We start from the raw sequence: 72,089 nt of genomic DNA on the forward strand, positions 1-72,089 counted from the left end.
GGAGCAGTGTGCATGCACAAGCTTTAGGGAGGCCTGGGAAGAGCACTGGGGGCAGGGTAAACTAATTCCTGGGAAGAGCATTAGGAGCGGGGCACATCTGTGGCTTTAGCAATGCTGGAAAAGTGTACTGCAGGCCAGTCATAGCCTCAGCTTTAGTGAGATTGTGTCTTTCAATTCTAAATGATGTCAGGTGTACATGTGCACCTGTCTGTACTAGCAAGGGAGAGAGAGAGTTCAAAAAATGGCACTCACCATTGCCTCTGTCCTGGGAAAAATCCCAACTAATTCCTTCCCCTCCAGTAGATGCTTTAGCAAATCTTTAGCAACCAAATCTTCTTCACACATAATTAGTCACCTCTCAAACTGTTGCCTTTGTGCTGGTGTCTGAGATGAGTGATTTTGTACATGAGCCCATTGAAAGGAGTATCTCATATCCCCACAGAGTCCAGTTCCCCTGGAGATAAGCCTTATTGTTTCTCAAAGCCAGACATCTTGGGGGTCTCATATTTCTGGTACAGGTCTGAAAGGTTGGGGTGGCCAATATGAGATGCAAATCTGGAGCTTCTCAGGGAGAGACTCTAGCCCATGAGATCCCTTCTTACTAGGGATCTGTCTGTCTGTCACCAGACTGGGGGTAGAGTTTTTGGTAAGACCATGTCTCTGCCTCCTACCTATCTTGATATAGTCCTTATTCCTTGTATAGGAAGCCATTCAGATAGTTTTCAGCTCTTTTGCAGTGAGACTTTTTTTTCATATTTGTTGTAGATTTGGTGTGTCATGGGAGGAGGTAAGTTCAGGGTCTTCCTATATCACCATCTTAAAGCCCAGCCACCTTCCCAGCTTAATATTCCATATTTTAATAATCCTCAGGTCTATAAGCCCACTTATTGCTTTCTCTTTGAATTTGAAAAAGTCACACATTATCCTGAAATTCAGATTCTTGATTTATAAAATGTGGTGAAGTGAAATAAAGTATGGTGGTTTGGGCAAGTAATATAATAATAACAAATGATATTATAATGTCATAATAATATATTAATATAAATAAATGATGGTAATAATAATAATAACAAAATAGCAAGCACACTGAATGTTTTACATACTCTTTTAGGGATAGAAGAATTAAAGATCTTTTCTTAGCAGCCTGTTATGACCAACACTATGCTGATATTTCTTGTTATAGTTGGACTCTCTATATATATTACTTTCAGGTGTGCAACATAATGAGTCAATATTTGTATATATTAAGAAATGAATACCACAGTAAGTCTGGCTAACATCCACCATCATAGATACATTTTTTCCCTTGTGTTGAAACTTTTAAGATCTATTCTCTTAGCAACTTTCAAACATGCCATAAAATATCACTAACTATAGTTGCCATGCCATTATATCCCCCGTACTTGCTTATTTTATAACTGGATGTTTGTGCCTTTTGACTCCCTTCACCTATTTTGTCCAGCCCCCATGCCCTGCTTCTGGCAACCACCCATCTGTCCTCTTATATTTGTACTTCTTAAGCTTGATACAATACTTGAGCCTGTAACCATGAAGAGTCAACCCAATTTCTATTATTGTGTTATAGAATTGTGCCCATAAAGTATACACAGATGGTCTTAGAGAAGCAGCCTTGGGAAAAGGAGTCAATGAGGAGGAGTAGGAATAAGTTAAGCAACACCATAAGAGAACGGAGCCCTCGTCAATCTGTGGAGCTAACTTATTGGTATAATATACCGTATGGATGATGAACTGAGACTCAATCTTCTTTGAGTCCCTTTGAAGTACCTGGTAAAAAAGGCTTTGCAGGGTCGAATACAGCTGAGACATGATCCAGGCAGAGTTATTTTTAACAATTTTGCCTATCATCGATTTGGTCTATCTAAAGGGACAGAAGTCCTGACTGAAGAAATCATCTGTCTTGGGGGGTAGGGATGAGAAAGAGGAGGAAAAGCTGATTTCCTTCCCTTCTCATCTGTAGTATTGCATTACCTGTGCTCAATTCTATAGTTTACACAAGTGTGTGATTTCCTATTCCTTTGTCTAGCTAAGAGTCAAACCAAAGTGTGCAGATAGACTGGAGCTAGGTAGGAACTGAAGCACCGAGTGTAAAGTGGCTAATATGTGCTGTATAGAGAAAGCTGGCAGGCCAAATTTAAGCTTGAGCAGATAAGCACAAAGTCAGAAGTGGAGAGACAAGATATAAAGATACATGAAGGTAGAAATTATCCAATTCCATATTTATTCCTAGCTCAGTTGACATTCCATATCTATTATAAATTTTTCCAGATATTTCCTTCAGAAGAAATGACTCTTTATATAATCCTCTTGTATTTTGCTTACTGCTCATAATTGAAAGATGAATCTGGAGCTTGACAAATAAAGATAAAGGGAGTATATGTGAGAGAGTTCACATGGCAAGTAATGGTGCCTTTTTATGGCTTACTTTTAATACCAGATGCTTGATATGTGGGTGAATCAACCTGGTTTAAAAATACAAAGCGGGTATGGACACAACCTTTGTATGGCAGTTTGCTTCCTGTGACAAATGCAGTCTGGATCTGTGATGAGGCTTTTGGCTGTATAATAAGTGAGTGAACCGATGAACCACTGAACCAGATAATGAATCAGTGTTGGGCCTGATTACATTTTAAATGCATATTAACCATTTAACCTCAATTGGAAGTAGTATTGGAAAAGAGTCTAAAATGATTTACAAGTTTGATTTAAATAAGCAGAAATCTTTAAAATCTAAGCAAAAGGAGACCACTTGTGCAAAATGCATGCCAACCAATACATAGTAGGCATCTAATAAATGTCCTTTCCTTCTTATTAATTCTTGGCCAAATCTGAACTTCTGTCAACTAAATGATTGTGTATACCATATTGTTGACTGAATTTTGCTTTAAAATATTCCAATGTTATAGTCCTGAAATGCCAAAAAACTTTCATTATTTTCAACAGCTTTATTAATGTATAATTGATATATAAAGAAATATACATATTAAGGTATATAATTTGATGAGGTTGGGTATATGCAAGCACATGTGTTACCACCACAAAATCAATCTAATATATATATATATATATATATATATATATATATATACACACATATATATATCTATCAAACATCTCTCAGAGTTTCCTTATGTTCTCTGTTTTGTTTTGTTTTTGTGGTAAAAGCACTTAACATGAGATCTAACCTCTCAACAAATTGTGGAGCACACAATGCTCTATTGCTTACTATATAGGTGCTGTTTTGAACACCAGATATCTAGAACTTATTCATCCAGCATAACTGAATACCACTTTCCATTTCTCCCACCCCAGCTTCTGTAAATCACTATTATATTCTCTGCTTCTATGAGTTTGACTGTTTTCGCTACCTCAAAAAAGCATAAACGGTTATCACCAAGTTTTCAACATGTTATCCTGTGAAGAAGCTGAAATCTTATTCACATTTTTACGAAGCGTAATAGTCAATTTACTTTAGTTTAAATAATCAGTAATCTGTTGACAAAACAAAGCTGAGTCTGTTGATTAACACCAGAGAATGAGACCACCATCGTCTGCAAAAATTTGGCAGTGTCTCAGAAGAAGGAAAAAAAACGAACAGATTTATTGAAAATTGGAAGTTTGATTTAAGGCAAGTCTTTTCATATGGGGACTTGATTAGAACTTGAAAAAGATCATGGTGTTTTCCCTTGGTGGAAACAACAAGGCAAAGATTTTGAAGCAAATGATTCATACAATTTTAGGGTACATACTGTTGATGAGTATTTCAGCAAATTCCAGTAATGAACAAATCAAAGCCATTTGCCTGGGCATGTGGCTTTCAGAAAAATAAAGCCATGCTAATAATGACAGTGTAATAACAAAGTCAGGTTGATGTGGATAGTAAAATAGTTTCAGTTCTCAGTGTCCAGGCTGTGTATGCAGATTGATAGTTTATTTTTCAGCGGGATTTCTATTTGTGTGGCTCTATGTTAGGAATGTCACAATGAATAACATAGCATCTACCCTCTAGGGTCTCACAGATTTGTAAAAACTCAAAAAAAAAAAAAGTACTAATAATTATATCACTATGATGTTGACGATGTAGCGATAGAACAAGAAGTTCAGAGAAAGAAATGCAACTCTATTAAAAAATAGTAGTAAACATTTATTTGAAGAGTTCTCAGCTGAGTCTAGAAGGACAAATAAGAATAAGTCAGTAAGTGCAGTAGGGCTAGGAGGGAAGATTCCAGAGAAGAAAAATAGCAGGTGCAAATTTATCCAGATAAGAAAGAACTCAGGATGCTCAGAGAACCAGTTTGGCTTGGCTGATATGCTGTATTCAAATACAACATACAAGACTTTAGATCATTGAAGAACCTTGAATACTATATCGCATTTTGGCTTTATGTGTAAGCAAAGGGACACAATTGTAGGGAAAATGAATAATACTGATAACTGTCGAAGATAATTAACATCTAGATTCTATTCTTTAGTTCTAGAAAGTGAATACTTGGAATTTAAAAGGCCTGGCTTCCCTTTAGGACATATGGCCATTAACAAGCAGAGGGCTTTTCTTGTGCTTTTCATAGTATTGTTATAATGCTGATTGATTGAGAATCTGCCTGCAACAAAGCCAGTAATACCACAGTTACACTTGAACAAGACGGATTTGACAAGTCTCTGCTGAGTTCATCTAAAGACAAGAAAATAGACTATCACCCAAACTATATCAAATTACAAGGACCCTTTAGAGTCATTTTACTTATCTCCTCCTACTTTGGAATTAAGCTCAATGAAAGTAGTAATAATAGAGAAAAACAAAAAGAGAGAGGGAGAGAGTAAATACACATAAAAATAAAATAAAATAAAATAAAATAAAATAAAATAAAATAAAGGACCAAATAGGCTTAACATGTGAAAGAAAGTAGAGGGGTAAAGAGAGTGCAAGTTGTGATGCTAATGTGGTACTGAATAAAAACTATAGTCAGTTGTGGACATCTTAATCTGGCAATATGCCATTCAAGTTGTCTTGAAGTAAATCTAAGTTTTGTTGAATGGAAAAATATAAGGCTACAGTCAGATATTCAACTTATTCATTTTTTGTGATCTATATATGCTATATTGGATCGTAATTATTCCAGTTCTTGGTCTTTGAAGTTTATGACTGAAGTAGGGAGAAAATAAAAATTATTGAGTTACATATATTCTGTTTTTTTTATTTGCCCCAAGTAAGTTATGGTTTAATCTTATCTTAGCACAATTAAGAAAAGCATACCTTTTTACTCTTAGAACTGCCCTTATTAGGATAATTAATTTCAAATTGTCCTAGTTATTGGAATTGAAGTCATCAGGCAGTACAGGATTGGATTTTGGAATGGGTCACCAGATTGATACTGGTGTCACCAAATATGATGGTAAGACTTGGAACAGGTAAACAGACAGGTCACACAGTCTTCCAAACTGATAAGAGAGTGATCAAATTAACAGTGGACGACAAAGATGAAAACCAAAAGAATTGTCATAGAAATGGAGTGATCTTTTCTTCAAGGAATAGTAATAGACATTGAAGTATACCTGGGTACTTACTGATTCCACTTATACCCATGAATTGTATAAAAATAAAGAACATTTACTCAAAAGAAATGTAGTGAGAGAAGCATCCTTCAGGCAGCCCTGTGTTTTAATTAGTTCAGGAAATTTGATGGAAGTATAGAAAGAGATTCCAAAAATTCTAGAAGGCAGAGGTAAGACAATGGGTTAAGGAAATGTTAAGATAGGTAAAAGAAAGCACAATTTGGATCTTTTAAAATAGCACTGATTGCAGTTACTAACATTTTAGATAGTGACCAAGCATGGCAGGACTGTGAGGCATTATCATTTTAAACGAATAGACATGTTTTTCAAAAGATTGGATCCCCGCAGTCACATATAAAAGGAAAATGGGTAAGTGGTAGTACTCAGGCCTCTCAAAATGTGTCACTTGCAGCTTAAACTGATTTTACTTCTGTAGGTGACTAGTTCAGGTGAGCAGGTTGACAATGAGACATACAATTCCCAGGACTGTCACTTCCAATTTGAAAAAGCAACAGCTTCTTGAGGCTAAAAAGATGTGTTCTTTGGAAAGACCCACATGGTCTCCAAGAAGAAGGTGGAAATGGAAGTGACTTGAGAATAGAACAGAAGTTCTCTTGGATATGTGTTCAGTTGTCAGTGGGATACTCAAGTTTAAAATATCTGCAAAAGTTGGAAAAATGTCAGACTCAACATTCTGTAAAAGTTGTTTAGCTTAAGAGAAATGTTTGCAAACCACTTTCTTTGAGTAAAGAATTGGAGATATGATAAGGAAAAGATGGAGAAGAGGGCAAAAGGGGAGTGGAAGGAAAAGGGAAAAGAGAAGACATGTATCTGCTTGTAGTGAAGTGTCTCAAAAACAAAACAAAACAAAACAAAACAAAACAAAGGCAAAGAAAAAGGCAAAGAAGTAAGAAAAAATAGTGCCCTTGAAAGCAAGCAAATAATTTCAAGGAGCAGAATATAAGCACTATGAAACACAAGGGCATTGAATGGGAAAAATGCCTTGACAGGTACAGGGTCTTTATAAAAATCTTTTGCAAAACACTATTAGGTGTAAGTTTTTCTAGCAGGCTTTATATACCAATAGGCATCCTATAATGAGATGGTGTTATTGGTAATGATTAAAACTCCACAGGCAGGTAACACTGCAAAGATTAATAGGCTGTCCCATATTGAGTGACCATAAAAATAGTATTGTTGTTTGTGGATTCTGTAGCTGCTCAAGCACTATTATCTTTGGGCTTCACAGTCTGACTCATTTTTCCTTTCATTCACTCAACAAATATTTATTAAACTTCTTGGATGTGGGAGCTATAGTCTGGTCACTGTCTTTCAGAAAACACTATTATATTTCTGAGTATTGAAAGGCATGTCTTTTTGGGGAGAGGGCAAAAGAGGTGCAATATATTTTTTTAGTGGTTTTGCCTATGACTATACACAATATTAGGAACATTTGAGTATCCAACATGTATTTTTTAAATCAATTCCCACCCACCTTATTTCATGAAATTTCCTTTATCATTTGCCAGTGTGCATCTTGATGCCATAAAAGCATTCTCATTTTGCATGTATTGGACAATGTGTTTGCATATGTGATGGGGCACAATCATCAGCAAATAACAGCTTGTGGGTGATTATGTCAAGGACTCTCAACTATTACTGCAATTACTGGTTTAAAAGATGGGCTGGAAAGAAAATGCTTCTGAGTCTTCGGGTATATAAAATATTGAAATAGAACACGAACCATGTGTCAAAGAATGTAAACTCCCCTGTCAAGATGAATTACTTAGATCAGCATTTCCCAAAATATTTTCGGGAGTACATTAAGAAGCAGGATACTAATGTATTAAAGGGATTTTGGTCATACAAGTTTGGAAAGTGTTGCCTTAGAGCAGGTTAAACAAGTTTCTCTGCTGCAAAACATAAAGCCTTTCATTTGATACCTGCTTTATAATAATCATGGTGCTTTACAATCACCGATCGGGATGGAAATGGCCAGTTATTCGATGTACAATCAATAATCACTTACTTTAGTGATACCAGTATTTCATGGAATACATTTGTTGAAATCCTACCTTTGACAAAAATGATGACTTATTTTACAAAGTTGTTCCAAGGCTTATAAAGCATTTTCCCCCAATTAAAAAAAATATATAGTAATACAATTCAATTGAGAATCCTTGCTTGATTTGTTTTCTAGTTCAATAGAACATACAAACTGATGTTTCCAACATAAATAAGCAGATGAAAATCAGTAGAAAATATGTTGCCAGTGGGAAATGATATTTTTCAATTTGTTAAAAAATATGGTGCTTTAAAATTCAGTATAACAGGCAATAGACCACACTGGATAAGGGTATATGCTGAGGAGATAATCTACCTATGAACAAATCCTGACTTTGACATGTGTTAACTGTGAATTGAGAAGTTTCAAAACTTCCTGTTCCTCATCTGAAAACTGAAAGAATAATGGTAACTAACTTCACAAAGTGAGTTAATAAATATGAAGCACATAGAACTTCTGCTTATAACATTGCATAAAAAATGTTACAGATTTTATCATTATATGCAAAGGCATTGTATTAAGCTCAATAAATGGTGAATGCTAACAAAATAAAAAGGTTAAGTTCAGAATGACTATATGTTAGACTACTATTCAAATTTGGATATTTCTTCTAAAATGCTGAAACTGGAGAATTTGATGTATTGCATAATTAAAATCACTTATGTAAAGATATATTGTGTACTTTGAAAGTTACAACTCATGTGAAAAAATTTAATTTTATTTCTTAATGGAAATGATAAACTACTTTAGGCAAATTTATTAATTGTTTGAACTCAATCTCCAAACTAAGATTGTTATTTATGTCTAATATTAAGAGTGATTTTTTTTCCCTTCAGGATATCTCACAGCCTTAAATACAAATTTTATGAATGAGGAAACAGAGGTTAGGATAATTTGTTTAAGGAAGCATACTTAATAATTTACAGAACTGAAATTTGAACATAGCTCCATATGATTTCATAGTAACTACAACATTACACAATTTTCTATTATGTTAAAGGAGTTTTGAGCACAGAATACAAGAGCCATGTCAGGTAACTTTTACATGTATAACCTGAGTCACTAAGAAGGGAAGAATATCTTTTTTTGGGATCCATATACTGACATTTCAGTAACTTAATCTATAAACAAATATGATTTCAGATATTCGTTTTACATTTATCACCTTTTAACACAAGGGCACACAGCTTCAGATCATTTAAATAACAGATAAGATTCAAAACAATGCACTGCTTAAAAAATGTCGAAGCTAAATGGCCAAGTCTCCAGGAGCTACTTTGGAAAATTTAGGAGTTAATGTCCCCTGGGAAAATTTCATACAGCTGCCTTTGATTAGGGAATAGAGCAGTCAACTTGCAAACCTTCTGAAAAGCGTTCATGCCTCCTGACTTGTGAATAATTAGTCAATTTGGGTTTTGATGGCTGGCGTCCAGTAACTAGCTATGGAGAACAAAGGAAGGACAAAGAACATAGAGACAGAGAGGCTCTTTCTCAATTAAGAAAAAAAAAAAAGTGGCATTAAACTCTTCTCTGGTTCTACTGATCTTGAATCTACTTGCAAAAGACTTCACTAAGCTACATGTTACTTGACACAATTTGTGAATATTTTTAATATTTTACTAGAAAGTTTAAAATGGTCTGAAACGAACACTTTCTTGCATAAATAAAACAGTGATGGACTGGCTACTCATTTTACGAAATAAAGTAAGTGTGCTTCTCTGTTCATTTGTTATGAAAAATTATATTCCAGTAAGTTGGACAACTAGAAGAAATTAATAAATTCTTAAAAACAATCTTCAAAATGAAATCAGAAAGAAGTAGAAATCCTGATCTTTCTGGTTACCAGTAATGAAATTAAATTGGTAAAGAAAAATAAAAAATAGAAATAAATAAAACCTCCCAACAAACAAAAGCCCAGGACCAGAGAGCTTCACAGATGAATTCTACCAAACATTTAAAGAGTTAACACCTATTTTTCTCAAACTATCCTAAAAAACAGAAGAGGAAATAAACTTCCAAATTCATTGTTGAAGGCCCATATCACCATGACACCAAAACAAGACAAAGATGCTACAAAAAAGAAAGTATAGGCCAATATTTCTGATGCACACAAATGCAGAAATCCTCTACAAAATACTAGCAAATTGAATTCAACAGTACATTAAAAAATATCACTCACTACAATCAAGTGATATTCATTCTAGGGATGCAAGAGTGGTTCAGGATTCACAAATCAGTGTAATCAACACATCAAAAAGAGGAAGGATAAAAACTATACTATCATCTCAATAGATGCAGAAATAGCATTTGACAAAATACAATATCAGCTCATGACCAAAACTCTCAACAACGTGGGTTTGGAGAGAATATAACACAACAAAATAAGGACATACATGAAAAAACCTACTCAGCTAACATCCTACTCAGTGGTGAGAAACTGAAAGCTTTTTCTCTCAGATCTAGAACAAGACAAAGACATCCACTCTTACTACTTTTATTCAACATAGTACTGAAAGTCCTAGTTGCAGTGGTTGGTCAAGAAAAAGAAAAAAGACACCTGAATCGGTAAGGAAGAATAAAACTGATAGTATTTGCAGATTACATGATATTATGTATAGAAAACCATAAAAACCCCCTCAAAAATTATCAGAACTAAAAAATGAATTCGGTAAAGTTGGAGGGTACACAATTAATATACAGAAATAGTTTGCATTTCTATACACTAATAACAAAGTAGCATAAAGAGAAATTAGGAAAACAATCTCATTTACAATTGCACCAAAAATAATAAAATACCTAGAAATAAATTTAACCAAGGAGGTGGAAGACCTATACTCTGAAAACTATAAGACACTGATGAAAGAAATTGAAGATGATGTAAAAAATGGAAATACAGGCCATGCTCGTAGTTTAGAAGAATTAATATCATTAAAATGTCCATACTACCCAAAGCAATCTACAGATCCAAGGCAATCCCTATCAAAGTACCAACAGCATTTTTCACAGACCTAGAACAAATAATCCAAAATTGGAATGGAACCAAAAAGACCCCAAATAGTCAAAGCGATATTGAAAAAGAAGAACAAAGCTGCGGGTATTACAACCCCAGATTTGAGGATATACTACAAAGCTATAGTAACTGAAACTGTTTGGTACTGGCACAAAACAGACATATACATCAATGAAACCAGAGAGAGAACCCAGAAATAAGCCCACACCCATATGGTCATTTAATGTTTGATAAATGAGGCAAGAATATGCAATGGGGAAAGGATAGTCTTTCCAATAAATGGTGTTGGGAATCACTGAACAGCTACATGCAGAAGAATTAACTAAACCATTTTCTTACAGCATACACAAAAGTAAGCTCAAAATGGATTAGCGACCTAAATGTGAGACCTGAAAACACAAAACTACTGAAAGAACACAGGCAGCAATCTCTTGGATTTAGGCCTTAGTAACATATTTATGGATATGTATCCTCAGGCAAGGGAAACAAAAGAAAAATAATCTGTTGGGACCACATCAAAATAAAAAGCTTCTCATGGTGAAGAAAACAATCAACAAAACTAAAAGACATACTATTAAATGGGAGAAGAAATTTGCAAAGGATACACCCAGTAAGGGGTTAGGTATCCAAAATACAGAACAAACATATACAACTCAACACCAAAAAATGAAAAATAAAAAACAAAAACAAAAACACTCCAACCCGATCAAAAATGGTCAGAGAACCCGAATAGAAAGTTTTTCAAAGAACACATTCAAATGTCCAACAGACACACAGAAAGGTGTTCAACATCACCGATCACGAGGGAAATGCAAATCAAAATCACAGTGAGATACCACCTCACATTAGTCAGAATAGCTAGTATCAAAAAGACAAGAAACAATAAGTGTTGGTGAGGATGTGGAGAAATAGGAAACCTCACACGCTGTTGGTGGGAATGCAAACTGTGCATCCACTGTGGAGAACAGTATGGAGGTTCCTTAAAATATTAAAGATAGAACTACCATATGATCCAGTGATTCCACTACTGGGTTATTTACCCAAAGAAAACAAAAGACTAATTGTAAAAGATATAAGAATGCCTATGTTTATTGCAGCATTATTTACAATAGCTAGGATATGGAAGCAACCCAAATGTCCACCAATAGATGAATGAAGATGTCATACATATTACACACACACACACACACACACACACACACACACACACACACACACAATGGTATATTACCCAACCATAAAAAAGAATGAGATTTTGCCATTTGTGAAAACATGGATGAACCTGGAGGGTATCATGCTAAGTGAAATAAGTCAGACAAAGAAAGACAAATACCATATGATCTAACTTATATGTGGTATCTAAAAAGCAAAATGAATAAACAAAAATCCAGACTCTTAAAAATAATAAACTGGTCTTTGCCAGAGGGGAGGTGGGTGGAAAGATGGCCAAAATAGATAAAGGGGATTAAGAGGTACAAACATCCAGTTATGAAATAAGTAAATCATAAAGATAAAAAACATAGCATAGGGAATATAATCAATAATATTGTAGTAAAGTTGCATGGTGACAGATGGTGACCACATTTACTCTGGTGAACATAGAGTAATGTATAGAATTGTTGAATCAATATGTTCTACACTTGCAATGAATGTAATCTTGTATGTCAATTATCCTTCAATAGAAAAACTACAAATAAGACAGTGGTGAACTGGCTGGTCATGTTAAGACATAGAGCACGTGCACTTTTGTGTCCATTCATTTCTTCGAAACCATTGTCAATTCTATTGCAAGGCTACAACTTTTATTCACTATTAGTTATTTGCAAGTGTAGACTACGTTTAGTTTCTTTTTTCTTTTTCTTTTATAGCTGAGTTGAGCCAAATTTGGTGTTTGTTTAAAATAACTTATTTCTTACTAGCTAAATACCAATGGAAATGAGGGCAATAATTCAGGTGTTGGAAATAGATTTTAATTTCCCCAATCACCACATTTGTGTGCCTAATTGTTCAAAACCTTTAGTTAGAGCTGACCCTTTTGATTCTCTGTGACATATGCAACACATCCACATTCAAATAATGATGCCTAATTCATTGTAGAGGACTCATCAGATAATGATACAACTTATATGTCCAAGTCCAGTATTCAGGAAAGATTAATTGTAAGTAATAAGAGTTTCTATATAAAAGCTGGATTAAAGGTATGAGCTTTATTACAAACCATTGTGTTTTCCTATTTTAACCACTTTTGCTTTATTTCCTCTACTTTCTTTTTCAATTAGTTAAAATAATCAGTTGATTACTCAACCTTCAAATTAATTATGTGCGTATCTTTTGGGTGAACATTCTGCTACTAGCAATTATATTCAAAAGAAATAACACAGATATAAAATGTTATGTACTAAGATTATCAACAAAGAATTGTTTGTAATAGTAAAATGTTGTCAACTACCTAAATGTCCATTTATGGGTTCAAATTAAAAATCGTGTAGCTAGCTATAAAATGAAGCACTATAAAACCATTTAAAAAGAAAGATATCAACTAACACAAAAAGATGATTAAAAATATACTAGTTAACAAAGAGAAGCAGAGTGTGTAATATATAAATACACACACAAATATATTTATTTCATATTTGTTTAATACAACGTGTTCATTGAGGTTATCTCTGTGAAAAGGTAGGGTTCTCAGAACTTTCCATTCTGTTCTATACATTACTGCACTTGATATTTTTGAGAAAAATGTAACTTTTTCTTTCTAATTAAATTCCAAAGAAGGAAAATAATATAGGAAATACTGTTTAATTACTTGCTTATAATTACTTATTTTAAACAAGTACATATAACAAATTCTTGGTTATATTTATAAAATATAAGTACTTTTTTTCTTTTATACAATTATAATCCAGTGAGACAAATGGACACATACTGGATGAAAATATTTTTTTTCTCTTAAGAAAATATCTCAGGGGCACCTAGGTGGCTCAGTTGGTTGAGCACCTGACTCCTGATTTTGTCTCAGGTCATGACCCCAGGGCCATGGAATCGAGCCCCATGTTGGGCTCTGCTCTGAGCATGGAGCCTACTTAAGATTTTCTCTCTCTCACCCTCTGCTCCCCTCTCCTGTTCATGCCTGATCTCTAAATATATATGTGTGTGTATATATATATATATACACACACACACACACACACACACACATATATATATATGGTTATAGGTGTTGATATAGATATCAGAAGTCATTTCTGAAGCAGATGAGCACATTTATTTACATTCTCCTTCTGACCCTGCCATTAAATGGCCTAGCTTTTCCATTAAGCCTGAGATATATACTTAGCTAAAACAATGACAAACATTTCCACATAGACCTGTTGATAGCATTTTGGATTTTGGACATTCTACATGCCATCCAATAGCAACTTATGAGGTTTTGCCGTTTGATTACTCTTCTGTTTCCAAAAACTACTACTCAAATATTTCTAGATATTAAAATATTTTGAATCATTTAATACCTTTGTTGCCGATGTGTTCTGAAAAGCCCCAGCAATGAATAAGCACAAATTCAAATTCTTTATGTGGCAAAAAAGAATTCCTTACATGTTGAAGTATCCACTCTACTCTGCTAATGGCCACAGCCAGGCCTGAGGATTTCAGCAACTCAAATAAATTAATTAGTGGAACTACCAATTAATTTGCAGCCCATTTGTCATAAAAGCTTAATGACTCTGACATAAGCCCATATCTCATTTCACAACCTGCTGTACCCCCTCTGCTCCCTGCAGCTGTTCCTTGTTGTTCCGCAGAACACCAGCATGCTCACAAACATCGCCAGAATTAGTGTCCCTGGGTTCTCTACACCTTTGGGGCAGGGGCCTGGCGGAGATCTGGGCCAGCTGATGTGGCCATGACGCCAGACTTTTTCTCATCTGCCCAGTCCTTTTGGCCTGTTTACATGATAGTAGCAGATGGTTCCCTACCCTCAGATGTTCTGCAAATCTCAAAAAAGCAAAAAAAAAAAAAAAAAAAAAAAAAAAAAAAAAAAAAAAAAAAAGTTTTATTGTTGCCATTGCATTTTTTATGAAGGAAGGTGAGATCCAAAATGAGAGAGGTCCAGGGCCACACATAGTCACCTCAGTGAAAAATGGTAAAACATTGACCCTTATCTTTATTAAGGGAAAAGGAATTATGTCTGTATTTAATACTTTATTGCAACCTGCTTATCTTAAATATGTACAGATAGATGAAACGTGTTTCATGAAATGTGAAAGCATTCTATCTCCTTTGTAAAATGTTGGTTTATATTCACATGGTTCATTTTCTTGGAAAAAATAACTCAAAAAATGCAAAAGTAAAAACTAAAAAGAAGACCCAAACTATAGTGCTTTTTTTTTTTTTTTGCAAATGATTACTGAAAATGTTACTCTTTTGTACTTGCATTCCTGGCACAATGACTTTTCTTTTTCCTTCCCACTGGCTTCAACACAAACATGGATTTTATGTGTAGATTGAAATTTGTAATCTCCAAATTTAAAATCAGCAGTGTTTTAACTCTGTGTTACCACCTCAAGGCTTTTAGATAGCTGTAAAATTTAGGTCAAAAGAACAGCAAAGCCATTAATCGCTGATTATAACTTCAGTGATCTTCCACATAGGTTGCTTAGAAGTAAAAGTTAGATTGTGTGTCAAGAACTTCTTTTTTGGTTTTGGCTTTTACAGGTTTAACTGTTCCAGGAGAAAGGAGCTGTACTTCATTCATTAACTATTACATATTCAGAAAATGGACAAGGCAATAAATGCAATATAGAAACAAAGATTAAGAACTCAGATAATTTGGGGCACCTGGGTGGCTCAGTCTGGTAAGTGTCAGACTCTTGATTTCAGCTCAGGCCGTATCACAATTCGTGGGATCAGGCCCTATGTCTGGCTCTGTGCTGACAGTGTGGAGCCTGCTTGTGATTCTCTCTCTGCCCCTCTCTCTCTCAAAAAAAGGAACTCAGATAATTTAAGAGGAATGACAGAGAGAAAGAATGATTTTTGCTGGTAACCTAAAAGAACACAGGCAGCTAATAGATCTAATAGTGGAAAGAGTCCTTGGGGTTAGACAACGGGAATCAGAAAATGAGATAAATGTGTCATGAAAACCAATGAGAATATCTGGGAAAATGTGGGTAGAGACTCTCGAGGAAGGCACATAAGAATTACATGTGAGGGGCGCCTGGGTGGCTCGGTCGGTTAAGCATCCGACTTCAACTCAGGTCACGATCTTGCGGTCTGTGAGTTCGAGCCCCGCGTGGGGGTCTGGGATGATGGCTCAGAGCCTGGAGCCTGCTTCGGATTCTGTCTCTCCCTCTCTCTCTGCCCCTCCCCCGTTCATGCTCTGTCTCTCTCTGTCTCAAAAATAAATAATCGTTAAAAAAAAAAAAAAAGAATTACATGTGAATCTATGCCACTAACCAAATCCACAAAAATATTGGTAGAGCACTATTTCTTCCTGAGAATGTATCCTTGGTTGGAACCCTTTTCAGTATTGGGTTTCCAAACGTGATCACAAATAATGTTGGCCTGTGAGATAAAACCACTTTCCATCTAGATCAAATGCCTGAGTGCCACCTGTCAGGAATGGGTACCAGAAACAAAACTCGAGTATAATACTAAACCAATGCCCTCCAGTGTATGAGGAACATTATGAACTTTATGCCAAGTATAAGATATTCACATATAATAATTATTATCTGTGTGTACATAAGCACTGTTAAATAAAAAAGAAATTCAGGCTTAGGTAAGGAGAGACTTACTAAAAAACATTGCAAGAGTATGAAAAGAGACCACTGCCATGGGGAAAGGGACTATTTCAGCAAGAACACTCTGCCTGTGAGAATTGCAAGCATCTCAAAGATTAGTTAGAAAAGGGCTTTTCTTTTAAAGGGAGTAGTAAACAAAGCTAGAAAGAACTGGGTGCCAGTGAGTAGGATGGAAGGGTTGTTTGATAGGACAGTAGATCAGAGACTGTTTTATTATAAGGTCAGCTATTCTCAGAACAGAACTTAAGGAGGAGCTATAAGCTAGCTCAGGCTGAGGGCGGTGGTGGGGAGGGATCCTAAGTTCAGGTGCCTGGGGTAAGGAGAAAAGCTTCACTCAAGTTTGGTCAAGTCAATATATAGCAGGTGTTTTGTCCACGTTGGTCAGTGGAGAGCACTTCAGATAACATTTATGAACCAAAGAATGGGAATTTCAATGTCCTGAATCTGCCTTGTCATAGGTAAACAAAGGGAGCATCTATGAATCTTACATAAATCATATGGGAAAGGATCATGCCCTGCAAGGAACACAGAAGGGTGAGGGGATATCTTAATTGTTGCTATTTTCCAGTAGTACTGGACTACAGTAAAATATAACAATGTCCACACCATGCATGCTTGTAAGGAATTTGTCTGCTTTGTTTACTACTGTATGTTCAGTACCTAGGAGAGCATCCAGCTCATTGCTGATCTTCAATATATATATTTCTGTGGAGAATAAATAAATTAAACTAAGTAAATAAGATTCACTGGGATAGAGAAGAAAGGAGATAGGTGATCAAACAATTCTAGATAACACTGCATATTTCATAGTTTTAAGACAATGTGTCTGATTTGAGGAGTGGAAGGTAGGGCACAAGACTTGAAAGGTAAGAAGGGATGTTTTTGTGGGAAGAGAAAGTTACTTCCTTTACTATTTTCCTTAACTGAGAAACAGGTAACTTCTAAAATGCATTTAGTAATATGCCTAAATCTGCCAAGTAGAAGAACCAGGTTTCAAAGTTGTTGCTATTATCACCTCCTTTGGTAAAAGAATTTTCATTTGCAAAATGGAATTTGAACTGTCCCAACTGTAAGATTTTTTGTTTGTTTTCTCTTAAGAACTGTATTTAAGGGGCACCTGGATAACTTAGTCAGTTGAGTATCCAACTCTTGGTTTTTTTGGCTCCGGTCATGATCCCAGGGTGGTGGGAGTGGGCTCCATGTAGGATTCTGCACTGAGCTTAGAGCCTGCCTAAGATATTCATTCTCTCTCTCTCTCTCTCCCTCTCTCTCTCTCTCCCCGCCTCAACTCGGCCCCTCCCCAACTACCTCTCACTCTTTCTCTTAAAAAAAAAAAAAAAAAAAAAGAACTGTATTTTATTTTTAGCCATTATGTCCAAGCGTCACTAATGGCATCTGATAATTCATAGCGCTTTGTACACTTCAAAGTATTTGCACAGAGATCTTCATTACAACCCTGTGAAGTAGGGTAAGAAAGTTTTGATTACATTGACTTAACAAGTATTAGAAATGGAACATAGTTGGAGAGGTAATATTTCCATGGTCTTACAGGCATTGGGGGAGAAAACTAGATTATGGTCCATGTCAGTGTTCCTTGACACTTTTTATTTTATCACTCAAAAGAGTTTTTTATAACATTATTTTCTTAATTACGTCTCCACAAAATCCTAATACCACAGATAAGCTATGTTTTTATATACCATATGTGTACTTGTGTATTATCCATAAAATCGGATTTTTTTTTACCCTCAAGAACCAATTTTCTTATCACATGGGGATGATCTCACCCCACTGAGAACTCACGGCTTGGGTTCCATCTTTACCGCCCATGTTATCTCACACAGCAAGAGAGCCTATATTGATATTTGGGTGGCATACATGCTTACTCATTTAATATTCACAACAACATTTACTCCCATTTTACAGAGGAGAAATTCAAAGTCCATAAAGCTTAAAAGATTTGTGCAGGTATATATATCTCGTTCACGCTAGAGAAAAAGAGGCAAGTCAGTTCTTTCAATATAGGATAGTTTAAAAGTCCATTCAGCATTTTGTACCTATAGAGAGAAACTGGCTATGATAAATAGACAAATGTGTTCATATTTCTGAGAATAATACACTCTGCCAGTAGTCTAAACAAACAAACAAACAAACAAAAAAGCTGATAAAGAAGAAACATCTCTGATCAACATTGATACGCCCCTCTCCTAAACACATTGAGGCCAAAGGTATATGTTATTTTTCTGTTTCCTAGCACTGTACAAAGGACCTGACATTATAGTTGTTGTTCAGAAAACATCTGTTGAATCTTTTATGAGTGAAGGAATAAATAAATGATCTGTTCTTACATATAAGATATGGAATAAAAATAGATTTGTTTTCTTCCCATGTTAGAGACTGATTCCCAATAGAGAAGAATACATCACAACACAAGACAAAGTGCTGAATATCCATGGGTTTATATTAAAATGATAATAAATACTCCCCTGTAACATTCTTGTATCACCAGAAATGCCAATTTATTGATTCTCTATTCATCTGGTTGTGAGCTTTACACTTCAGAGATAAGATTCAAGAAGCCTAATGAGGAGCAGGGTGTGAGCTTTATCACTGGGGGCTTAACATTTTAAAAGAGAGAGATTTTCTCATAAGATTGGATTAGGAACGGGGCGCCTGGGTGGCGCAGTCGGTTGGGCGTCCGACTTCAGCCAGGTCACGATCTCGCGGTCCGTGAGTTCGAGCCCCGCGTCGGGCTCTGGGCTGATGGCTCAGAGCCTGGAGCCTGTTTCTGATTCTGTGTCTCCCTCTCTCTCTGCCCCTCCCCCGTTCATGCTCTGTCTCTCTCTGTCCCAAAAATAAATAAACGTTGAAAAAAAAAAATTAAAAAAAAAAAAAAGATTGGATTAGGAACCATAGCTGAGACCTAAAGGAATCTGGGATGTTCCCTCAATACTGGATTTTGCCTTTTAACCTACTTATGACAGGAGTGCATTGCACAGAGCAGATTCCATGAACCATACATAACCCAGCTAACCTCACAAACTTCATCATTGGAAAAACAGAAAACTAGAGAAGTACCGACTTTTAACTGTGCAGTATAACTACCAGCATGGGAAAAGTAGAGGGGGCATTTGATTCTTATGTAGATTCAAGAGACTGGGAGGCAGGGAGAGGGGAGAGGGAAGAGAGGGAGAGGTAAAACAGTAAACACACCCACAGATAATATTGCTCATGTTGTCCTGTTCTTACCAGATTTCTTTTCTTGGGATAGATAAGGAGAGGGGAAAAGATTTAAAAATTCCATTATATCACTGGTCCTGCCTGGAAAGTAAAGCAAATGATTTGTACCAAAAAGAAAAAGAAAGATGGAGAAATAAGATTTTCTACCTAAAAGCTTCAGGAAAGCAAGTGCTTTGAGCTGTTCTTCAATATTAGTAATGGTCATAGCAGTTTGAGTTGCAAGAGACAGAAAATCAATAGAACTTGTTTTGCCAAGAAGGTTAATTTATTGGAAGAATATGAGGGTATTATTTGTAATAGAAGAAATGGTTGAAAAACAACTGTAAGAAGGAGAGGGACAAATAGATTAGGATGCCACCAAGACTTACTCTAACCATCTGTCATGTCTGCCTTCCTCTGGAGAACACACTTCATGCATGCATGTATTCTGTTGCAATTCAGAACACTTGACAGGATCCATAGTCATCATTGACAGGGCCTGAGCCTCCTATTCTAATGAAGGACTTTCTCTCCCTCAGTTCTGTTAGAAAGTAAACCTTGTAGAATTCTTACTGGTCTAGTTTTGTTCGGTGGTTGCGATCGATCCATGGGGCAGGAGAGCAGATCAGGCAAACCTGATCTAGGCTGTCCAAAACTAGGACTGTCACTAGAACCACAAGGTTAAGCAGGAGCAGGAATTGTGGGGTTCTCAATACAATGGGAGTATAAACTATCCGGGCTTATATGTAGGCATATTGCCAGCTTGAGAGAGAGGGTGACTGAATCATAACAGAACTACTTTTTGTTGTTGTTGTTGTTGTTCACAGCAGTGATGTTACATGCAATGGATATATTTATCATTAAACCAATGAAAAATAGGAAAAAAAAGATCAAAACAATAATTGGATTAAAAGTGAGCTTATCGGGACACCTGGGTGGCTCAGTCGGTTAAGTATCTGACTTTGGTTCTGGTCATGGTCTCACAGTCCATGAGTTTGAGCCCCACGTCAGGCTCTGTGCTGATCGCACAGAGCCTGAAGCCTGCTTCAGATTCTGTGTCTCCCTGTGTCTGGCCCTCTCCCGCTTGACTCTTTCTCTCTCTCAAAAGTAAATAAACATTTAAAAAAATGTTTAAAAAGTGAGCTTATTCACATGAAAATAGGTTTTTAGGTAATAGCAATGACAGGTCTCATTTTATTATGCTCCCTTGCTAATCTCAGATGCTGAGAACAAGACAGTGTGAACACTTTTCATAGTTGCCAGGATTTAGTATATTTGGAACTATCCTATTAAGAGAATGGTGGTAGGATACAAAAACAGTCTTCCACCATAAAAGCCCCAAATGCCAGGCATTCTTTTTCCCAGCTTCTGTTGTGCCTAACATGTATCCACTTGACTAATTGTTGTGTTTTTTTTTTGTTTGTTTTTTTTGGTTTTTTTGACTAATTCTTGACCTATCCCAAACTGAATCACAAGCTATTGAAACAAGGAATTGAGACAGCTGGCATCAGAAGCAGAAACATTCAGTTCGTAGGACATCAGAAGAAGCAGTGGCAAGACTCATCGTGATGAACTAGTTCTGGGCTCTGAGTCTCTCTGCTCTCCAGTTTTCTTTTTTCCTGCTCCTTTTCTGAGGCTGGTTTTCCAGCCTTCTGAATTTCTTGGCACTAACCGATATCCTTATAATAAACTCTTTTTCTGCTTAAGTAAGTCACAATTGATTTTTGATGTTTGTGACCTAGGCCTCTGCTTAGTACACAAGAACTCAATAAGAACGCTTAAAAACTACTGTCTTCTAAGAATATATTGCATGTGATGATAAAACCTCCAGGAATTCGCTTGCAGTTCAGTAAGAAAAGAAGGTATAATGTATAGAGCTTGTGAGAAATACAGTTCTGCCCATAGTTAGAAAGACCTGCCCTTAGTCTTTGTGAATGTATTGAAGTAATTTTTAGGATGCAAGAAGAAACTTAATTGGTTAAGATTTCTAGTCTTTAAATTTTTTTTTTATTTTTTTTTAATGTTTTTATTTATTTTTGAGACAGAGAGAGACAGAGAATGAACGGGGGAGGGTCAGAGAGAGAGGGAGACACAGAATCGGAAGCAGGCTCCAGGCTCTGAGCCATCAGCCCAGAGCCCGACGCGGGGCTCGAACTCACGGACTGCGAAGATCGTGACCTGGCTGAAGTCGGACGCTCAACCGACTGCGCCACCCAGGCGCCCCAAGATTTCTAGTCTTTAAATATTTTATAGAAGGAGATGATTTTTTAGATGTAGCTTTAATTGTCCCACCTAGTAAAGTTTTAGAAATGTTTTCTTTCTCTTTCAGTTAGTGTGTAACACAACCTTTACTTATAGATTTAAGTATAACACAGTAGAAACACCAAAGAAATGCAAATACTCAAAAAAATCATGATATCACGGCAAGAGTTGGAACTCTAAAGATTGCAAAATCCAAGTAGGTCACATTTGTTATAAGGTCTGGAATCTAATCAGATTAACAGAGTTTAAAACCAGCTTTCCACCCCAGGCCTTCCAAGAATTGTTTAATTAATGCAAGAGCTTATGCCCTTGATTTTAATCTCATCTCAAATTGTTGTCTAGAGCCATATTGGTTAATTTCAGACTGTAAGTTTCCAATTAACATTTAGAAAGACATTCTACTGTTTCTGCTCAATAGAAGTTTTCTCATTTCATTTAATTTATAGTTATTTCATAATAAATTCCCAAGCAATTAGAATTTATGATTAAGTTCTGAATTCATATGCAGATATGATTTATGTAAAATGTGTTCCAAAAAGTTGTATAAAAATATATCTGTCTTAAATAAAATTACATTTCAAATGTTTAAAGAAATCATATTATCTATTATTTTTAAAAAATCAGTTCATCTCTTAATATCAACGTTATTTAATTTTGGACAGCAGTTTCTAACAATATTATCAGTTTTAATATTTATAGACGCAAGCAGTTGAAACCCATTTAATTTTCTTTAAATGGGTATTGGGATGTATGTGATAAAGACTATATAGGAATAATAGGAAATAAAAGTCTGCTTTAATAAAGATGAATATGTTCATTAGAGAGAGGCTTTGTAAATTCAAGAAAAGAAATAACAAATTACATATAGTGTAAACCATGAGAAGGGAAAAGAAGGAATAAATAACTATTTGGCAATTTGGCAATTTTGTATAAAATTTTATTTAATTTAATGCCCACAATAGTCCAAGAAAAGGAATTACTATCTGCATTACTTACATTTAAAAATGATGCTCAGAGTTTCAGTAAAACTAGGAATTAGAGGAACTTTGAGATGATTTTTAATCATAATTTAATATAACAAACCTCTGAAAATGATTTCTCTTATAGTGTAATAAAGTCTAGTGAGCAGTCAGTACATATCTAATGGGTTAATATATAGATTAATTAAATGATTTAAAAATAACAGTCATGATTCCAATATATGTATCATCAATTTATCTCTAAATACTGCTTAAGTTTTTAAATTCTTCAATACATTCAAATCGTTCCCAGAATTTTCTAGATAGTTTTTGTTTTCTCTGTCTCTCTCCTGCCCCCCTTCTGCTATGTAAGGACCCAATGGGAAGACAAGTGTCTGCAACTCAGCGAAAGAGCTATCTCCAGACACTGATAATGCTGGCACCTTGACCTTGGACTTCCTGTCTCCAGAAATGTGATAAAGTAAGTTTTGATGGTTTATACTACTTAGTCTGCCTGAGCAGATTAAAGCATAGACAAATTACCTTATTTTTTGGTTTAATATTTGTTTCCAGAAATATTTTCCTTCCCCCCCAAAAAATAAGTGTATATATATATATATATATATATATATATATATATATATATATATTGCTGCTGATTCTGAAATTTCAGATAGTTTTATGATTTAGAGTTGCTTCTTTGCTTCCCTACTTCTAGGTTAGGGCTACTTTTGTAAAGTTAATGGACACTTGTCCTCCTGTTTCATGTTTTTAAAAATTGGTACTTTGCACTCTCACTTTTTCTTTGCCACTGTGGGTTCTTGCTTCTAAATTTACTTTTTGTGGCTGTGGGGTTTCAAAAGAGAGTAGACTAAATGCAGGTGCTCAATCTAACATCTCTAACTTTCTCCATGCTTTTCAAAATGAAATTACAGTTGACTCAGGACTTATTTTGTGAGTGAAATGGAGAGTGGGGTGAGTCTACTCCCTTAGAATCTAAACTTGGGCTCATACAATCAGGGGAAGTGCTCTGATCTGGTCTTCAGTCATTCTGTCTGTTTCTCTCAGGATCCTTGCCCAGGGTCACAAAGCCCACTCAAAAGCAGATTACTCTGTGGTCAGCATTCATCCATCTGGGTGAAACTTGTGCATACAGTTCCCAAACACCTACACAGATACCTTCATCTTAAGACCTTACCACTTCTATATTCCTTATATATATGCGCTAGACTAGATTTCTATCACTCACAGAAATTCCTGTAACCTTTCATTGAACCAAGCTCTATCTTAGTTCTCTTACCCTTGCTGGTCTTTGAGAAGCTACTTTCATCAGATCACTTTCCATCTAGGGCAGTGTAACCACTTCCAAGGGTCTAAGCCAGTGGCTATTAATGAGGATTATTCACCTAAAGAACATTTGTTGGTATGTTTTTTACGGCCACAATGATGGGTGAGATTATTACATTTAGTGGGATAGGACTATACCAGACACTCTGCAATTCACTAAATATATACACATAATGAAGAATTCTATTTTTTTTTACATTTATTTATTTTTGAGAGTCAGAGCGTGAGCAGGGGAGGAGCAGAGAGGGAAGGAAACACAGAATCCAAAGCAGTCTCCAGGCTCTGAGCAAGCTGTCAGCAAAGAGCTAGACGTGGGGCTTGAACCCATGAACCATGAGATCATGACCTGAGCTGAAGTCGGATGCTTAACCAACTGAGCCACTCAGGTACCCCTATATAATGAAGAATTCTTTACATGCGTATGATTCAAGAGTTTGACAGATATTCATATAGGCGAAAACTCTAATATAGTTATCTGATCATATAATCTAACCCCATTTTACATACTAATACAAACTAATTTTGCATTGTGGTATAAAATGAATTTTTTTAAGTATACAACCTTCATGTATGTGTATTATGGAAGACTAGATATAGTTTTGTTCAGAACCTTTTCTAAGACTTATCATATCTCCAAGGACAGCACTTCCTGAAGTATTTGGTGTGGCCATTACAACAGACTTGTTTTTGTCTGTATTTGCATGTATGTTTTTAACCACTCATGACATCTAATAAGGTAATGCAAATATGCACATATTATATTGCATGTTGCTTTATAATTACTGTGTTTTTATTTCTGCATTTACTTTTATTTACATATTTAGGTGGTTTGCATTATCTATGAATTGCAATCAGAACAGTAAACAGGGGTTTAAAGATACTTTTAAGGGTATTATGGTCCCCATAAGGTTGAGAATCAAAAAGTTTTCAGTCACAAAGGAACCTCAGAGATTCAAAGCTTTATATGACTTCTTTGAATGTAGATGCAACATACATTTTATTATTTATAAGGAGCCTACAGCAGAGAAATAAGACAGTTAATTTCCTAATAAGATTATTCTGCCTCATTAAATTGCCGATAATCACACTGCTCTAAGACTAATGGCATCTGTCTCAAAACTGTCATTTATTTATCATTTCAGCAGAAATATTGTGAACATCTATTTGTACTAGATCACTGCATAATTCTGCTTTCTAAAAATATTTTGAATGGATCCATCATGACCTACTCTCCTTTCTTTTCCTCCCTTCCATCCCTGTCTCACTTTCTTCTGTTTATTTTGTAAATTATGCAAGTAAGGAAATGGATATATTTTTCTTGTAAAAAAATCAACAACAAAAACTTTACATATACATACACAATGGAATACTACTTGGCAATGAGAAAGAATGAAACATGGCCTTTTGAAGCAACGTGGATGGAACTGGAGAGTGTTACGCTAAGTGAAATAAGTCATACAGAGAAAGACAGATACCATATGTTTTCACTCTTATGTGGATCCTGAGAAACTTGACAGAAGACCATGGGGGGAGGGGAAGGAAAAAAAAAAAGTTGGGGAGGGAGAGAGCCAAACCGTAAGAGACACTTAAAAACTGAGAATAAACTGAGGGTTGATGGGGGGTGGGAGGGTGGGTGATGGCACCTGTTGGGATGAGCACTGGGTGTTGTATGGAAACCAATTTCACAATAAATTTCATATTAAAAAAAAACTTTACATATAGGAACAAACTCCTGTTTTCACATCCTGCTCTTCTGATTATTTGCTATCACCAAATAATCACTATTCTTCTTCTAATGTTTATACCTACATATGTACCAGTAAGACATATGTGTGTTTCTGTAGTGAGGAAGGGTATAATGGATGTGGGGGGTTAAAACTAGAGTATTTCATTGAACGATATGTCTCAGAGTTCCATCCATATTAGTGCATATTGCTCTCCCTTATCCTTTTTCTCTGCTGCGTCATATTTCCACAATATTAGAATATTAGCCTTCTAATATTATCCATTGGATAGCAAGTGACATAGACTTTATAATGCTATAAGCCTCTAAAACTTAACTAAACAGGTGCCCAGTATATGAAGGAAGTGGATTAAGTCAGGAGAGGGTATGGACAGTTTTGAAAAGCAGATGGAAAGTCACCAAGGAACACCTCCTATCAACTACTTCCTGGATTTTCTTTGCTTAACCTACAAGGATAAGCTAAATAGATGACTGGATTAAAGAGAGAACGAGGGCATCGAAGAGGAGAAAGAGAAAAAAAAATTACAATTCTCCACACTTGCCTATGTGTTTATGTACCTATATACTATGCAACCACACTATGGCCTAAAGTTTTATCTTTAGAAATAAATATGTATAATATTCTTTAGATTCTGGCTTTAGAGAAATGACAGATTCCCAAGACTTAATTCTCTATAATTTAGGGCCAGCTCTCTACCTCTAACCTCAACTTGAATACATTTGCTGCTGGAAACTATTCTTTCGGATTGTTTCCCCAAACCAGAGTTAGTATACAGATGAGCCTCTGTGAAAAGAAGATGCACTATGCTTGTGAGAGTTTGTGTTTCTAACCCAAAAAGAGTAGATGAATCCTAGATGGAATCTAAATTGGAGAGAGAGAGAGCAGGATCAGCCAGTAGCGTAGTCCATCATCCAATCGAATTGAAAATTCATTTTACTTTCACCTAATCTGAATCAGAAATCCTATGAATTCCAGAAAAAGAAAGAAAGAAACAACGATAAAAAAAAAAAAAGATTTTTCAATTCTGAAAAAATCTTCAGTTATCTTATTTTTTTAAATTTTTTTTTTAATGTTTATTCATTTTTAAGAGAGAGAGACAGAGCGGGAGCAGGGGAGGGGCAGAGAGAGAGGGAGACACAGAATCCGAAGTAGGCTCCAGGCTCTGAACTGTCGGCACAGAGCCCGAGTTGGGGCTCGAATTCACAAACTGTGAGATCATGACCTGAGCCCAAGTCGGACGCTTAATAGACTGAGCCACCCAGGCACCCCAGATCTTCAGTTATCTTACTTAGATCTTTATCTATATGATTTCAATTCCTAAGAATGGAAGACCAGAATATAGAAATCAAGAACAGAGGTTTTAAAAAGATTAGTATGATTTGTATTGTTTTCATCTTTGTTATCTATGTAGGAACTTTTATAGAATTTTAAATCAGAATTTTCTTTGAAGAAACCCAAAGATTCAATAGTATCGTGTGATGTTTTACAAATCATTATTTTAATTCTTAGCAAGATGGAACTTCTTTAATTTATTCAGCCCTCTGACATGATAGTCTGAATAGTATTATCCATAATAATGGGATTTTACTTCCTTAATTTATCTTCCAAGACTAACTCTACCCTTATCTGTCTCCAAAGCTTTTACTATGGTGATTATCTACTGCAGTAGTAAAGACACAAGATTCATGAGGATAGAGACTTTTTTTGTGTGTGATTTTTAGCTGCTTGTGTTTTATCAGCCTTTTTGGTGATTTGTATTATAATAACCCTAATACATTACCCAGAGTCCTTTCTCCTTCTTATTCTGTTTGTCAAAATGTGAATCGTGATCCATGCATGCAACCTTTTCCTAGGTAGAAAGATTATTTAAAGTAGAACAGGTAAAAGAAAAAACTAATTCAGTAGGATTTTAGCCATCAGTATTACTAGGCTAGCAAAACTTAATTTTAAAAGAAAGCAGCATACTTTCTGCAGCCTCAGTGAATGCCCAATATCTAACATGCTTTTACTTAATAACATTACCTATTATTGGAGAAAATAGCTGAAGATGCCATAACTGACTTGCTGCTGTAATATAGTAAACTGCTTCATGAAATGGATTTATATATTTTTCATTGCTTTAATGTTGATTTATTTTTGAGAGACAGAGAAACAGAGTGGGAGCAAGGGAGTGGCAGAGAAAGAGGGAGACACAGAATCTGATGCAGGCTCCAGGCTCTGAATTGTAGGCACAGAGCTCGACGCAGGGCCCGCACCCATGAACTACAAGATCATGACCCGAGCTGAAGTCGGATGCTTAACTGACTGAGCCACCCAGTTGCCCCTGAAATGCATTTATATTAATGCCAAAAATTAAATAAAACTTAAGGAAAAATAAGTTGAGTTTTGCCTTCATAACCTGAATATTTTCAAAATTAATTCTTCATAGCTAGAATAATCACATTAATATGTATAATAATATGAAAATTACACATTTCCTCAGTATTTCCTAAAGCCACTAAAATTAATTGTTTTATTTTTGTTCTAAGTCCAATTGAATATACATAATTGTATATTTTCTAATTATACTTATGTGCCTATATGAATAAAACTTGAAAAAAATTAATATTTAGTTTTGCTGTGAAAAGATTCAGCTTGTGTTATTTTGAATTCACAGCCTACACCATCTTCACAGCAAGTTGCTACCTGGTTTCATTTGAAAAAAAATTAATTTATTAATTTCTTTAAATGAAAAAAAAAAACATTGCCAAACTCCAATTATATGCCAGAAACTATACGAGGCATTGAACAAAATTAAACACAATATTTCTCACCCCTCTCTCTAAAGTTTTTTATCACATGCAGGAAAGATAAATATGAAACCAATAACTGCCATGAATCTGAACTGGACTAAGAGACAACAAATTTATTTACATTGGTTTTAGAAAATGCATATTTGAATTAAAAAAGTAGAAAGTTTAAAACTAATAAGTGTAAAAACATATACAGGGCAAAGACAAACTAAAACATTAACAACCTTGATGCAATATGAGCAACAGATCAAATCAAATTTCAGAAAAAAACTAAATAGTTTGGCACACATTTATTGAACATTACAATGGGCAGACCATTGCACAAGACAGACAAAAAAAGACAGAGATAAAATACATTATTCATATAACCACTGTAGTAAATGACAGTGAGAACTGGGGAGAAACATAAATCAGAAAAAGAGGAGGGAGATAGGAATTCTATGGTTCTGGTAGACTTAAAATTTTTTATATGGTGGCTAGGTGATTTCACTGAAAAGGTGATATTTAAGAAAAGATACAAAGGAGGGGAATCGAGGTGCTATGTTTGTTTTCACGGAAGAATGTTTCAGGCAAGGGAAACACCACATGCAAAGGCTCTTTTATACTGAAATGTTATCAAGAATCATGAAATAGCATAAGGGGGGCTGATATGGTTGAAGTTAAAAGAGTGAAGAAGACTGTATTAATAATTTTAAAGAGGTATCATTCTTTTTATTTTTTAAAGAACCAAATCACAAAATGTCATAACATTTGTAGAGGGTGTCAATATAATCTGCCTGCCATATGATCCAGTCTTTCCCAGTTTTCAGGCAGCAGTGCATTCTGAATGGGACTTAACAGTCTCTCCATTCATAAAGTGGGTTCTTATTAATCTAAATATTATGCTTCAGTACTGTAGTCATGTTACAATATGTAAATTTAGCTTATGTCTTATATATTACCCTTGTGATGGTCATCTGCATTGCCTTAGCTTTTGCTACAACAAATAACACTAATATGAACATCTTCTTATATATCTCCTTTTACATTTGCTCAAAAGTTGTGCAAGACTATAGAGGGTGTGCATATTAATTGCAAGAAGCATTGTTTGATTATGCTTCAAAGAGGTTTTACCAATTAATATCCCACCAGCTGCATAGAACGGGGAGTGCCTTAATACCACATAACTTTCTAGTTTAAAAAAATGAATAAGTGTAATTAACCTTTCATCATTAAGATGCTGATCTCTCACTGTTTGATCTATATCTCTGTTTTTCCAGCATGCTTTTGTCTATATTTTTGTTTTCTTATGGTGTCCCTTTCCAGGAATACTTTTAAAGTAAGTTTTCAAACTGACTGTGAAATTCCAGAAGTTTCCAGCCATACTTGTCTTCTTGTTACTTCCTAATCATGCCAGGCATAATTAATTCAAGAACTGCATTAAGTTGTAATTGCCTCAATATATAATCAATCAGGCTGTGCAAAGATAAAATAGGCAGGGGGCTGGGTCAGAATCCTAGCTCACTGGTATTTCTGGATCCATCTTTTTCTTTTCATAAGGAATATGCTAGAACGTAAGAGAGAGTGATGCTAAATTGGGAATATATTTAAATCAATTTGAATATAAATTCAAAAGTTAACAACTCACAAATTAATTTTGATACTTTAATCATTATTACCTGAAAACACCTCTCAGTTGATGGTGCTGTTATCATGTTCCAAGTATGTTGTATTGAATTGAAGGGCTAACTTATAATCTACTACTTTGGTTGCAGTTCTTGATACAGTATCTATTTTCTGTATATAATGAGCACAGGACCTGATTGTTTGAATGCCCACTCAACTTCAGAATCTTTGTCACATCTGTCAGTTTCATGTCGTCACTAAATTTTAAAGAAAATATGCCGCTTCCCTGTTATTGTGCATTTCTTGCTAAAAATATGTTAGAGAATTAGAATATCTAAAATTGATATTTGCCTCTGGCATCACAATTTACTGTTCTTGAGTTGCTATCAACCTCTGGGAAATGCTGCTTCTGCTCCAATAGTGTTCTTGCTAGAGCACCTCTTAGGATGCTTTGGGATTTGTAAATTTGAACAACAAGTGATCATTTTAGGCAGCGTTCTGATTCAAACATTTAATTAATTTGCTTTTATGACCTTTGTTTAACTTTCTACTCTGGAAATAATTGTAATCCCTAGCCTATTGAGGTGAGTTTGTAATGACACAACATTTTCCAGTGGGTACTATATGATCAAATTGGCAAACTAAAGTAAAATCCACTTACAACACCCAGGGTTGTTATTTATCTTTGTTTTAGACATTTATCTTTTAGCTAATGGGAATAAACTCAATATTTTTAATGTAAAACCCTTACTTATAGCTTAAATCTCAAACAAAACTTTATGAAGAGATTCTTCAGTGGCTGTAAATGCCGATGTTAAGGATGGAAAGTTTGAGATGACATAGAACTGCTTTGTGCTTTCTTATTTTGACAGTGATTCTCAGTATTTAATCTTTTATGTCTGTCTTATTTATTCAACAAGTATTTCATGAACACCTAATATGTGCCAGAAATCATCAAAAGGCATTTGAGATACTTCGATGAATAAAACTGATAATGAATTACATAAGCTTTGTGAACATCTTACTTAGTTAACAATTTCAAGTTTAGAGAGGCTGTTCCCCTCACATCTGGAATTAGAAGAGCAGATATCTCCTGCTTTAAGAGAAGCTAGGAAGATTAAATGTTTTTTGTTATTTAGAGGGTTCTCTAGCCATGTGTAGGGATTAGTATGCAGTATCAGAACTGTATAAATCTAAGAGATGATTTATACTATTATAGTGTAAGGTGAGGGGAGGTGGTGATATATCTTCAACTTGTTTATTTCTGCGTTGGTGCATTATCTCAATTAACTATCAAAATAATTATCAGTCATGACCAGAGTACATGAATCTGGTCAAGAGGAATTCATGCTGAATAGCATGAATATTTAGATTGCCAACAATCAACCCTTTGATATGTGAACAGTAGAACGTTTGTAAATAATACAGTATTGCATGTCAGTGAAATTAATTTTTATGAATAGGGCATATCAATCCAAGGTTTCTGATATGGCAAGCTTTCTGTAAGATTCTGAGAGATTATAGAAATTAGAAGAAGTGATTTTATTTACACAAGCACATTATATCTATCAGTTGATGAATATTTCTAATTGACATGGAATTTGCATCATATGTAGGCAATGGTTATTTGTAACTTTTTAGATGTTACCTCTCTTAATCCATATTGTAGCTGACTTTTCTGATGTGATACTCAATTTTAAATTTTCTAACAAAATTTTTACTGATATTACTTAAGCAAAAAATAAATCCGCTTAATATTATATTGTATTTGAGGGAAAAAAATGGTAAATATAGTTGGTGTTTACTGCCATCCAAAGCAAATACTTTATTTTTTAAGTTTATTTATTTTTAAGAGAGAGAGAGACAGAGCATGCATTGGGGGAGGGGCAGAGAGGGGGGACACACAGAATCCAAAGCAGGCTGTAGGCTGCAGACTGCAGACTCTGAGCTGTCAGCACAGAGCCCAATGTGGGGCTTGAACGCAGGAACTGTGAGAGCATGACCTGAGCCAAAGTTGGATGCTTAACCGACTGAGCCACCCAGGCTCCCTGCAAATACTTTCTTTTGTAAATAACCCCTACTTATAATTTTCTTCCACCCTTCTGGGAATTACTCTTTAATCACATGTCATAGAACCATAGAAAGATCTCTGATATTATTTCAGGGACTGATACACCTTGCCATATACTGGGGTAGTTATTTGGTGAAATTAATCAGAGATTAATTTCTCTGAATATGCTTTGCCTGAGTCATCTTCTGCAATGTCAATATACTAATCTGTAATGAGACTGATAATTAAGACTATGGAAATTACCCAATATCAAGGTTAAAGAGATGTGAGTTTGAGTTACAGCTCTCCTAACTACTCTATATCCGTTATCATGCCACTTTGAATTTTAAATACATCATCTCCAAAATGAGATGACTGAAATAATCTCCACAGTCTTGTTTTATCCTTCAGCTTAATCTTATAAGATGTTGCTACAGTGTCAGACGGTATGGATTTCTGTTTTTATTTGACCATAACTTCCATATCTTTACAAACTTTACATGCACAAAAGGCAGAAACAATTTCACTTGTTTGAAACATCATTTTCTTGCTTATTCAAAGTCCATGGTCCATGATTCCAAGTTTACACTTGTCGATAGCAAAATCTACCACAGCTGTTTCTTTTTCTGTTTTACGTATTCGGCAAAACTTCCAAACTAGATAATTCCACCTATTACATTTACCACACACTAATCAGAACCAGAATAACTGTGCTCCATTGGAAAACATCCCACAAAAGTGCTCATAGGCTCTATTTTATGTTTATGATTTTGCAGCACAAGTGCAATCTCTATGTGGCCCACCAACTGTTCATTTTTTGCTCTGATCTATTTCTTTGTCACAATCTACAAGTATTTCAGACTTTTACAACACTTTTAAAAATCCTGACTTCTTCAGTACTCTGGTTTATTTAAGTACCTCAGATTTGCCAATCTGTGACTTGACTTCCATTCTCTCCCTTTTCATTACCTTTACAGTACCAACTATACAGGCTTTCTTACATATTCAGTCTCTCTCTCAATTTGATCCCTTCCTTGTAAAGGATCTGTTGTTCCACATTCCTCTCAAACACTGACCTCTATCCATAGCTAAATTTCGTGAAATATGGCATTCACTATCTCTGTTATCTTGCTCCTCTCTCAGCAGACCCAGATCTCTGAACTTGCTTCTTCTATAGGAAGAATTCTCTCTAACGTGATGATTTTCAATTATCAACTTGTTAGCTTTTTTATTTTTTCAATTTGTTGACCTCCTACTAGCATTTGGCATTGCTGCTAATAACTCTTTGCTTGTAGAAAGACCCTTTTTTTGCATTCCATGACCAATATTGCCTGTTTTTTTTTTTTTTTTCCTGTGCCATTTCTCTGATTAAAATTCCCTAAGGCTTAATGTTAGGCTCTCTCCTCTTCTCACACTGTATTCTAAAAAAATAATTTCATTCACTCTTGGCTTCAAATATCATTTATATTATGATTTATGGCAAATAAAGTATATCCTCATTCCATTATTTCTCACCTGTACATGGATGTTTCAAAGGCATATTTATATCATTATTTCCAAACTTAACTCATGGACTTCCACATAGAACAGGGTCACTATTTTTTAAATGGCCCCAACATGTATTCCAAGACAAACAAACCAGGAAGCTCTGAGCTATTCAATCTCTTTCTCACTCAATTTATGGCATACAGTATTAGGACTTTTCTCTAGAATTTGCCTATTTTTATCCATCCAACTACTCCCGGTGTGGACCAAAGTATTACCATCTCTCATCTGGACCACCTCAATAGCCTTGCATGAACCACCTTCCAATTCATTTATCTAGCTTGCAGCCAGGAGATTTTCTGAAACACAAACACTGTCATTTTCTCTCCTGTTTAAATATTACAATGGATTCCCATTGTATTTAGATTAAAGAAATCAACACACGCACACACACACACACACACACACACACACACACGCACAGGCATACATGCACAGACACAAGACTATTTTCTAATTCTCTGGATGTACCTCAAATGCTATTGCCACTTGCTTCTGTTCCCCAAATGTGGGATGCTTTGTCTAATACTCTAATATGCTAATACATCTACTATGCCTTTGTGTATATTACTGCCTCTGTCTGGAGCACTATTCACCCTCCTTCGAGACTCACTTACGGTTTTTCTGGGTAATATATTATTTTCCATGACTGTACTCAACAGAGTTCTTCCATGCCACACCCCTCACCTCTCAGACTAAATAAGTTAATTCATTATATGCTTTGAAACTGTCTGCTTTTGTTCATTGTTGTAGTGTCTAAGCTAAACTGAACATAAAATCTATTTTATCATTGAGTAAAGGGCGGAATGATAAAAAATATTAAATTTTGGAGGTACTAAAATATAATTTTTATAGAATATTCATTACCAGGTGTTATGAACTAAATATTGTGTCCTTCAAAAATTGATTATGTTGAAACCCTATCCCCTAATGTGAAGGTATTAGAAGGTGGTGGCTTTGGTAGAAAATTAAGTCATGAGGGGAGGGCCGTCATGAATGGCATTAGTACCCTTATAAGAAGAGAGACAAGAGAGAGAATTTTTCTCTCTCCAACACATAGAGGATGCAGAGAAAAGACAAACATCTGCAAACCAGAAATTATGCCCTCACCAGACTTTAGATCTGTTAGCACCTTGATCTTGTGTTTCTAGACTCCAGAACTATGAGAAATAAATGTTTGTTGTTTAAGCAACCCAGTTTATGATATTCTGTTATAGCAGTCCAAGCTGACTAAGACACAGGTGAATTTAGTCACACCCATAAAAAAAAAAGTCTGAACATGCCCAGAGAGTCCTGAAACTTAAGAGCCAATGTCTCTGATGCTGAGTTATTATTTTCTCTTACAGAAGTATACAGATTGATATGCACCCAAACTTCCCTGGCGGAAGACCACCTAAAGTACTAGAGCACAGCTTATGTCTCTATGTTTAGTTTGTCAGCCCACCCTGAAGGAGGCCATTTCCATTTTATCTACATCCTTTCCATTCCCCACCTACAGATCCTCCAATGCTTACTGATATATCAACCTGTTCATAGAAATGCTTTTATCCATTTATTTTAATGGGAGTTTACTCCCACTCTTCCATTTCTACCATTTTACTTCTGAGACTAAATTATCTACCCACCCACCCCTCATTCCCACTTTGGGCCTTTATATATTTCCCCTTATCAAGGGGAATTTATGTGCCAGTTAACACAAAAATTTCTGGTGTAATCCTGAACTTTTCTTTCTAATTAAAGGACCTTGAAGAATCTTACTACATTTTTGAATATTTCTGGGCCTTGACTACTTGCAGAACTAACAAATCCTAACTTTATGATATTCTCATTCTCAAAATATGGACATTAAGCAGAATACAATCTTTATCATTTAATATTTAGTAAGTACACATATTTTAAAACATAAAAAAAAATAACTGAAATGTAAAGACAGGCTTATATCAATGCTAATAAAGTTTCCTGCTGTCAATGCAAAAATTTTCCACTGCTTGTCTTTGGAAACTGTATGCTACCCTAAACCTTCGATCCCTTTTATTATAAAAGATTGTGGTCTTTATTTAAAATTACTCAATGTCCAGAAAAGAATGGAACTTTTTGCTGCTCCAAAATTTGTACAAAGAGTACAAAATGATTCTGTGTTGTATGCCTAAATGAAACATAATTTTGAAATTAACTCTTGGTAGGTCAGACTATTCTACTTTGACATTTTTAAATAAGATTATAAGTGATATGTCAACTTACTATTTATGGGATGGTGCATTTATAATGACTGACATGAACCAAGAATATTCCTAACAAACCAAAAGAGAATGTAGCCGTTGAGTTAAATAATACATAAACTATTTTCCTCAAAAAAGATAACACAATCTGAAAAATATGAGAATGAGATTTTTATATTCCCCAATGCTATTTCACTTAAAAATTATTTTCCTTTTACCTCCCTGTAAGTATTTTAATCACTTTCCCATTTTTTCTTTACACTTCTAAATGAATTTTTTAGTATGTAATATGTTTGGAAAAGCACACAAATTAAAAGGATAGAGCTTGATGTGTTTTTTTAAAATAAGCATACATTTGTAACCAGTGCCCAGATCAAAAATCTTAGTCTTATTTCCACCTCCTTTACTTTTTCCTAGTCCATCTGTTTTTCCTGATTTTACCTCTATTACCTCCAATTTAGGAATTTCTAATTTAACTCTTTCATTCACTAGTTAAAAACATACAGAGACACACAAGGTAATATAACACATAAGTAAAAGAATGGAGACAAAGACTGAAAGAGAAATGGCTGCAGAGATAAGGATTGGAAATATAAATGCATGCTAGATCTAGATATGCTAGATCTATAGATACACCAGCTGAAGCTATACATTTCCCTCACTTGCATTTACCTGATATATTCTTCTCTTAGCTGTTTTGGCAATTTGTTGTGCACTGTGTGTAGGAGTATTAAAACAAATTAAAAAACCTTTTGGGGGGGCTTTTATTAGCACAAAATTAATGCTATTTAGATACAAAAATCTGAGTATGTATATTTAGTGGGTGACCCACAATATGGGTCAAAAATATAAAGAAATATATTCTCTTCTAGATGTTATAAGTGATTAAGGGGTATCACAACAAATTAGTTAACACCAATAGATAGCCCTCAACCACTGATGATCTCTGAGAAATAGCTTGATAATTCAATATTTACTCATTCAAAACAGCCTTTTTCACTATTGTTTATCCAAAAATAATTGGAGAAGGCACTTTTAAGAATTGTCTGTGTTCGGTTAATTATAAAGAGGGACAAAAACAGCAGCATATTAACCTGTATAGGAAGGAAAAACCTCTCATCCAAGAGAAATGACAAATTTTAGAAATTCCGGCAAAATTATTTTCTCTTACCCTGCTTCTTTTTAAACATATTCAAAAATTCATGGTTAAAATCTTTTAAGACGTCTCTTCTATTGTTTCTCTTAAAGTATTAAGATCCTTTAGTGTGAAACTGTTATGTTTCCCAGTAAAAACAGAAGCGCTAAGTTGCCAATGGGGGCAAAATATAAACAAATAAACCAACCACATGACTGAAAGGAGAGGAAAGGGAAATCCTAAGAGATGTACTCCTTTACTTTCCTATTTGGTATTTCTTAAGAGAATCTACTAACGTGCGTCGTGTGCAACAATTCATTGCAGAAAGGAAAATGAAAGAATCTAAACTAAGAAATAATCAGATCTATTCTCATACCATCAAAGAGAAATTTGAATGAAACCACTTGGGAAATTCTACCTCCTATTTTATAACTCATTTAACTCCAATAATTTCACCAGCTAAAAGTTTTCCTTTTGTATCATAAATGGCCCAGGATGCAAGGGAACAATTAGGAAACTACAATTCATCCCATGATTTCTCATTGAGGCCATGTTGAAATTTGCAAAGAGGACTTCTGAAGAGCTAGGAGTGGCCAGTGAAGCAGAAGGGTGAGATGGAAGACTAGGGGTTTTGGAAGATGTTGCCACAGTCACTCAACATTTTATCTAGAATATTTTTTGATGTGATGGGATGGATGCTGTATTAGTTCCTATGGCAGCTTTAACAAATTATGACAAACTTGATGGCTTAAAATACGTTTATTCCCTTATACTTCCTTACTCACAAGCACAAAAGTCAGTTTCAACTGGGCAGACACAGATCAAGGTGTCAAACAGGGATGTGTGTTCTCTGAATCCTTTAGGGGAGAATCTGTTCCTTGCCTCTTGTTTTTTGGTGGCCACCATCGTTCCTTGGCTGGTGGCTACATCATTCCAGTCTCTGCCTAAGTAATCACGCTGCGTTCTCTTCTCCCCATCTCAAATCTCTCCCTGCCTCTCTCCTATAAAGACTGGATAACTGAAACCATGGAAACTGAAACCACAGATAGGGGCGGGGGGGGGGGGCGTGTTACTCTATGAAACATTTTTAGAATACCAGAAATTACTTTTACAGAGAATTTCAGAATAAGAAGATACAGAATGCTGCCTTTACCTCAGTCTTATTATAAAAATAAAAATTTAGCCACTCAAATATAGCAGCTGGTAGGAATAACAATATTTCACTTTTTCATACTCTTAAAATTACAATTGAAATGTTTGACATACATTTTTTTTTTAATGTCTGCCTCTTCAGAAATTCTTTGAGATAGTTAGGACAAAATGAAAAAATCTCCATTTTGCAAATGGACAACTGAGACTCTGAGAACTTAAGAGAGGTACTCAAAACTAGACAGTTAGTAAAACATCTCCTGACTCCAAGTTCAAAGCCATTCCTCTGACCCTTTAGCATATACAGTTTTAATATATCTGAGATTTATGTGGGGGTTTTTTTGGCTTCTCATATGTCTCTAAGGAATAAAATATCACAAATGATGTAACTAAAATCAAAGTTGTGACCCTGTGATTTCAAGATACAAAACCAACCTTGCCTATCGGCCTCTGTGAGATCTCGAGTTAACACTGATCAAATATTTCAATAACGATGAGACTAACTCTGTTTTCTTGCAGTTCAGAGAATTAAACTCTTCTGGGAATTGAGCAAGCAAGTCGGCATCAGTAGGGGAGGATAGGGTTCCTGGCCCTTCTCAATTTCTCAGGCCACATCACCCTTAGTTTACATGTTCTTGATCCTTTCACAGAGACACAAGCATGTATGTACCATATACAAACACCATGTTTTCTGAAATGTAAGGATGATTTTAGAGGTGAAAACAGAATCCTGAATTTTCTTGGCCATTTGAGTAAAACACTACTCCAAGAGAGAGAATATTTTAAAGAATTTTTCAAAAGCAAATGAAAGATACAGGAAATAGGTTCCCTGTAGGTGCAAAATGCCATTTCTGCTTAACACATTCATGCTCGTCTCTTAGCATTTTGTTCTTACTGAAAAAATCTAGAAATTAAAAGTACAATAATACAGTAGATGGCTGCTAGTGCATTATTCTTCCATAATTTTTCTATAACTGATTAACAGGAGAAAAGGAAAAGGTTAATTTTCTAATTACATACTCCCCTGAGGTAAATTATGCACGTTATCACATCCATTGACATGCTATAATGGGCACTTTATGGAAAAGCGATTTTCTCTGAAGTTATGAACAATCAACGGTATATTTTTAGGAATCAAGTAGGCAGCAGGCAAACCAGTGAAAAGACCTGTCTCCACCAAAAAATGTGTTCATAAGCAGCTTTTGCCTTCAAAGCAGGCTGTGATATTTCCCAATCACTCCATCTAACTGTGTTTAATGTGAGTCAAGAATGAGCTGTGGAGTCAGACCTGGGTTTGACTTCTGGCTCCTGTAGCTACATGATCTATAAGCATATTCTTACATGACCTATATATTTATTTCTTTATTGACATATGGAAATAATATGAGGGTGTAATTTGATGCAGAATGTGGTGATAGATGTATAGAAACTAATGCAGTGTCTGCCATGTATTAGACTCTAATACATTATAACTGTGATAATGAGTCATGAGAAAAAGTGAAATTAGGAAGTGGAATATACGTGGTAAGAATATCCTTAGTTAGAAGTGTATGTAAACAGAATTGCCACAGAACATACTCCCATTTAATTTATCCCTTGTGAGGAAAGGAGTATAATTCTTGAAGATGGAGGTAAATGGTTTCCTGTAGAATAAATTTATTTCTAAGCTCATAGTATCTCTATGAAAAACAGAAGAGGGAAGAGAGAGAAACTGTACTTTTAGCCCAGTTAGTATATAAACTCATGCTCCTGAGTCTCTTTAGGATCCATCCTCTGGAGCTTTCACTCAAACTTACCAGGGACCAGTCATGTTTGAAAAAATATAAACGAGGAGAAGGGCATTAACGAGATGATCAAGAAGTTTGGTGAAAGAGAAGACAGCCCAAGGCCAAAGATGTCCCAGTGATTTAAACTGGGATTAACGATTCATGGGAAACTTGTTGTACCATACTCCCTTGCATTTTTTTACGAAGTAAACTTCTCTCTAAAAGAAATAATGTCGGTAATGAAAAGGTTATGCTATTTAGAATAGAGCCTGGGTTTGGTCTTACTTTCTCTGTAACTTGCAACAAATGACTTAACCTCTCTGAATCACAGTTTTGTTATTTGTGAAATGGAGATAATGACACCAATATGGGGGCTGTTAGAGGATTAAATATAAATACGAGCAAAGTACTTGCCTCAATGCTAAACCAACTGAGTCACTAAATTAATAGACTTTTGAGTAAGTGAACAAAGTAAATTTTTTTTTAAATCATCTATGCATTTTGTTGGTGAGGGAGGATTTCCTGCCCTAGGGTTATGGGTATGGCCAAACACACAGCACTTGACTGAGCAAATAACAATCCATTTAATAAAATGGGTCGTTTGTCTGGGGCACCTTATCTGTGGGAAGAGGATGATGTGATCTTAAATTTAGGCAGTTAGAGGCCCTCTGAATTTCTCCCAATGTTAAAGTAACATATAATATTGAGTTTTAGTTTTAGTTCTGAAAGCAGAGTAAAAAGCTTAATCTTCCTGTGGTCATCTTTATCCAACATTTTCCTTTAAAGAAGAAAAAATACCCATGATATTTATAGTTTTTAGATGACTAACAATCCCACAGATAGTATTGTAATCTGATCATAATTTTACACAGAAAAGAAGAAGGAAGAAGCGGAGGAGGAGAATAATTACTTAAGCCAAAGACTTCTTGGAACCAATTTGGGAAGTTACATCAAGTGATGGTGCTGGCTCTATTGATCTCGTCTTGGAATTAATATTACAAATTTAGGTAGGAAATGCAGGAAAAAATGGGATAAATGGCAGTGTTTGTATAATTTAATTATTGGCTGGTTAAAATAAAATGAAAGCAGAAAAAAAGTGTCTGTTTTTCTCTAATTCTTGAAAAAATAGTAATCAATGCCTTTTGACATACAGCCAAGAATAACAGAACAATGAAACACAATTTACTCCATTTCATCCATCTAGCACGTACCTCAGCCCCCTGTCTTAACCTCCAGCCATCTCTTATGGCTGAAAGTGACTTATCTCACATGATTGGAAATTTCATCAAAATGTCACTTCCCCTAGTTCAGTTCATTTTGCATCTCTAAACTTATCCTTTGTCTAATATTTTGCATATTACCAATACAGTAAAGGGAAATTTTATATCAAACTTTCTAGTTTGACAATCCTTTCTAACTCCAACATCTCTCATTATTAATCAAGTGGCATAAGTATTTTCATTGTGTCCTTGTTTCAGAGTATAAGAGAGGAACAGCAGTGTCCAATTTCAGGCTTTTGAGCTCTTAAGTAGACTTTGTAAAATCTATAGGAAGAAAAAAAAGTATCTTAAAACTTACACTTTTAGAAAAAAAGTTCTAAGAGCTAGCAACTTGAAAGATAAATAGTGTGTGTGTGTGTGTGTGTGTGTGTGTGTGTGTGTGTGTGTGTTTTCTTCTGAATTCCAAATGACTTGGCTTGGAATGATCAAGGGCCAAAGCCTAAAGAAATGCAAAATGAAATGTGTCAACTAAAGAAAGGAAAATGAGAAAGCAAAGCTAAAATTCCAGAGTAAACTCCAACTCAAAGGAAATTATAGTTCTACCTGCTAGACCATAGATGTGATTAGAATAGAAACTGTCTGGGTTCCTGAAAAGAAGCCCTGCGCTCATCATAATCACTACTCCCCACCTCTACCCCAGTCTTGGGGCTAGTTTGAATGAAGTTCGTATTTGGCATAAAGAATATATGCATCTGAAGAGCAGAGGGCATTTAGGCCATGGACATCAGTAGAGAACAACACTGCACAATAAGATCCTTCTGCCTTACAACTCAAGAGAGGCCAGGATGGACAAGGGACAGCAGGCAATGTGGGATGTCCCTTCCCCCATACCAAGATAAAACAAGCCTCACCTTCTCCTACTTTCAAGTAGAAAAAGAAAAGGGAGAAAGAGAATACTAAATTAACTTAGCTGAACTAAGGAATCAAATTTTTAAGCTCAGGAATGACGTAATTTACATGAATATGAAGGATTAGGTACCTTCTACTGAATGAGAGTAGAAGCTTAGTTTTACTAACTTCCATAAAGTGGTTTACTTTTGTATACCTTATTAATGACTATCAGTTGTAAGCTCTCTACGTGGATAATGCCATTAAAACAAAAATATATTTTATTTTAAAGTTAAAAAAAAAAAAATAAAAGGACATCCCAAACCTGAAAGGTTCTCTCTTAAATATGGCCATGTAACCTATTGGATGCTTTCTCCTCAGTCCATTATTGTCTGAATAATTAAATACTAAGCAAACATAAAAATACAGATTTCAAACTGATAAGAGATATTTATGAACTTAAAGTCATAAGGATAAAGATCATTCATTTATGCAAGAAGCAAGCATATAATATGGAAAATATAAAATCACATCATACTAAAGTAAGAGGAGACAAAATGGCACATGTGATAAACTTATGCCAGAGTCATCTCCAAGGCATGATGAATTGGGACTCAGCAAGGTTGCAATCAAAAGATGTGATATCATCAGCTTAACGTATCCAATGACACAGCAAATAGGTGGTGGGGCTGTCCCTCTTCATGCCTTCCACTGAAAAACTGTTCACTACTCTGTCCATTTAAAATACAAGTTTGGCTTTTATGGTGTCTTAAAAACATCTTAGACTTATAATTATAAGAAACTTAAAAATTGTTTTCACATTTATTTAATTTTGAGAGAGAGACACACAGAATGCAGGCAGGGGAGGGGCAGAGAGAGAGAGACAGACAGACAGACAGAATCTGAAGCAGGCTCCAGGCTCTGAGCTATGAGCTATGAGCACAGAGCTGACGTAAGGCTTGAACCCACAAATTGTGAACTCATGACCTGAGCCGAAGTTGGACATTTAACTGACTGAGCCACCCAGGTGCCTCTATAATCATAAGAAACTTTAGAAGACATTCAGTCCAATCTTACAAAAATACAGGAATCTCTTACAGTTTAACTGTTAGCAAATAGGCAACTTCAAGAATTCTTTCAACGATGGAACATGTAATGCTTTGTTGGTCAGCTCATGACAAGGCAAGCTAGTCATTCTTTAGGGTCTTCTAATAAATGATACCTTCCCTAGCAAACATCCAAAGCTCTTTTCAAAATAACATGTCATAACAGAAAATAACATCACATAACGAGCCATTTCAATATGGCAGGCACATTTGACTACTTTAGTGATATCCTTTTATTTGATTTTCACAATAGACTACAAATAAGTATTATTATTTTATCCTTTTACAGATAAGAAAAGTGAGGCAGAGTACTTAATAAATTGCCAAAGCTACCAGAGCCAAGATTTAAATCCAGTAAGACTCTTGAGCATAGTTTCTTAATCCCTAACTCATGCTGTCTCCCCAGTGTAACATATATGTTGTGATTACTGTTAATTAAAAATTCTTAGTTATATGTAGTGGATGCCAATAGAAAACTAGTCAGATATGATTTAATTAATCAAATTAACTCACTGTGACTTTTTCATACTAAATATTGTTTAATATTTACTGAAAATCATTGTAAAATAATTGATACCAATTTTCCCACTGTTGTATTATAATCTGAGACCCAGGAATAAAACTGATGACCGTCTATATTCATACAATTTAGTAGTGACCACATTAGAACCAAAATACCTAATCTCTTGGTTTTCAGTACAGTGAATCTTCTGCCAACAGATACCATTATCTGCTAGGATATCAGGGTTTAATAAGATGTGTCTGCCTCCAGAAACATTAAAATCCAGTTGTAAAGAACAACATGCACACACAGAATTTCAGTAAACTGCTATGTATGACAAATTCCTTCAGAAAGACATATATAAGTGATAGAGTTGTCAACTATGAGTTGATATAATCCAAAACAGCATCCTGGTCTATGGCAGAAATAGTTAGGATGATAGGTTATCAGTCAGCCCGTTTCTCTCTGAAAGTGCCCTAGCCAAATCAGTTGCAAAACAATTGGAATATTTCCTGAAGATGGTCATCTATGGATTGTACTGAATAATTCTGCCATGACTGCTGTTGCCTTAGTTACAATTTTCACTGGCATGTTTTATTTTAAGATAGCATCCATTTTCACATGTTTGTTTTCTTAAATTCACTTACAGGCAGTACCCACTTTCGATCTGGTGTGTTCTTGGAGATTGGATCTTAAAGTGGATCTGTCAGGCACAATCTGAGTGTGCAGGCTTAGACTTTGCATATGCCCTTAGCCTCATCTGTTCAAAAACTGGTGGAAGTTAATGATGTATGATGTAGTGGCAAGAAGTGAACTGTATCATGTTTTCAGGAACTTTTTTTTTTAATGTTTGTTTATTTTTGAGAAAGCACATGTAGGGGAAGAGCAGAGAGAAAAGGACAGAGGATCTGAAATGGGCTCTGTGCTGACAGCAGTGAGCTCGATGCCCGGCTCTAACTCGTGAACCATGAGATGATGACCTGAGCCAAAGTGCGATGCTTAACTTCCAGCGCTCAACAGACTGAGCCACCCCAGGCACCCCTGTTTTTAGGAATTTTTGATTTAGCAAATAGGGTAAATGAGAGCTGCCTAAATTTCAAAGCAAATCCAGGTCTATGTTTCTATAACAAAATTTTGTTTTAGTTTTTGCTGTTACCATACAAGGGGGAAAGAACTACTCTGGTTCAGGAACTTGTCCACACCCTACTATAATATTACAGTTACACCTTTCTTTGGTTGCAAATGACAAAGAAACACAATTTATTTGAGTGAGCCTAGCTGATACCACATGGACCTGAGTCCAGCCCAAACTGCTAACCCACAGAAATGTGAGCAAATTCACATTTGTTGTTTAAAGACACAAAGGTCAGAAAGAAACACACGCTCACCTCAGTCCCCAACACACAGAATTCATTAATTAAGGAAAGTAAGTAAAAGAAACAAATCAGCACCAAGTTGGTTAGTAGAAATAAATCAAATTTATAAAACATATAATTGCAATGAACATAAAGAAATCAAGCAACCTAAATGAATCAGTCTCTAAATTTGGATTGTGTGATATAGCCAGAGTTATGATTATCTCAGCAAGCATGGTTAATTATTTGTGTAATACTGGAAAGACTCCTTTCAAAATTAGGAATAAGAGAGGAATGTTACTATACTTGAGACCAACCTAGTATCAAAGGGCACACACAAAGGCAGGCTTTAGATTGATGGATCAAAGCAAATTAAAGTACATACTCTTGTGCCATAATGTCAGGTCCAAACAATTTTATTGTGAAAAATGGAGGATTAATAAAATAATCAGAATTCCAGAAGGCTTGCGGTTTCATCTAAATACATTCTGGACTATGGTGTGTCCCATACACTTAGGGACAGTTTAATGCTTAAGTAGCAAAGGGGATGTTACGGGTACCATGGCTGACTGAGACTTCAGAGACAGAAGCAAAGATTCTAGCAAATTCCTCCTAGACTAGAGCGTGTTGTGTTGCCCACTGAAATACTGGGAAATCAAGGACACTCAGTTCTTCTCCTTTGTACATATTGGGTGATGTTGTACTTCCCTAATTATCCTCCACACTCTATTGAAGGTAAACTATTGAGAAGAGATTCTTGGGAGAAGAACAGATAGGAGACAAATCTCAGGAACATTACATTTAAATTTACGCTATTGTGGGAGTGTTTTTTGTATGATTTACTGTAATAAGCAGAATAAAGAAATAGGATAGTCATCTTAATGCCAAATTGTAGGGGAAAAATACATGTATAAAATATATATAATAAAAGCTAGAAATTTTTTTAATCTCATGAAGGTCTACCAAAATTCCACAGCGAAGATAACACTGAATTTGAAGTATAAAAATCATCTTTTAAAAATTAGGACCAAGAAAGTGATACTAATGCTTTCTCTATTAGACATATAATTGGAAATCTTAGCCACACACAATATATAAGAAAAAGAATAGTTTATAATGCTTGGAAAGGAAAACAAAACTGTTATTTTTAACAGTGATATTATCATCTACATAGCAAGCCCAAATGATATATACAAATTAGAACTTATATTTTTAGTTCAGAGGTTGAATAAAAGGTTAATAAATATAAATTGCATTTCCATCCATCATCAACACATAGTAAGAATGTTAATATTTATTTTAAAGGATACCACTTTTAAAAGCAATCAGATACATAAACAGAAGAGAAAATATGTATACTTGTGCTGGGGCAACTTCAATGTAAATAAAGTTTATCTTCATAAGAACATTGGGAGATACACAGTGGCTTTCCCCTATTTCCAGTGATTTCCTTTTTCCAGACCAATAGGAGGATTATACTTTCCTGATCATGTAATTTACTTTGGCCAGTGAAATGTGAACAGTTCTGACTTGTGTCTAGGGGGAAGCATTTAAAATCCTGTATGTCCTTTCCCTTTCCATCATAAATACTGAATCTTTCTGGTGAGATGGTGGCATCATAAGTTGGGGATTCCATATATCTGTCTCTTCAGGATGCTACAATAAGCAGAGCTAGATTACTGTTTGCAGAAAATACAGAATGCTGTTACTCTAAGGCATGGAGAGTTTGGAAGGATTTGTTATCCTAGCACAATCTAACTTCTGTCATGAGGAACAATCAGTCTCTCCAAAACCAGCTCAAATATTTATAATTTGTATTGAAGGTTGCATAGGCTAAGACTTCTATTCATCTGTCTGATGTCGTTTCTAATCCAGCTGAATTTTCAAATTCAGTCTGACACAGTCACCATAACAAACCAAGATTTTAGACCAAACAGTGAGAACTTCTCAGAATGAGAGTGGGGAGTGGGGGTAGGGAGAATACACTTCTCTTTAGAAGCCCTATAGGCATATTTAATTTCCTAAAAGGGTCTTCTGACATATTGTAGTGTTGAGATTTCCCTTGTATGCATATCAGGCAAATTCTGGAATTTTTGTACCTTTGCAATTGAGATACATGAATCCTACATGACAAAGAATGAAAAAGTAAATGAAAACTGTATTTTTACTATCCTCATTTATCAAAAAGGAAAATATAAAGGAAAGGAACACAAAAATACATTCACATTTATATTTATGTCAGTAATTTTATTTGCAAAAAGTATTATCTTTACAGTAACTTCTGACTAATAAAACAAAGGTCACAGGAAAAGTATACCAAAGATGATTTAAAGTTCTCTCTGTCTTTAAGTTAGATGAGTGCAGTTCATTCCAATTCTTTTGGAATATTCTAGAAATAAAGAGTATGTGTGTGATAGAGAAGAATCTGTCCTAAAACAGAACATTTTATAAGAGCTTAGGCTCTGGGTGTTGTGTTTTGTAATTCAGTTGTATAAAATGAGATGTGGACCCTCAATATATGGCATTTCCCATAACAATGCAGGTGCCATTAATAATTGCTCAAGAATGCCATCATTTGTCTTTATGTATTAAGACTAACACAGTTTACACCATGTGTGTTGACCAAAGAGGGCTGCTTGTGGATAGTGATTGTGGTTGATGCCATCCCAACAATTATAGCTGAATGGTGTAGAAGTGTAATAGTGTAATGGAGGTGGGGAGGACAACCAAAATTTCTGCAAAAAGAGCATTTAGGATTAATTTTTGCTGTATGATTCCCTTCACCTTATTTTCCTTTGCTACAGATTGAATTGTTTCCTCCAAAAAGATATGCTGCAGTACTAATTCTTAATACCTCCGAAAGGAACTTCATTTAGAAATAGAGTTGTTGCAGGATGCCTGGGTGACTTGGTCATTAAGCATCTGACTTTCACTCAGGTCATGATCTTATGGTTAGTGAGTTCAAGTCCCACAGCGGGTGAGCTTGAGCCCTGCATCGGGTGAGCAAAAGCCATGTTTGCTCCGCTTTGGGTGAGCTCAAGTCCCACTTTCAGTGAGATCGAGCCCCACTTCATGTAAAGAAAAACACCAACCCCGCTGTGGGTGAGCCCCACTTCTCTCTCTCTCTCTCTCTCTGCCCCTTGCTCACTACCGCCCTCCCTCCCTCTCTCTCAAAAAAAAAAAAAAAAAATTGAGTTGTTGCAGAAGTAATAACTTAGGACGAAGTTATGTTGCAGTAAGGAGGGCCCTAAGTGCAATATGACCATTGTTCTCACAACATGATGATATGAAGGAACAGAGTGAAATACCATGTGGCCAACAGAATCAGAGACTAGCGGTATGTAGCTGCAAACCAAAGAATGACAAGATCACCTAAAACAGTAAAAACAGGTATGAATACATGGTTTCCAAAGACTTTCCTGGTGATAAAATTCACAAGAGAAATTATTGTGTGGAAGATAAACTATATTAAGTGAGAGAATTTTATTTATTTCTGAGAGAATTTTATTGATTTTTTTCTACATTGGTGCATGGAGACTAGTAAGTGTATTTTAGACAATATTAGTCCTTGCAACTTTTGAAATATAGCAAGTAGCACTGATTTAAATCCTAATTTACTCTGTATTTTAATTATTTTCCTAAGTTGTTTTTGTGCCCATTATTGATAATCCACTGTGTGCTAGGTAAAAAGCAAGAGAAGAGAGGATAAAGAACATCTTCATCATTCAGGGATCCTTACCAGCTTTAAAGTAAAATACATATAATAATAATAATAATAATAATAATAATTATTATTATTATTATTATTAAATCTTATTATTATTATTATTATTATTATTATTATTATTATTAATTTGAGAGAGAGAAAATCCAAAGGAAGCTCCATGCTCAGAGCGGATGCAGAGCCTACCGTGGGCCTCAGTCTCATGACCTTGGGATCATGACCTGAGCCAAAATCAAGAATTGGATGCTCAATCAACTGAGCTACCCAGTACCCCAATGATTATTATTTTCCCTAACTTTGGTATTGCTTACATGTTTTCTGAGAGCAACAAATATATTTGAATTAAGGTGTCTTCCAAATGGGACTATAAAAATGCTAAATTAGCTAGTAAGAACCATATCCCCAAACGTAGCCTAATGGAAGTCTTAAATTTCCCAGTCTCTAGACTTGTATATAAACTCCAGAATATCTTGGCTACAGAGAAGAAGGGTTATATCTGTATGGTTTATGGCTTTTTCCAGTCCCATCAAGGACCACCTGGATGAGAAAAGCAGGCACTTGCATTTTTATGGCTTATTCTAGTAAACTAAATTAGTTAGTACTTAGGTGCTGATTAGATTTCCTGGGGCTTTTTGTTTTTTTTCTTTTATTTTACAGAATTGATACAAAGACAAGAACATAAAAAAAGGAAAAAGAGAATGAAAATTTCTTGTTTTTGTAACCCCCATTCATATATATATATTATATATATAATTATTAAATACATATTATTTAATATATTATAATTATACATTATTTAATTAATTTAATTTATTATTAATTTATTTAATATATTTAATAATATATATTATTTAATATGTATTATATTATTTAACATATTTTTGTATATTATTTAATATATTAGATATATATTATTATTAATTTTTTTTTCTCTCCCTCTCTTCTTCCCTCCCATTATTTAGATGATTTTTATAATGCCAAGGAAATTTAAACATTTGGGATTAAATTATGGGAACACCAATTAAAACCTTATGATTGTAGCTAACCTCAACTCATGTCAGGGTATTTTGTTGATTTTTTCTCCCATCTTTAAAATGGAGTGCTCATAAAATTCAACTCACAGAGTTTGGGTGAGAAAAATGAGAAAAGATGTAAAAATGTTATGCCAAGTTTACAACTATGTGTTAGTCAACAGTAATAATTATCAGTTGTTTTGTTTGAAAAACACTGTGTTTATAAAATATTAATAATTTAGAAAAAAACTAGTTGTTTTAGAGTAGAATTTTTCTATATATTTATATTTTTAGGTGTTTTGCTTTTTTGTTTTTCTGTGCAAGAGAGGTCTCATTATTCCATGTTAAATACATACAGTATCCCATGATGGTCTCACAATACCTTATCAGTCTATGGGGTAAAGCAATTATATCCCTTCCCACTTATGGGTCTACTTTTGCACATATAGTCCACTTTGTCTCTAATTAGGAAAACAATTATTATTTTCCTTACTCTGCTTCTTATTACAGAAGTCATCTTATTTGTTTCGTACTTCACTAATAGCACCTACTATCTCTTCCCCAGTCCTCCGCCTCCTCCCACGAAGAGTACTTCTGATTGAATGTTCAAAGGATGAGAGTTGTAAGTATTTATGATTATTTAGCAAAAATAAGATTTTCTCATCTCCAGAGAGTTATTTTTTACACTCTGAATCAGAAATACTCTATGAACAATGTATTACCTATCACTTATGAATATTCCTGAATACTAAAATTTCATGTGATTTTCATTAGTTTATGATATATTTTCTAACACAAAGAACTTCTCTTCAAATATTTTAAATAATAACATACTTAATATCATCACTATTCTCATTTACTTTTTCAGAATGTTCAATATTCAATTCTCTGAAGATAACTGATTCCAAAAATACTTGTACAAAAAAACCTCTTAGACTACAATATATAGACTACAAATAATGATGCAAAGAGTTAAAATTTAATTATGCATTCCAGTTATTGAAATCTAGTGCACATGGATTAACTTGACAATAACTGGCACTTGTCATGCTTCCAATCCTCTCTGCTATTGGATGAGTAATTACTGAGGGTCTGTATGTATAAAAATAGCAAAAAAAAAAAAAAAAAAAAAAAGGATTCCTATGAGATATCTTTTTTCCGATAGCAACATAGAAATGTCACTTGAAATAATCTATAAAGTTGTATTTGACTCTAACATTGGTGCTTGAGAAAAGAGGATAACATATGTTTGGGTGAACATACTTCAGGGAGAGGAGCACTTTGGACAGAGTGAGCTTGATTGAAAATGCTATGTTACCAACCATGACCTAGTGAAGTGTTTTACAAGAGTGATTTTTATTGTAGTAAGGCTCTGGAGTGTTGAACCTGAACAGTGAAATTGAATCACTCATGAAGTCATGCCAGATGTTATTCATATCAGATGCTGATTAAATGCATACACTTCACTTAGAGGAACTTAATATTGAGTTATTAAAATGGGAAGCTGTCAGCTTCAGAAATGATTGATAGCTGGAATTAGAGAGATTTATGAGTTCGGTTTGAAGTATCTAGAACATCCCTAGCATGGATTTCTTCAAGTTGGAAAATGATGAAATTATATATATTTTTCATATTTCTGCCAACTTGCAATTGGTACCTACTATAACAAAGACTCTGAGATAGGGATTGTGACCTATACTGAGATGGGTTGTAATTCACAGCTAAATGAGCTATGGATCATGCTCTCAAAATCTGGATTCAAAAGTATATGTATATCCTGTGGCACCTGGGTGGCTCAGTCAGTTAAGCATCTGACTTTGGCTCTGGTCACGATCTCATGCTTTGCAGGGTTGAGGCCCGCATGGGGCTCTCTGCTGTCAGCCCGGAGCTTGCTTCGGATCCTCTGTCCCTCTCTCTGCACCTCCCCCACTTGTTCTGTCTCTCTCTCTTTCTCAAAAATGATAAACATTTAAAAAGTCTGTTAAGATGGCAAATTTTGTTTAAAAAATGTGTATGTATACCCAAATGGATATAAAGGATGGACTTAGAAAGTAAAATGGTTGCAGGCAATGGTGGAGCCAGATCATAGAGAAATCTGAATGACAAACTCAGAAGTTCAGATTTTACTTCACTGACAGTAGGGAACACCCAGAACTTTCGTTTGCTTGTTTTTTTAACAGAAGAAGACTATCGAAGGATCTAAGTTTTCCTTAAAAATACTGGGCTCTCGGGGCGCCTGGGTGGCTCAGTCGGTTAAGCGGCCGACTTCAGCTCAGGTCATGATCTCGGTGTCCGTGAGTTCGAGCCCCGCGTCGGGCTCTGTGCTGACAGCTCAGAGCCTGGAGCCTGTTTCAGATTCTGTATCTCCCTCTCTCTGACCCTCCCCCGTTCATGCTCTGTCTCTCTCTGTCTCAAAAATAAATGTTAAAAAAAAAAAAATTAATTAATTAATTAAAAAAACCAACTGGGCTCTCTGTCTGCCCCTCCCCCTCCCCCAAATAAATAAACTTTAAAAAAACGGGATGGGGGGCGTCTGGGTGGCTCAGTCCATTAAGTGTCAAGCTCTTGATTTTGGCTCAGGTCATGATCTCATGGTTGTGAGTTTGAGCCCCGCATTTGGCTCTGTGCTGACAGCACGGAGGCATGGATCCTGCTTGGGATTCTCTCTCTCTCTCTCTCTCTCTCTCTCTCTTTTTTCCCCTTCCCCTCACTGGATTCCACTCTCTCTCTCTCCAAGTAAATCAATCAACTTTAAACAAAAAAGCACCGGAAAATTCTTTATAGAGAAATAGATACAATCGTATTGTTGGTTTTGAAGACAGCTTTGACTTTTCTGACAGCCACCAAGGGTGTGAATTCCATTTTTTTTCCTAAGTTGCTGATCTTGTCCTCTGTGATACTAGGCTCCTATAGTATATAAAGTAAAATGTTAGAGTATCCAAATTTGCAACAGAATTATTAGGACTTGACTAATACTTTTGGACTAAATAACAACTGAGTTAACCTGGAATTTCAGAACTCTTCTGTGAGAATGTTTTGAAAATAATACCTTAATAACCCTTTGATGCAAACGTAATGCTTCTAGATATAATAGAGTGTATTTTCATTTGCATTCAAATAAGAAATTTATACCACGCATATACAACTTTGAAGAACTTAAAAAAAATTGGAAAAAAATAAAAGAAAAAAAAAACCAGACCCCAATTCAATTTACATTTCAGTATATAAGCTCTGAGTGGTTTAAGTATCTCAAATGAGAAGTCAAAGTTGACATAAAAAGATAAAACATTTCCTTATTTTCCCAGTCTGAGTTCTGAAGTTAAACTATATAATTCATGGCTTCAAACTGAGAAAGAATGTCCACTTTGCCTTTTATTATAAGTAAAATGCCCCTAGTTTCAGCCCTGCCAAGTGCTTGCTTCCTGGCATTAGAAACAAGGGCCAGATGGCCAACCAGCAATATCAGCACCCTATGGTGATGAACGAGTGACAATTTGCTTGGTGATCAAACATAATTTAAGGTCTTTTAACCTTTGAAATCCAAGATATCATAGTGACAGATTCAATTATTCTTTAAAGTACAAACAATTACCTGCTCTGCCCCCAACCTTCTCCCCACTGTGATCAAATAAATACTCAAACTTACATTGCTCGGGTATTAAGCCTCTTTGCATGTCTCAGGTATAAAATGTTTTATCACATATCCCAAATGAGAAAAATGCCATCCAGGCTGTGGACAAGCAGATAAATGGAGACTCAAGTGGCTCCCTGGAAGAGACTAAACATCCCTACCTACAGAAGTATTAAAAAACTGAGTTCCCTACATGCATGGTCAATTGGGTTTTGCAAAAGGTGCCAAGATAATTCAATGGGGAAAATGTCTTCTTAGAAATAATGTTGAAATAATTGTGTATCCATATGCAAAAATGAACCTGGACTTTTTCTCACATTATACATATTAAAATGAGATGGGTCATGTATCTAAATTTAAAAGCTAAAACTATATAACTTCTAGAAGAAAATAGAGGCAAAAGTCCTTGAAACTTTGGATTAGGCAAGTATTCCTCAGATAAGACACAAAAGGCACAAACCATAAAAACAAACAAACAAAAAACTATGGACCCAGTTGCCAATAAGTTTATTTTTCTTTCTAGGGCACTTCCTTCAGAGATCCATCATAATCCATTTTATTCTATGTTATAATTTTAATAAGACTTTGTATTTTGCTAAACTATGAGATCCCTTAAGGCAGAAACCATTTTTCAGACATCTTGGTATTTTGGCATCTAATATAGTGTACATTACTTTAAAAGACTTAGCCAGTGTTTTTTAAGGAGAAAAAAAATCTAATACACTAAACTTTTATCCATTTATTTTATTGCTATTGCTATAAGACACTGAATCATTATGTGTAGATATTATATATAATATATATATAGTATATGTTATATACATATATGTGTGTTTATTTTTAGACCTAGAGCCATATGTCTAGTCATGGAAGCTCCAGGAAACAAAGCCAGGGCGTTACTTTCCCTTTATAGGAAATATAGAGATCTCAATCATACATTTGAGTTTTCATAGTTTTATATTAATACAATAAAATTTTGGTATAGAAACTTTTATCGATATGATGATTTCCTTAAACAATGACAACAAAATGATAATGCATGTCCTTTCCTCCAACAAGAGCACAGAAAGATTTATTTTGCTCTACCAGCTCCTAGTTTAGACAACCATGGCTAGAAAAGCATGGTCTTCAGCAGCAAAATAATCAGATCTCATAAATTCTACACTGGTTGAGGTCGTAAGATTTTGATGAAATCTGCTTTCCTACAGAAGTTATTGATACTAATTCTCCCATTTGACCCAGTTACTCATAACAGTAAAGTTTGTCATTGCCCTTATTTTTTGTGCTGACCTCAAAAGCAGGAAGAAGTGTACAGATTTCTGGGAGGGCAAAGGTTACCATGAGCTCTACCCTCTCACTCCCTTCTTGGAAGTCATTCCATTTCAGAGAATCACAGTAAATACCTTTACTATTCTCTGCATAGAATCATCCTGGAACACATTTTAACTTTAAAATAAGCATAAATTTTCTGCAAGTCCCAAAGGCAATGTCAGGAAAAGAGACAGATAGAACTCTGGAGATAAATTCTTTCTTTACAAAGTTATTAAATTATTAAAGTTTCATGGTGTGCTATTGCGAGAACAAACTTGTCTCTTTGAACTGTATTAAAAAGATGTCACCTTCAAGTCTCCTCTCATTACTATTTGATGTGTGATGAACACCAACAGGGAGCTTTGGTAGCTTTGGATCATGCTGAATCACCAACATTAAAGATGAAGAGGGAAACAAAACAAAACAAAACAAACAACAACAATAACAAAACAACTAGCAGGCCCTCTAATCTCTAGTAGAGCTAGACTGGTTCCTACTGAGAATTTGAAGAAACTTTGCTCATTCATAAAATGCTTTCTTGAGTGACCTAGCCTATGAGAGTAACAATCTAAGGTGCCCATTCATTGTTAATCCATCTCTTTAGATAACTATGCATGCAAAATACTGTCTCTTCCTAATTCCAAACCTGTCTTACACTTCTCCCTATAGCTAAAGCCATTTGAGTCCCAAATCAAGTCCTTTCCCTAAAGTTCTTCCCAGTGATGTGTACCTACCACATGAAGAAGAAAAAAGTTGCTGCTGCTTCTCTGTTGACCCAACTTGATGTTTTACTAGACTACTGACCCATGCTTATTACTATGCTATCTACTGAAATCCCAGTGGCATCTCTTTCTTTTCAGAAAAATATATATATATATATGTGTGTGTGTGTGTGTATATATATACATATATATATATATATATATGTATATATATACACATACATATATATAGTCCTTCCCTGATAACCCTCGAGGTACACTAGTCTTCTTTTCCTCAGATACATCCTGCTCATTCTCACATGTTTTCTTTTCCTAGAACCCTCCTTTCTCAAAATTTTGACTGTCTCATTTCTCCTTGTTTAACAGGTCTTAGATCCACTGTCGTTTCCTCAGAGAAGACTTCCAGAATCATTCAGGCAAAGTAGATACCCCGCCCAGTCACTGTCTATAGTATAGCATCAATTATCTCTCCTCATAACACATATAACTGCCTGATGTTATGTGTGTAGCTCTGATTTTCTCTTCCCAGCCAAGCCCAGTCATCACAATGTCATCTATGAAAGCAAATAGCTCATCAGTCTGTTCATACCCATTGAAACTAGTGTCTAGAACAGTGCCTAACATCCCATGGATATTTTGTAAATGAAGATCCCATGTGAACAGGCTTTCAACTTGATAATCCCACTATTGATGGAAAAGGAACTCACAGTTCAGAACAAACCATATTTACTTCCACTTATAAAAAAAATAGTTAGGAAGTCCTAATTCTACACAAAGCACTGGTTGGGTAGGAGAGGGGCTTAAAAATGAACTATCTACAAATGCTGCCCTTCCTTTGTATCATATGTCCTAATTGAGGAGATGCTATATGTTAATTAGTGACAATAGCATAATGTATTAAAAGAGAAATACAAGCAATGTCCATGGGATTTTATACGTGGATGAATCCACCTCAGCTGGGTGATTCAGAGAGAGCTTGTGGAAAGAGACATCAACGATGTTAGTGTAAAGGTGTTACGGAGATGATCCAGAAAGAGCAAAGAGGATACCTGAAGGTCACATGGGAGAACTAGAACAGAAAGGAAGATATTTAGAAGACTTGGTTGTAGAAAAAAGTATGAATGCTATTGAAAGACAGTATAAAAAGTCAGGCTTTAATCCTTCAGGCCAATGCTTCTCAAAATGGAGTACCTGTATCCCAGAATTTTGGGGGTATAAGAGGAACCAAATGCTATATATTCCACATATGCCTGAATCATCAATTTTACTTCATAGAAATTAATTTAAAATGTATATTGGAGAGAAATACAATGGGCATTTAAATATGCATTAAATATGAAAACATAACAAGATTTGTTTAATGTCTAGCTCATGTAGGTTACTTTAGGATATTTTGGTCGGAAAAATATTTGAAAACTAATGCTATAGCAGAGGTCAGCAACCTTGCTCACAGGTCAAATATGCCTTTCTTGGTTTTGTGAATATAGTTTTATTGTAATATATACATGCCCACTAATTTAGATACTATCTATGGCTGCCTTTGTACTCCAATGGTAGATTTGAACAGTTATAACAGAGATCAGATATCTAATGCAAAAGTTAAAATACTATCTGGAACTTTAAAGAAATCTTTTGCTGTCTCCTGCTATAGATAATGGCAAGCCACTGAATATTTTTCAGAAAGAGTGAAATGTAATCATAGTATTTTGGAATTTAATTGTATAGAATCATATAATATGAGATAAAAATAAAAATGTTTCAGAAGCAAGGCGACAGGTTAGGGAGAAATGAAAGAGTCCAAGCCAATAGTTACGAGGATCTAGAAAAAAGTGGCAACAGCACGGAAAGGAAGAAATTGAGAGAATAAATAGTTTTGCAGTAGAACTGCATACCAAATAAATAGTGGCATGGAGAAAAATGAAAGTTGATTAAGTTCTAGAGTCAAGGTTTCTGAGGAGCTGGGTAGCCAAAGCAGGGAATGCGGAGCTGTATGTGCAGGGTTAAAGCACATATTGAATATGTTTGCAAACTTCATGAGGGGTTATTGTGGACACATCCAATGGACTCCACTTGAGCTGAAAAGTAGAAATCAGAAACATAAATGGAAAAACAACAGGTTACCTTGATGTATTATTTATAATTCTAAGAGTTGCAAGGAAAGAATTTGTAGAGAAATAGTGCTAAAGGTAGAGAAACAAAATTTAAGAATGGGAGAAAGAAGAGAATGCTGAGAGAGACACCTGTGCTGATTTTTGACTCTTTAACTGACCATCTGAATAGTGGGTCCGTTCATTCTTCAACATGCTTCTAGGTATATGATGTACCTCATACCATGGTGGGCATAAAGTACTAAATTGCAAATCAATGCAAGACATATTGCTATCAAGAAATACCACTTTGGTGCTAAAAAAAAAATGCAAGGGACGATTTTGCATCTTAGATTCAAATAAGCAGGTGACTTTTCTAGACATAAGGAACAATATATTGTATCTAAACATAACACAGAAATGGAAGAAACATGCAGCATAGAACACTGGAAGAAGAGAAACATCTCCTCCCAGATTTAGCAAATAACCAGTGGACATTTTGTAGAGCACATTGGAGAAGAGATCTTCATAAGAATTCACAATAAATAAAAGAGTGAAAGCCTTCCTCAAATAGAATAAGGGCCTTGAGATGAGAGAACAATCTGTTCCAGTGTGGACTAAATGGTACAAGAACAATCTGGAAGAGAAATCAGTGGAAGCTGGAAAAAATGGAAACTGAATCAGAAAAGCAACATATACTGCCTCAAAATCTCCCTTTAACAACTCTGGTGATGTTCTATTGATTCATTAAGGAAAAGGGACTAGAACTTTATGTTGGAAGTCATCTGATGTTTACAATTTGTTTAATACATTTAGAATCAATTCTAGAATTACATTTGGGTGATTCTCACTCCTTGATATGGATTTAGTTGTCATCAGTCAAGTTTTTGGTTACCATATATGGTTACAATTAAAGAAATTTTCTAGTCAGTAAAATATAGCTAGCTGGAGTGAATCCAGACTGACAATTTTAGTGAAGCCTAGAATGCTGAGTGTGGGAACCACATACGTGGCACCCTCTCAGAACATATTTTTGAAGAGAATCATTTCCTTTGGTGTATGTTAGACTTGGCCTTGGCACAAGCCTTCTTTCTCACCTACTTACTCAATTACACTGAGAAATCTTCTACACAGAGTGTTTGGGGATTTGAATGTGAGGAGCTGCAAAAAATACAGTTGTGCACAACATAGTAGTCATCTACAATAAGCACATTTGCTGAATTTATGTTTTACAGACATGTTTCAGTTGAGCCTTACATCAACATCATAAGGCATGTGTGAAATTCCTACTTTTCTATATGAGAAAGAAGAACGTGAACTGAGAGGGAAAGACCACGCCAAAGGGCATGCACAGATAGTAACCTGAATTTGTATTTCAGTATCTTTTGAACTGTGTTTGGGTGATCATTTGGTTTCCTTTTATTTCAATACAAACAATAACCATCTGTAGCATATTTCTCTAATACATATCACAGCACTTCACTTATGGAGAGGCAATTTTATATATATGTGTCTATATATATATATACACACACACACACATTTATATATGTATGTATATGTATGTATACATATATGTACATACACACAGAAATTCATCTATATATAAAATGTGTATATATAATGTGTGTATATATATATATGTATGTATATGTATATGTGTATATGCACACACATATATCTTTTCCCAAAGGTTATTCTGATTCTCTGGGGAAAAAAACTGAAAGGATTCACTTTAAGTATTCACATCAAATACGTGAGCTCATATATTCAGGGTGGAGAGGATCAGGTGAACATTCTAATTCTGACATGAAATACAGTCCTTACATAGTATAATTGACCATAATTAGCTCAAAGTGGAAAGATGTGGACAACCTACTAGATGTGGCCCATAAATGATCAGTGTCCAGGAATTTAATCCTGTCAGTCTATTCTCCTGACCTGCAATTAGTCTTAATGTGAAAGCATTGCAATTGATGCATCCACTCAAATTGTTATCATAGTTGATGAAATAGTAGTATTTGGAGAAAGGTAAAATGAGGGGAGACTAGAAGGAAGGAATGAAAATGCACGCTTCTCACTGTGGATATTTTCAAAGTAAAATCATCAGTCCTTTCCTTCCATTTCATTACTCAGCCCAAATGCCATCAAGCCAAGTTGAGTGGGAATTGTATACAGGGATGGAATTACCATGGCAACCAGATTAAAAAGTTGTCTCCCTGCTGCCAGTTTAGCTCACTGAATAATACTTTGTTTTTACCTTTCTGGAAAATTAGATGGAAGGTATTTCTGAAACTATGTATAACCATCAATAGTTTCAAGCTATGACTTGGGATAGTTTTCCTAGGGGTAAAACATTTGAATAATTTTGTGCCCCCCACAAGATAAAATACAGAATTTCAGGTGGCTAGGAATTCAGACTATTATGATCTGTAAGTCACCAATGTCTCGATATTTCAAGTGCTGTTTAGTCATTTATTGAAGGTCTCAGTGTTTTCAAGATCGGAGCATGGGGTTGTGAGCAAGAGCTCAAATAATCATGATGTTAGAGAGAATGAGATGGCCTTTTGTTTCCAGCGATATGGTGGAACAGACACCCTGACACACCTTTTTATGTGGTTATCTGCAACACTGTGAAAATACTAAAAATAAAAGTGAAAAAAATGCAGCGATGCATATTTAAAGATTAATTCCTCTGTAAAAACCAATAAAACAATCAAAAACAGTTAAATAAAATGTCATTATTTTAAAGATTTCAGAGAGCTATTGTCTAAGGACACTAAACTGCCGAGAGCAATAATCTCTTCCTGGGGGAACAGAGATCCGTCACCTCTGGGGGGCATTTATTGAGTGGGCACATTCACAGAGGAGCGAGCCAACTGTAGACAGAGGGATCAGCCTGGCCCAAGAGAAGAGAGTGCACTTTAAATGGCTCTGGACTAACTAGTTGTATTTATGGAAAAAAATAAAATAAACCTGAACACTTTCTCATACCATCCACAAAAACACCTATGAGATGAATCATAGACCTAAATGTAAAAAATTAGATTTATAAAGCTTCTAAAAGACAACTATCTTTAGGGTCTATAGATAGGCAAAGAGTTCTACAAACACAAAAGCACAAATGATGAAAGAAAAAATAAGTAATTGATTATAACACATTAAGAACTTTTATCAAAGACACCTTTAAAAAGACTGACTGAGAGAAAACTATCTATACTACATATATCTGACAAAAAAAAAGAAAAAAGATGACCTTCATACCAGCAATCATTATACATTATAAAAGATCTATTTTAAAATAATTTATATATGATAAATGATAATTATTTATATATGATAAAATCTGTATTTGTTATATATATACAGAAACCACAAATCAATAAAAATACATAAACAACTTTGGGGCTCCTGGGTGGCTCAGTTGGTTGAGCGTCCAACTTGAGCTCAGGTCTCACGATCCCGCAGTTAGGGGGTTGAGCCCCACGTCAGACTCTGTGCTGACAGCTTGGAGCCTGGAGCCTGCTTCCGACTCTGTGTCTCCTTCTCTCTCTCTGCCCCTCCCCCATTCCTACTCTGTCTCTTTCTCTCAAAAATAAATAAACGTCAAAAGAAAACAAAAAAAAAATCCATAAACAACTCAATAAAAATTGGCACAAAACATACTTCACAAAGGAAGATATGCAATCAGTGAGGAAATGGCAACAGATCAGTATCATTACAGGTCTGGGAAATATAAGTGCAGGATTAATTATATTAAGGAACTGTATTTCACTTATCTTGAGCCAAATAATTTAAAGTTTCAAATGGATTTATTAATATGACTTATCTCATTGGGAATTTTCTCTTCTATTTTTTAAATGATAAGCTGTTTAGAACTTCTCCAAAATCAGGGCATGTAAGATGCAACCAATTTTGCCTTCTGTTAAAACTACACTAATTGAGGGGCGCCTGGGTGGCGCAGTCGGTTAAGCGTCCGACTTCAGCCAGGTCACGATCTCTCGGTCCGTGAGTTTGAGCCCCGCGTCAGGCTCTGGGCTGATGGCTCGGAGCCTGAAGCCTGTTTCCGATTCTGTGTCTCCCTCTCTCTCTGCCCCTCCCCCGTTCATGCTCTGTCTCTCTCTGTCCCAAAAATAAATAAACGTTGAAAAAAAAACTACACTAATTGAATCAATTTCCCTTTTCACCGTGTATATGGAGAAAGGTCCAGGTAATTGTAGACAATGGGCTACTTGACAGCTTATATCAAACAACTTACAGGTATATAATGATTTTGTCATACTCTATTTTATTTAATACTACTTTTGAATGTGACATTTTTCAAAAATTTTTTTAATGTTTGTTTATTTTTGAGAGAGAAATGAATGTTTGTTTATTTTGACAGAGTGTGACTGGGGGAGGAGCAGAGAGAGGAGACACAGGATGTGAAGCACATCCCAGACTCTGAGCTGTCAGGACAGAGCCCAACTCTGGGCTCCAACTCAGAACCGCGAGATTATGACCTGAGCCAAAGTGGGAGGATTAACCGACTGAGCCACCCAGGCGCCCCTTGAATGCTACCATTTAAGGTGAGTATCATTTTTATACTATAGATGTGAAAATTCTACTATTTTCTATTTATAATAGAAAATAGAAAATATTTTCTATTTATAATACTACTATTTATAGTATCTATTTATACTATAGATGTGAAAATAATTTAGAATACCAAGAAATTTGCCCCCAAACAATATTATTAGCACACATTAGAGACACAAACCTTGAACTTCTAATTTTAAATTATGTATAATTTTCACAAAATGCACAAAATGTTTGCCATGTTCCAAATTAAGATCGTCATCAGGAGTGAATTTCATGCTGCACTCTGAAAGTCTTCCTTCTTATACTAGTTTAAGTGAACTATACCTGAGACTGAGAGAGAAAAGCAACTTTCTCTTTGTCAAAGTAGGAAGCATATGAGCATTTTAAAGCACAAGTCCTGAAGCCATTCATATTTGGGTTTGAATTCCATCTCTGCAATTTAGCTGCTTTGGGACTTTGGATATATTACTAAATATTTCTAACTTTAAGTTTCTTCATCTATAAAATAAGTGTAAAAACAGCATATATGATACAGTGATACTAGATGAATTGAAATGATACACAAAAGTACTAGCCAACCATAGACAAAAAGCTTGCTATTATTTACATTATCAATAAGAACTGGAATAGGGATCCAAAAAGACAGGAAGGAAAACTCTTGGACCTAACATTTCATTGGCAATTTGGGCTCACATAAAATATTACTCTGAGAAGATTCCTCAGTGGAGGCCTAAGAACCTGGTTATTTAGTACTTGGGGACATCTCCACCCTACTCACTGTTATCACTTTGATTCATGCTGTTGTACTAGTTTGTTTTCCTTTCCTGCATTTCATTGTGCTTGTTTGTTTTCCTTTCCTGTATTCCATTTTGGCATTTCTCATGTCTGATGCACCTCACACTGCCAATGCACTTGACTGCTTAGCCTTACACATCAGGGAGGGATTATTTATTATAACTGCACATTTTTGTTTCAGTACAACTGAAGTCAAACGTCTTCGCATGTGTCAGCATACTGATAGATGTATATTCAACAAAGAAGCAGATTTCAGCAAATCTAGGATTCTTCCATAGTTTATCTGCATAATTTAAGCAAATGGAAGGTGGTGGGTGTTTCCCATAAATGTTATCAAGACAATAATTTCCCTAGCCTGTACTATTTTGATTTTGCAGAAGTAGTCTAGGTACCTAACTGTATTTCCTTTTCTCAAGAAGAAATTTATGAATTTACCTTTGTTTATTTCTCTGATAAAACTAAACCTTCAACAGTAATCCTGAAAGTGCATATTTCAGTTATGAAATGAATTATTTTTTAAGTAACAGTATAATTTGTTTTGCATTCCTGTGTGTCTCACTTATCTTCAAAGTAAAAGATATTTCACTTAGTCCTATAGAACAATTAGGTAGATGCACATTTTTTGTGTGTATGCAGCATTTAATAAATTTTGAATGAATGCTTCATTTAACTGATGGATGATTATCTGATTAAACTGATGATTTTTCTCTGATTTAAGAATACTGACTTAAATTGGCTTGTCTTGACACCATTTAAAACACATATGAACTAGAAAAATAAACAAATTATATCACAATTTTAGACTGTCTGACTTTTAATAAGTGCCAATTACTTTTAGATCCTTAATAAAAAAATAAATGAATATATATGTGTGTGTATATATGTATTTTTTTCACAGAGCATAAGGAGAATATTAGTACCAAGTGATGTCTACAAGTATGAATAACTAGTAGCTGCCTTAACAAAATAGAAAAAAGTTTGTTAACTACTTCTATCATTAAGAAGTTTATTTCATAATTATAAGTAATTCAAACTTTCAGAAGCCTATAATTAAATTTTAAATTTGAAAATATTCACCTCAGATGTGATTTTCTGTCAAAGAGTCCTTATATGGGTACAACTATTAAAAGAAGATAAGATTATGAAGTAATGTCTTGAAATTAGGGTATCAATAGAAGAACAATAAAATTTCTTTGTTGTCTCCTGCTGTAGTAGTTAATTGGCCTTTTATAAGCCACATGAATGCCGAACTTCTTTAATTTAGCCTTACAAATATATATATTTAAGGATGCAATTATAATCAGTCAATATGTAAACCGAACTGATTATAACCAATATATAACCAAACTGAATGTTGGAGAAAGGAAAGCAAATAGATGTATGCTTAAAAAAAAAAAAAAAAAAAAAAAAGCATAATTTGAAAAAGACATTTATCTTTTCTTTTACTCACAAAATATCTTGCAAAGTATTAGCCACAAGTTAGGTAACCTATATTAACCGTTGATTGATTTATCCTTCACTCTAAAGTCTTAATATTGTTTTAGGAATATTTATTAAAATTGGTAATAAGCTCCCTCCAAAAACTGAGTTAGTCTTCCTTCTAGGTAGACTAAGAATTAGATTTACATGAGATACGTTAAGGAGAAGAAGAAGAAAAAAAAAACAAGTTTTATTTTGTGTGCATTGGAGGCCCAATGATGAAACTGAGATCTAAAGAAAAGACAAAGGCAGCCACATTTTTTATATTTTTCAGACAAAGAGACAATAAATCAGTAAGTAATTGACAGGACAAAGAAGATTTACCTTTGGGAGCTACAGTTAGTAAGGAATTCTATACAGAATATGGGCTTGGGTAGTAAATGAGTAAAAAGTAAGGGTTTTTGTACAGCATTCTCAGATCCAAATTTCCTATATCCGGTGATAAGGATGTGTTTTATCTCCTGGTAAAGAGAAGGTATCTTTCATTTGGGAGATTTATTTTGTGCTTCCAGAGGGACAGAGGAGGATCTGAGCATCCTTCTTACACAGCTTATCTCTTAAGTAATTTGTGTTTAAAATGATCAATATGCCAAAGTGGCACGTTTTGGGTGGCCTGCCCTTGGCCTCCACAGGGTCATACCAAAGACTCAATGCCAAGGTGAATGCGTCAGACATTCAGAGCAATTCTAAGACATTCTAAGACAATTAGAAGCTTCAAGAATCTACTCTTCTTCTATACCTCAAGCCACAAAGCTTATTATGTGTTTAATTTACTGTGCTTTGATCATTTATCATTTGTGGTTGTTAGTAAATGAAACTAGGCTTACATTTTATAGACACGAATGCATTTTATGTGTTTTTGAGCCCAGCATTAGTCAGTGGTAGCTTTGTTCATATAATGCTATTAACTTATGGGTTAAAGCAAAGAAAGACCCTTGAACAATTTGGAATTCAAATAAAAATGCTTCTTGATTTATCTTCTTCATAATTCAATCAGAAGTGAAACAGCTAAATATATACAACTCAAAAAACATTCCTTTAAACTTTTATTCAATTTTATTGTTTTTTTTTTCCCCAACAGATCCAAACATTTTACTTTTCTATTTAACTTATTAGGGGCATCTTAAGATAAATAATGTCCCTAGATACTTATTGGCAGCTAAATTATTTGCCAGCATCATACCTTCACAACTCCTACTTAATGGTCAAATCATTAGCATTTGGTTCTATTTCTACTAAAGCTACCAGCGCCAAGGTACAACAGAGAGGAGTATTAACAGTATTCTTTTTTTTTTTTTTTTTTAATTAAAAAAAATTCTTTTAACGTTTATTTTTGAGACAGAGAGAGACAGAGCATGAACGGGGGAGGGTCAGAGAGAGAGGGAGACACAGAATCTGAAACAGGCTCCAGGCTCTGAGCTGTCAGCACAGAGCCCAACAAGGGGCTCAAACTCACAGACTGTGAGATCATGACCTGAGTTGAAATCAGATGCTTAACCGACGGAGCCACCCAGGCGCCCCAGCAGTGTTCTTAAACTAAATGTTACCTCCGTACTTATCAATACAAATGACTCTTATGTAACCTGATATCAAGGCATTATGCAACACAAGTCTCATTGTGTCCCCATTATGCTATCGTCTGGAAAATGAGCTAGAAATTTACTAATGAAAGATTTCTGGATCAGTTATATTTGAAAAGAACATATTATCCAACTTGTAATTTTCATATTAGAATTAAATAAAGACTTTGAATGCATTTTTTTGAGATTTAACCTGAAGTCTTTCAATTAGATAATCTATAAAACATTATCTGAACATCTTACTACATATTACCTCCATTGTAGTAATTTAAATAAATGGTAATATATTACGGTTGAAATGACTACATCTTTGAGAATTCTATAGACAAGGTATATGAGTTTCCTGCCTGTCATATTTATAAATAAACATTGAATCGAATTGCTTTTATAATATTTCAGCATTGGATGACATTTATTCCTACTTGAGATTTCAAATGAGCTCAAGGAATGACTTCAGAGTCAAGCTGTGACCATATAAATATAAGCTTTGAGACAAACAAGTAGATTTCTTTTCTCTGTCACAGGATTATATATTTTGCCGTTGCCAAGCAAAAAGACTTTGCATATGCCAGTAGAATCTCTTTTTGTAATGGTGACCTTATGTGCTTTTGACATCCTCTTTCCATTTGATGAAGGGAGGCACTCAAGTCAGCTTTGCTAGGAAAAAGCCTCATGAATAATAGCTTGACACAAAATCTTCAGATCTAGCATATTATGCTGTGATAATCAAATCCCCCTGGATTTGCATCATCTTTTGATTTAAAGTAGAGCCTACATACCAGAGAGAAGATCAAACTCTAGCACATGTTATTCATTCAATTTTTTGTCTTCCATATGGTCCTTGCATAAAGTGTGTCTTTGCTATCAGATTTAAACATTCTCTCCATTTTTCCATTAACTGATAAAGATTCAACCACAGTATATGTCATATTCTACACTAGTACATTTGCTTTTACTATTATTCATAATGCTTTTAGCTAATTATTGCTAATAATTTTCCCGATTAGAAAACTCAACCCTGATCTCCATCCTTCCTGGGAGCTCTCTGATCTCCCTTTTGGGAAACTCCAGTTTATGTCATCTTGGTGGAAAGTAGTGCAGAGATTCGTTACTCTCATGATCAAAGTTGGCAAATCATACGAGTTCTCTGGTGACTCCAAGTCTTGTGCAAGAATATGGGGAGATGTGATAATCAATCTCTGCAGTGGCAGTGCCAGATTGCAAACCAAAGTATCACTGACATTTGTTATGATTCTTGCTATACAATGCTTCCCGTTTCCCTTAGCCTTCCTCCCATTTAAACTGACTTCTTGGTCTCTTGAGTGCTTAAGACAGACTAAAACTAATTTCCTAATTTGTAACCAAAGTATTCCAGGCGAAACTAAGACTCTAAGGGAGGTGTAATCATTCCTGACATGCATAGCTGGTAACAGCAGAACACAATTATGCATTTAGATCAATTCTAATACTGACCCTAGTTCTCTTTCCCCTACACCAAAGTTTCTTTCTTCAGATAGCTAGATTCTGTGTAAACATATATTTTTTAATGCACTAGCTCCTTAACAGAGTAAATATGTTTTCAGAATGCAAATAAATGGAATTGATTCATATAGTATGTTTTATTAGTTATCTGTTTTCTCTTATCGTGCCTAGAATCACAACTGATGCTTCTGAGGTTATCAATAAATAAAAAACTGAGAAAAGCTTTATCATAAAATTCAATAAAATTTTTGTAATGAATAAATAAATTTTAATAATACGGAGACAGACCAGCTAATTCAGTAACACTCAAATTCAAGTACATAGCTCTCTTTTACTTGGTGTATTTAATATGTACAAAGCGGAACACCATTTTTATTATCTGATCAAAGAAAACCTTCTGTATCCATGAATTTTTTTTATATCTTTAAAAGACATGAATCTAAATTCTTAAAGGAAATATTTTGATATAATTTAACCTAATTTAATTTAATTTTTAATTATAAAAACATGCAAAAGGACTTTTATTTAGAGGCTTATGTTTCTTTCAGCTGAGGTCAACTTTGAAATACCCACCTGTCAAGCTTCCAGAGTTATCAACAATTCTAATGCTTTGGGTACATACAAATTTTAGCATCTTAAATGTATTCCATTTTCTTTCCAGTAAGTATTAATTTGATCGTATCACAAATTCATGCTTCATTAAAGTATTTTGAACTCATTCAAATTCAGCAAGATCGCTCCATCCACACCATATTTTTTGATTTAAATAAATTCCTCTAAGGTAGGGATTACCAAGCCTTTGATCTCTCACAAAAAGAGACATAGAAGCTTAATCTAGAACACACTTCCTAAGTTTTTTGAATGAATGAATGCATTAAAATATATACATATATATATTTTTTTAATGTTCCTCAAAGATCTGTGAGAATGAATCAAAATTAATCTCTTAAAATAACAATATTCATGATTCTACCTTCTTTTGGAAGTCCAGGCTATATGACTACAAAGAAAGTCTGCCCCAAATTTCAAAGACTTGGCAGTGAATTAAATCTAACCTAAAATATACATTGAGACAAAGGTATTTCTCAATTACTGTTTAAAAAAAAATTGAAAGAGCAAAGATTATAAATAGATAAATAAATAAGTAAACCCAATGAATGAACAAAGCAGATTTTCATAACGAGGTTGCAGTTTCCAGTTGGTATGCTAACTAGTTTAAGTTTTTTTAAAAACACTATTCATATACTTCTATTACCAGTAAGCATCTTAATTTAATCCCATCATTTCCCAAAAAATCACTTTGAATTTTATTTTTTATATTTATAAACTCTACCTTTATCTGAAGTTTTAACTCCATAAAAAATGCTACACTTTCCTTAAACATAAATCCACAAATCTTTATTGAAACCTATCTTGCACAGGCTGACTTGGATCGTATATCAGTCCAGTTGCTGCCCTTGAATTGCAGGGATTGTAAACCACAGCGGTCAAAAATAGTTACTTCTGATTCTTTTTGTGAAGAATTTAAGAATTCTAAACAGTTAGGAAACCCATTAGAATTTTTTTATGTTTCATGTTTCAAAATTTTGTTTTTATCTGAAATGAAAGATTATAAACCCCACTAAAATTTGATAGTCAATATAACATTTTAAATAATCGTCCTTTTACGCTTTGGATTACAGTTTCATCAGATTTACACAAAACACCTGAATTTCTCTAAAATTAGTCCTGCTTTTCCTCTTTCTTTTCTTTTCTTTTCTTTTCTTCTTTTCTTTTCTTTTCTTTTCTTTTCTTTTCTTTTCTTTTCTTTTCTTCTTTTCTTTTCTTTTCTTTTCTTCTTTTCTTTTCTTTCCTTTTCTTTTTTCTTTTCTTTTCTTTCATTTCCTTTTCTTTTCTTTCCTTTTCTTTTCTAACAGCTTACCTGTTCACCATTGAATCGGTCTCTGCAGAATAAAACACCAGGTTGCCATAATATTCACAAATTAGTCCACGTCAATAAGATGATCAGCACCTATTTAGTGCTTCAAAATATGTTCTTTTTCTTAGGGTACGGTGTATTTATAGGCTCAAGAAGTGGTATGGAATAATCTAAGCTGTGAAGCAAAATAGTGTGAACAGGTGTATTTGTGCTTAAGATGACTATATTAAAGACATAGTAAAAAGGTGTATATTCCCGTTAAGATAACTCCTTTTGAAGGAGTGGGCGAGCAATAGTCTGTAGTCTACAGATTGAATCAAGAAATTTTCTTGGATGAGAAATAAAGGAGCCAGGGGTCACAAACTATTCAAATTTTTCATCAAGACACTTGATTCAAATTTCTCATGCTCATATGTTCATGTCTATCCTTCTTAAATTTAGTACGACTCCTGTGAATGGCTGTGAATCACAGCATATGATGTACTAACAGGTATAACCTTTTCTTAGCCTCCTTCCCAAAACGTAAGATTTCCAGGGTAATTATGTGTTGGCTGTGCATCACCTAACAGGATATTCCAATCAGTACAACTGAATGTTCTCCCCTATATTCTAAGCAGCACATTCCCTCACAAGACTGGAATATTTTACTGAATTCAATAGACAAGGTGGGCTCAATACCCTGCATCCTTGCTACAATCTTGTTTTGTTTTGTTTGTTTCTCCTGCCTAACGTGACATGAAATAATCAGTCATAATCCTTAAGTTTCAGTTTATTCACATATCACCTGCAAATTAAACCCCCAAAGCTGAAATGAATGAGATGTGTCTTGCCAGCATGGAACAGAGAGATCTAGTAAGTACTCTTTATCATATATTTTAACTAATGGAGTTGGGAGCAGTGATATCTGATCAGTTCTCCTCCCTTCCCCTCCCCACCCCTCCTCTTTTTTCTCTTCTCAGCTGTCTTCCATGTATTCCAGATCCTTAGAGAAATTTGTTAAATCTATACAGCCTTTTGTTATATCTCTTGAAGAAATGGGTACGGAAAATAAATCACTATTTTAAAGGAAAGCATATGGAAATTGTCGAAGGACTATGTGGCAAAATGTTGGGGAGGAGGAAGTGAAATAAGAGAAAGACCTAGAACAGCTATTCAGACTAAAAGGTGGTAAGTGGTAGATAAAATTTATTGACACTTTCCATGAAGGCTTTGAAAATATTTGAGACACTGGACTTAAATTGCATGATCATTTAAGTACACATAGTTCTTAGAATAATGCTTGGCATACAGTCAACACTGTGTGTGTGTTAACTGCTATTAACATATTATTATTATTGTTGCTAATATTTTTATTCCTGCAGTCACCTAGGGTACTGGGTTTGACCTTGTGTTTGCTTGTTTGTCTTGGTTTTTTGGATACTTAGGAAATGGGATACCACAGAAAAGTGGAAAACGTAAAGACACTTAGGTAACACATACTATATAGTATCACAATTTCCCCCTCCTAACCTGGCAAATTCTCTATATAAATAGATTAAATGTATATTACACACACACTTAATCTGTTTATTAGTATGAAGTGGGTAAGAAAAATTATCTAGGTTAGAGTTGTAGTCAGAAGCTTTAACCCTCATGAGATCTGTGCCTTGTCAAAATAAATAAATACAGAAAAAAAAAGTTCTTAGAACCTTGATTTCTGTCTCATAGGCCCATTGTGAAAGTTAATTACATTAACTTTATAAAATCCTTTTTATCCATGTATTCATTTATTCATTAAAAAGTAATTATTTTCATGGTGAGCATTATTATAGCTACACAAGATAAAATTGTGAAAAAGATGATGTCTGCCTCCATGGAGCTTTTATTCTTGTCTTTAGGAGATAGAGAATGAATAAGTTAGTACAAATAAATAAACAATGTAATTACAAAGTGTGGGGGCGCTAATAAAGCAAACAGCCTGATCTGATAAAGAGTAATTAGAATGTGGCAGAAAGTATCTCTGAGGAGGTCTCATTTAAGCTGGGACTTGAAAGTTGAGTAAATGCCATACAGAGAGAAAAATAGAAAGTGTAAAGAGTCTGAACGTGGAGCAAACTTGACATATCTGAAGATCAACAAAGAGATAAGTATGACTAGAATGAAGTGAATAGCAAAGGAGATCAGATGGGACATGGAGGCAGAAACAGTATATATGAGTCAGGCATAGAGTTTGATATTATTCTAAATTCAAGGGGAGCCATGGGAAGACTTAATGAGAACAATGGTGGGTAACATATCTGATTCTTTTTTTTTTAGATCACTGGCTACCCTAAGAAGAAAACATTATCAAGAGATAAGCACAGAAACAGGGAAACTGGTTAAGAGTCAGGTGTTCACCAGTCATGTGGTAGCATTACAGATAGAAGTAAAGAAAGCCTATCTTTATTTTGGAGGTAGAAACAACAAGGATTAATGG

Source organism: Leopardus geoffroyi, chromosome D1, assembly GCF_018350155.1.
Source record: "Leopardus geoffroyi isolate Oge1 chromosome D1, O.geoffroyi_Oge1_pat1.0, whole genome shotgun sequence".
In the NCBI taxonomy this organism is placed as follows: Eukaryota; Metazoa; Chordata; class Mammalia; order Carnivora; family Felidae; genus Leopardus; species Leopardus geoffroyi.